This window comes from Lygodium microphyllum, chromosome 2, assembly GCF_053477565.2.
Source record: "Lygodium microphyllum isolate KBCC chromosome 2, Lygodium_microphyllum_v1.1.10, whole genome shotgun sequence".
Classification (NCBI taxonomy): domain Eukaryota; kingdom Viridiplantae; phylum Streptophyta; class Polypodiopsida; order Schizaeales; family Lygodiaceae; genus Lygodium; species Lygodium microphyllum.
This window is the reverse complement of record NC_141136.1, coordinates 122,592,606-122,664,694: the sequence shown is the minus strand read 5'-3', so window position 1 is coordinate 122,664,694 and position 72,089 is coordinate 122,592,606. Positions and strand designations below refer to the sequence as shown.

Genomic DNA, 72,089 nt, shown 5'->3' with positions numbered 1-72,089 from the left:
ACAAACTACCTTCTTTCTCTGCATCCACAAAAGCATCAAGGCCATCATCACTTACTAAGTTATTTAACAAATGCATGAGCAACTCCTTTAGCATGATGCTAATCATATCCAACTTACAAAAGGTCTCTATAAATAGCCAGTTTATCAAGATCACAACCAAACATGACATCAGTTGCATCAACCTACTGAGGCTCCTCGATACCATTAGATTTATCATCCACATCGACTACAACATCCTACCCACTATTTAAATTTACCTTTAGAAAATGCTATGAGGTTAGATCTAGATGCAAATATCTACTGTACTCTCATAAAGTCCAGCAAGGAAACAACCCATTCAAGTCTTATGAAAAACCTTCTTTGACTTAAAAAATTTGATATTAGCCATAATTCTCTTGTGCATTAATCTTCCCCAATTCAGCATATCAACATGCTGTGCATAGTATTTAATTCCATAAGTCTCCCATGCTATGCTATTGGTCTGTATAGACATCATAAACCTTTCCATAAACCACCGAAGTTGCAACTTTTGGATTACATCAAGCTTATTCAGAACATAAATTTTCCTTGGCCCTATGGGATCTCCAAATGCATCGAGCATTTGTTCCTACAAGCATCTCCAAGATGTCAAATTGTTGTTCATTGGGAGAGCAAATACATGATTAACCATTTCAACTGTTAGCCAGCTTTCTTGCAATATGCCCATTTGTTTGTTGAAGTATATCCAATTAAATTGAAGCATGAACATTGCAATACCACTTTCTCCATGGCAAATATGCATATGGAAACAATCCGATTTGCTCCAAACACTCTCGTTGTGCAACCAATCCATATCAAGAACAAGGGTTGAATCCACAAACACAATAACCATATTAATTTTAGGAGTTACCTCTCCATATTTGAGATGTCCGAGTTTGTCATCATCACCATACTCATAGCATCATTGTCATCTTCAATATATTGCCCTAACACGTTTGGTGTAGTGAAAACCAGGAACTTGTAGATAAGAGAATATTGTGCAAAATAAAGGAAAGAGATAGAGGCAATATAGAAATGGAGTGAATTGTAGTTGAACATTTCATTGCTAGTAGTTGTATATATACATGGTACATTAAATGAGGTAGGTGAGCTTCATCTCTAAATATCTGAGATATTTACAAAGTGGATATTTATGAGATCCTTTTGTCCACATACTGACTTGTCATTATCTTATCCACAACTTTATATTTACATCCCCCGTCAAAAGGATTCCATAGGTATCTATAGAGAAATAAAAGATTGCATTCAATTTATCAATTCAGCTAGAATGTTTTCCCCTCCCCGTCAAATCATGCAAAGGATTTGCATGGCAATTTTGTGCTTCAAGTGAGGAACTGATTTGGTGAGGAAATCAGCAACATTATCACATGATGGTACATATTGAAGGATGATATGGGAATTTTCAACTAATTCATGTACAAAATGATATCTCATATCAATATGGCGGAGTTCAATACTTAATTTTGGGCCTTGAATGACAGAGATTGATGCTTTATTGTCGGTGAAGATTGGAATTTGCTGAGGCTGATATCCAAAACTGATGTCTTCCAAGAGTTTCTTCAAGTAAATTATTTCTTAGGTGGCCATGCTGCATGCCACATATTCGGCTTCAGTAGTAGAGAGTGCTACGGAGTGTTGCTATTTGGTGCTCCAAGAGATGGGACGTCCCGCTAGAGTAATGATAAAACCAGTGAGAGATCTTTGGGTTGCAAGGTCACCACCCCAATCTGCATCAGAATATACTCGTAAAAGAAAATCATTGTTGTCTTTTGTAAAACAAATCCCCACATTTGATGTTGCCTTTAGATATCATAAGACACATTTGAGTTGCTTCCAATGTTCATAAGTGGGTTGATGCATGGCTTTGGAGAGAATGTGTCCTGCATAAGATAAATTTGGGCGGGTACAAGTAATTAGATATCGAAGATATCCAAGTGCTTCCATATAAGTGTAATATTTCCACACAATAAAAGTTAGTTGGTTAGTTCGAAAGTTAGTTAGTAAATTAATAAGTTAGTAAGATTGCTAGCTAAAGACTAACTAAAGTAAAAAAACTAACTAACATTAATAACCAATAATTTTTATTTAATTAAAATATTTTATTTAAAAAATCAAGAGTCGTAAATCAGATATTTTTCTTGGATTGAGAATGACCGTAACCACCCTTCATGTAAGTTACAACATGAACGAGGCTTATGAGCTATATTAATCACTAGTATTAATGTGTATAGTTTGGATAGTCCAAAAACATTATATTTTAAATATTTTAGATATTATCCAAAAAAATGATATGGAGATTTCTAGAACTAGATGTCATTTAAAAGAAAATACAAGTGATGTTTTAGTTAGTTTTGGAGATTTTATAAAAAGAAAAAATAAAGAGAGGGGTTTGCGAATTTGCGCGCGTCGCGATCGTAGTCTACATACAGAAAACAACACTTTGAACAGAGAAAAGAAGAAGGAGTAAACCAAGAGCTTTTTAATGAAGTGTCTTGGGGTTTTGCCCCCCTTTCGGAGCCAATGGAACCATCAGATTTATGATCTGAGCATCAGATAACTAATCTTTCCAAGATCCCCCTCCACAAAGAGCTCCACTTCTTAGCCACAAGCCCTCTTCTCTAATTCACTATAAATATGAGGCATGGGGAGGCACAAGAGAGCATAACGAGACCCCGAGAGGCTGCGAGAGAGAGGTAGAGAGAAGGATACCCCTCCAAGAGATTATGGGAAAGAGCTTGAAAGAGACCTTGAGAGAGAGAGAGAGAGAGAGAGAGAGAGGGAGAGAGAGGTTACCCCGAGAGGCTGCACAATTCCCTCTATCTCGATCCTCGACTTAACCATCTTCTCTTACACTCTCCTACCTCGAATCTATTCCTCCTTCTTTATCTCTTGAGTCTACTTGTAGACGATGGCCCCCAAGCGAAGAATGTCACGTGCGGATAGCAATCCCACAACTAGCAACGGAGCTTCGTGCAAAGGCATCACTATCAATCCAATCGCAATATCGATCATAAGTTATGTATTAAGGAAAGTTAATTGCACCTAGTTGCATATGGCTTGTTCGTTGATAGAGCAATTACAAGGAGGAATCGGTCACGAGTTATGAATGGCATAATCATGACATTAAAAATTGTGCATACAAGAGTTAAGGAAATTTTACATAGAATCGCTATTTAATCCCAAGGGGAAGAGCAGATACGTGATGAAAATATTATCGCAACTATTCTTGCATTGTTTGGGAAGAATACAATTGGCTTTTTTGTTGGATGATATAACAACATCCTAAATGATTTTACATTCAACTGGTTGTTAGTTGTTGTTTGGATGATGTTCCAAGTGCTTGTGATTTATGGTAAATGCATGGCAAGGATCTATGATGACAAGTTGCCATGGGAATAAAAAAATGTTTTCCTGAAAACTGATATTAGGGTTGAATGCCTTGTTGTGCTGGATTCTTAAAGGATTTAATTAAGAGGGCATTGCTCAATTCATGGGCCGAAAGTCGAGTGGTGAAAAGGCCAACCACGAGAATGATGTTTCACTCCTAGATAGCTTGTGGGTTAGGTGGAGCTCAGGACACCCCTTACTAGGTCTAGAATGGAGTTGAAGACCTCCGTGGCCCCCAACGTCTAGGCATGTCGGGAGAACCTATTCTAGATAAAGGATTGAATTTGTGGTGCCATGTGATTTGGACCAGTTACTTCTACAAGGCAGAATGTATACTTTTGTTGGATAGAAGGGATACATAATTTCTCCTGTATGGGTGGGAGACAAAGAGTAACTTGAAGATAAGTTAAGGAACTTGTTTGAACTTGTTTGTCAATAGATTGCTTTGCTCTGTTTTCGTGTTTGTGCTGTAAGTTATGCAAACAAACCCTATTCCCTAAAAGGCTTAATTAATGAAGCTGACTTTAAGTGTCACACATAAATGTGGTAGGACAATTAGAAAACTAATGTTATTAAGAGAAGCGGGTGAGCAGAACCCCCGACGGGTTTGTCCTATGGCAGGGTGGTCCCAGAGAATTTGGAGGCTTCTCACAAGGTTTACCGTCTTTGACCTTAGAAATTGTTAGACTAGAACCTTGATTCATGCCGTTTTAGGGGACCAGGATGGGACTATGCCCTACGGGTAGAGACGTTGAGCAGCACATCCCTCTCGTTTCCCATTCTCTTTGAATCAAGTGCAGCATGGGTCTACTTCGGCTTGGGTATCTCTGCGTAAAGTAGGATGTCGAGGATCCGACACTAGAATGCTATTAGGAGACCTTAGCCACTAGGAGCCCAAATTTCAAGTTGATCCTAGTGGGTTCAGCTGTGAATGTCTATTGCGAGGCAGATTCGGGAAACCCTAGGCAATAAAACTCGGAACATTCCATGGGAGTGCCGAGCAGCGATGCTTAGATTCGTTTCTCGATAAACTGCTAAAAGCGTACCTACACAGCCGATGGGCGGGCATCTTACAATAAGGAATAGTCTCCATTTCATGAGCCTGGTTGTCAGTTGAAAGAGAATGTGATGAGGATGGGTTCAATTGGAGATTTTGGGCAAGTGGAGTGACCATGGGATTATATTCTAGCATGGAATAATAGGAGAGAATAGACATAATGTAGGTATGTTGATGCATTTTGATGGATGTGGGTGATTGCTCATTTTCAATGACAAGACAGTAATGCATAGGACCATAGTCTATTATAGGAAATTGTGAAGATATGATAGATTTGGCTTTGGACATTACATGAGGAGAGTTGGCAAGAATAGGAATGTCATCAATATAGAGACCTAAGATAATGATGGTGTTGCCTTGAAGAAGAGTATAAATGTTGTGATCTATTTCTAGCCGTCGAAAGCCATGGTGTAGTAAGTAAGAATGAATACGAGTGTACCATTGCCTTGGTGCATGTTTTAGGCCATAAAGAGCTTTATGCAATAGGCATACATGTGTGGGAAATTTTGAATCAACAAAGTTTGGTGTTTGAGACATAGATTTTTTCTTCTAAGTGACCATGTAAGAAGGCAGTTTTTGACATCAATATGGTGAAGAATTAATTTGAAATAAGCAGCTATGGAGAGTAATACCCATAAGTAGGATAAAGATAGCATGGGAGAGAATGCACTTCTGTATTGGAGGCCTTCAATTTCTTTGAAACCACGAGCTAAAGTCAAGCTTTGTACTTGTTGGATGGAGCCATCTAACTTGAGCTTTTTGTGAAGTACCCATTTGCAACTTATTCCAGATTCTCTAGGAGGAAGGGGTATCAATTTCTAGGTGTTATTGTGAAGAAGAGCTTGTATTCATCGAGCATTGCAGCTTGCCATTGAGAGGCTTCAGGACTTTGAAGTGCTTGAGTGACAGAAGGGCAGATTGGGGGCAAGGAATAGTGATTGGAGGCGAATCTCGAGCTTGTCCAAGGGCAATGTTAGCTTGAAGATGAAGGTCATGTAAGTTTTTGAAGTAAGGATTTGATTGTGACTATACCTCTTCAGTGTAGAAGTCGGAAGTGCTGCATAGAGTAATGGGCATTGATGGAGAAGTTGGAGATGGAGGCCATAGAGTGGTAACAATGAGAGCAGTAGGGGAAGTATTGCTTGAATTTGAAGACATTGCTACTATGCAAGTAGACCTTCAAAATTTGTGTCCTTTAGTGGAAGAGTATGGAGGTAGTTTTGAGTGGAGGCATGGAGAGGATCAAAATTCTCTTGATGATATGGAGCTTGTGGGATTGAAGGATAAGAGGCTCGTTGTTTATATAGAGTTTTTGCTGTGGATAGTGAGCTTGTTTGCTCTAGAGCAGTGAGAGTATCAAGCTAAGTTAGAGTGTGAACATGGCAAATGTTAATGGTGGCAGGTTGTTGGCGTGGAGAGTGATTAGGCGAGCTGGTAGACAGCGCTATTTGCTGCAATGTGTCATGGAATGAAGGCACTAGCACTGCATGGCATGAAGTGAAGGCGCCATTTGGACTGATCTAGCCAAGTCAGATGGCGTGATTGGTGCTGCGTGATGAGTCGTCACATTTAGTTCTTTTGGATTTTTGGCTAAGGTGTTACGTGATTCATTAAGGATAGAATCTTTTGGATTTGAGGGTTCCTCATATGAACCAACTAATCTTGGACCTTTAGAATGAGATAAGGATAATGATGATGGAGAAGAGTTGTAATGGAGAGAACTGGAAAGAGGGGATTTTGTAGAAGATATGAACCAACTAATCTTGGACCTTTAGAATGAGATAAGGATAATGATGATGGAGAAGAGTTGTAATGGAGAGAACTGGAAAGAGGGGATTTTGTAGAAGATATGAACCAACTAATCTTGGACCTTTAGAATGAGATAAGGATAATGATGATGGAGAAGAGCTGGAATGGAGAGAACTAGAAAGAGGGGATTTTGTAGAAGATATGGTGGGCCTTGCTTGAGCCATGTCTAATGTCGGAAATTCGTTATCATAGGGAACGACATGATAAAGTGTGAGAGATTGAGGTTGTGTGGTGTTTGCTAGAAGAAGATTCATTTCATGAAAGATGGCACTTCGGCCATAAATAAAAACCTTGTTGTTGGGATCATAAAATCGATAGGCTTTGTGACCATGTGGCTCACCATATCCTATACAAATTAATTGTGTGGCTCTGGGAGAGAATTTGGATTTGTGATTCGAGTTGACAAGAAAGGTAGTGCATCCAAAGACCTTTAGATGTGATAGGTCAGGAGGGTGACCAAACCACAATCCGTAATGAGTGTTATTGTTTAGAGAGATTGAGTACAACCTGTTTTGAAGATATGTTGTTGTAGCAATCACTTCCTCCCAATATTCTTTTCCCAAACGAGCTAGTGATAGCATGGCTCTTGCGGCATTAAGTAGTGTACAATTCTCGCATTTGGTGACTCCATTTTGCTGTGGATGATGTGATATGGTAAGCTCGTGTCGAATGCCAAAAGCCTTGCAATAATCTTCGAACTCATTTGAAGTATACTCTCCTCCATTCTCTGTGTACGAAGAGCTTTGAGTCATAACTCATGCTTATTTTCAACTACTGCCTTATATTCTTGGAACTTGGAGAAGACTTATGACTTCCTCATGAGAAAATATACAATAGTGTATCTTGAATAATCATCAATAAGCACCGTAAAGTATTTTGCGCCCGTGAGAGATACGGGATTTATTGGACCACAAATGTCGGAGTGTACTAATTGAAGTGGTTGAGTCGTAATGGAGTAAGATTTGGGATAATGAAGATTTGTAACTTTACTGAGAGCACAAGCTTGACAAAATGGAAGTTGAGAGAGGGAAGGTGGAATGCCGCATAAAATTTTCTTGTGAATAAGTTGTTGGAGAACATTTTGAGAGGCATGACCAAGTCTAGAGTGCCATAGGAGTGTGTTCTGTGGTATACTTGTGAGTGAAGTGGAGTTAGTTGAAGCATTTGAAGGAGGTTGTAGAAGTGAATACCCGAGTGTATAAAGCCGACCTAGTTTGGGGCAAGTAAGTTTGAGAGAAGGTGAGAGTAGCTGTAAGATGCAGTGGTCTTTGTAGAAGTGAGCAGTGAGAGAGGTTTGAGAAATGAGCTCACTGATACTTGATAGATTTTTCTTGAGATTGGGAACATAATAGACTTTATGTACCTTGATTATGTGATTGGAGGGAAGCTCCACTTGAATTGTGCCGTAGCCTTTGAGCTTGTTGAAAGCTGTTGTCCCCCATGGCAACACTGAGTGGAGTGGAGATTTCTTTGAAGTCGACTAACCATTCCTTGTGAAAAGTCATATGATGAGTAGCTCTAGAATCTAGAAACCATATATACTCTTCTTTGGAGTTTGAGGAAGGTGCCCAAACACTTGTAGCTAGGCTGATGATAGTTTATGGTTACTCTTCTATGTCATAATTGCTGATGCTAACAAAGTGAGCTTGACCTTTTGATTGATATTTGTTGAATCTATTTTTTTGACGACAATCATTTTCAATATGACCTTGTCTTTTGCAAGCATTACATATGAGATGATAATGAGGGTTTCTTGTTAAGGATAGGGATTGAAAAGACTGGTAAGAGAGGACTACCAAAATAATCCCTTTGAAGTTAGACCGATAAGAAAACTTGGGCTTTTGTTGTAAGAAAACTTGGGCTTTTGTTGAAAGTGTTGAGCTCTTTTGTAAAGATGTTTTGGGTTGTAAGCAGTTACAGCTAGAGCCTTGGATTCTTGATTTGAAGAAGTAGAAAGAGTATCTCTCATAACTTGCTCTTGCTTGATTCTATTAATCAGTGGGTTGAAGCTTGAGTTTATCAGTGGAGGTTTGAGTAGTAATAAAGGCTCTCCAAGATAGAGGCAAGGAAGAGAGGAGAAACATGGCTTGTAATTCTTATGAGATGATTAAACCAGATATTATGGTTTCATCTAGCAAAGATTGCCATTGTTCTAAGAACTTAGTGGCATATTGATCTTCATGCATAATGGTAGTAGATAGTTTTCTAAACATGGTCATTTGATAAATGATATCTCTGTGTTCATATGTATTGTTGAAGAATTTCCAAATACCTTTTGTAGTGGGTATTATTCTTACTAGTTGTACTTGTCGATCTCCACAATGGAGAGTATTTCCATTCTCGCAGCTGCATCTCTTTGCATCCAATCTTCCTTGTCTGCTCCTTCTTGTTTAGGGCAGCCCTCCTTGCCATTGATAATATTCCATAGGTTTGCTTGAGATAGGTAAAGTTCCATCCTTAGCTTCCACACTTGATAGTTGCTTCCATTGAGTTTGTCGATCTTGATGTGTCAATTGTAGGAAGTAGTGGCATTGACAAGAGCCATTGGAAGAATGAGAGTAAAGGAGGACGAGTAGTTTGTGAATTTGAGGAGAATATGATAAGCTAGAAGGATAGGACTTGGTGCTCTGATACCATGTAGTGAAAACTAGGAACTTGTAGATAAGAGAATACTATGCACAACAAAGGAAAGAGATAGAGGTAATATAGAAATGGAGTGAATTGCAATTGAACATTTCATTGCTCGTAGTTGTATATATATATGGTACATTAAATGAGGTAGGTGAGCTTCATCTCTAAATATCTAAGATATTTACAAAGTGGATATCTATGAGATCCTTTTGTGCACGTACTGACTTGTCCTTATCTTATCCAAACTTTTATCCTTATCCACAACTTTATCTTTACATTTGGAAAGTGCTAGCTTACATGTGGATGATCACCGAGTGCATGTCATTGTGTTTGCAGCAACACAGATATGCAGCGGCGATGTAGGGACTATCATTCTCCATTTTAATTGCTAAGTCCAAGTCGAATTTGAGCTTTCTTCCCTTTGTGCCAAATGTTAAGTCATTCCCATCACTTTGTGACTCTTCACACAAGTAAATGTCCTTTACAAAAAAATATCCCCAAATAGGAATAATAAGGTTATTGTGTGTCATTGTGTTTGTAGTAGCACAAACATGCAGGGCGATGGTGAAAAGGAGAACCAAGGACTATCATGCTCCATTTGCATTGCTAAGTCCAAGTCAAATTGAAGCTTTCTTCCCTTTGTGCCAAATGTCAAGTCATTCCCATTACTTTGTGACACATGTAAATGTCCTTTAACAAAGAAATCCCCAAATGAGAATAATAAGGTTAACAGGGGCAAATAAACCTAAAGCTATTCACTGTAGGTTCTAATATATTTCCTTTCAGATCCTTCAATAAAAATGTGCCTTGTCCAAGGTCCTTACAAATAATAAATGGCCTTGCATACCGAAGCTTCAAATTGCCAATGAATTTTCCAAGTCTTGAATTATATACCACAACCCAATCCCCCTCTTCAAATTTTTTTTCTTACGTGCCTATTCACCCATGCCTGCCTTCTAGAGTGTGTAATTCCTGAAACATAGGCAGCTAACACCTTGTCCTCTTTGAGCTTCAAGAGGTATTCTGGCCTATGTTGCACAAAGATTTCAAGATCCAACTTATGCTTTGCAGCAATTCTTAGGCTAGGAACCACAAACTCCATTTGCACGATTGCCTCTAAACCATACACTAGCCTAAAGGGTCCAAGGGGTCAACTCCTAAACAACCCGATTCAAAAAATGCTTGCCCCAATCACTAACCAACTCTATAGGGCATCCAAGCCTGGTCGTGATGCTAGAGTATAAAAGTTAGCCATACTAGCTACCTTATTATCTTTCAAGGTGGCTTGAGCTTTCACCCACTTCATGCAATAGTCAGTGCAAACCAAAATATATTGTTTATTTGTCCTCTGTGCAGCTGGCTTAATAGTTCAAATAAAATCTATCCCCCATTTCTAAAATGGCTCAAGTAGTAATAGAGGATGATCCTACATTCTATCCCTATCAAGAGGTTGACCCTCCTTCAAACATTGTAGGCACTCTTTGGTATATTGGTGGGCATCCTTCAAAATAGTAGGCCACCACAAACCAACCTGTAAAATTTTCCTACCTATAATCTCCCCGAAAAAATGACCACATGATAGTTCAACATGGGCCTCATGAAGGATTAGTAGCTGTTCATATTCATGCACATACCTCCTTAGTACATTCTCAACTCCTCTTCTGTATAGTGTATTCATAATAACTTGAAATGATCGACTCTTCAATTCCAACCTCCTTCTTTGATTAGCTATAAGGTGTGTTGGCATAACTCCTTTCTACAAGGAATGCATTAACCGGTCATAATATGAATTTGGGTCTATCACTTGAACCTCAATGAGTTCAAGTGGCTAATCAAGAACTCCTATTTCTACATCGTCACTTTTCAATCTATTGAGATAATCAACCACTGCATGTTCTTTCCCTAGATTGTAAACGGCCTCGTTGTTAAATTCCTGTAATAGAAACATCCATCTAGCCATTTTGCTTGTTAACTGAGGTTTATTTATCATGAATAAGAGAGCCTAATGATCCGCATGGAATATCACCTAATTACCCAATGAAGTAATGCTTGAATTTCTGCATAGAACAAACCATTCCAAGTGCTTCTCTCTTTGTTATTATATAATTCTTTTCATCAACACTTAATCTTCTACTTGCATAATAGATTGTTCTATACCAATTAGGTACCTTATCCTGCATAAGTACAACTCCCATTGCTAGATTAGAAACGTCAACAAATATATGGAAGGGTAGGTGCCATGTAGGGGGTTGTAGTATTAGAGCCACAACTAGCATTTTCTTGAGAATATGGAAATCTCTCTTGTGATCTTCCCTCCAAAAATAATGCATGCCTTTCTTAGTTAAATCAGTGGGGGGAGAACAAATATGTGACATGTACCTTAAGAATGTGCTATGCCACTTCACTTGGCCCACAAATCTCATGAATTCCTACACATTAGTCGGAGCTTTGGCCTTTTAGACATCTACTATTTTTCTTGGATCTATAGCCATGCATTCTTCATACAAAATGTGGTCTAAGGGCAAAAACATACTTGAAAGGGTTCATGGACATTCCAAATCTCCTACATCTCTCAAAACATAACTTGAGATGTCTTAGGTGCTCTCTCCTACTCCCAAAGACACAAAATCCATCAAAAAATACTCTCATAAAAGTTGATAGATATGGCCTAAAAGTCTTGTGGGTAGCCCCTTGGAACTTAGGAGGTCCTTTTTTCAATCCAAAGTTCATGATTGTGCTGACATATGCTCCCCACTCAATAATGAAAGTAGTCTCATCCATATCTTCCAGATGCATAATAATTTGATTGTACCCTACAAATCCATCTAGAAAACTATACATTTAATGCCCTACTACATCATCCAGTAAATAATCATTCAAAGGAATCGTGAAGCGATCAATAATTGTAGTTTCATTTAGTTTCATGTAATCTATACATACTCTAATCTTAGGCACTAATGCTATGGGAGATAAGCATGCCACTTCATTAACCAGCTTGATGAAACCAACCCTCAATAGCTTATCAATATCTTCCTTAACCTTAGAGCATAATTTGTGTTCATTCTATACCTCTTTTGAATAATTGGCTTAGCATCCTTCTTTAGGTTGGGACACTAATGGATCAAACCCCTTCATATTTGTATAATCCCAATCAAAAATATCGTGAAATTCTTAACACAACTTTGTAAGATATTGCTTGAAGTTCTCTTCCACAAAGATACTGACCTTAATAGTTTTAGCCTTTCCTTTTACATTTAGGTTAACCTCTTACACTTCATCTTCAACTACTCTTGTAGATCTTCTCATTGTATGCTTGTATCTTTCTTTAGCATGAATGATAGCTTTTTGTCCTTCCCCATCTAGCACATTAAAGCTATCCATACAATGGTCCACTTCAATTTGCTACTTTTCACGTTTCCCTTGCTACCCAGATTTAGGATGGTTGGTTCTAGGGTCTTAAACAACCTTAAACAGCTCACATCTTGACCTATCTTGAGACTCTAATTGCTCCAGGCTTGTCAAATAACCTTTAGGATGTTGTACTCTTGATTGACAGGTTGAACAATTTACTGTTCAAGAAGTGTATTTCCAGTAGTTCTAGGGCTTTCCTGATTTTCCTAAATAATGTTATCAACATCTATTAAAAAACTGGAACTGTAAAAAGAATTGAATGGAGGGCTATTTCCTACTCGTCATCTTCCACTTCATCTACAAGGTTAATAGTTTGAGCTGCCACTGGTCTAGAAGAAATCTTCAAGATTACCTTGTTAACTGTTGATAACGTGATCTCTTTGAGTCCCCTTGGGATGCATACATAATCATTCCCCCAATCCTACCTCAATTTAGCAAGTTTAAACCATGGTTTGCCTAAGAGCACGTTGTAAGAATCTCCAATCTTCTTTGACATCCTTAACACCACAACACTTACTCTGAACTTCACACCGACCACCTTTATTTGCTAGTTTTTAAGGATACCTAATGGTTGTAACGTTGCTGGTATTCTTTTACATCCCCTAAAGAATCTCTAAGGCATTATGCCAATAATTATGTGTTAATTGTAGGTAGTTGCATCACTCTTGGCCTAGGCAGAAATATTGGTACTTGCTATGCCATCCTAAAATTTGGATTGTATGAACAAGTTTTGGTTTCATGACCATTCCTTGGGCATATTTCACAATACTCGTTCTTCTTAGAAAGACCCAAGTCTTTTAGCTTTTGCTGGATCTTCTTATCCAACAAAATTACTGACCTCTATCTTTTTTTATTTTCTTATTTATCCTCTTCATCTTGCTCTTGGATGAACCTAATTTCTTATTCCTCTCGTTGTGCTTTTTCTTGCTAGACTCTTCATCATTCGAATTACTAGAGTCATCTTTCCATCTTGAACTCAACTCACTATCCTCATGCTCACTATCACTTTCTGATCCTAAATTTGAATCTCAGAGGAATCATCATCTTTATGGGTCTTTGATAGAGAAATAGCACGCCTTCTCTCACCCTCATAGCAGCTCTTATCATGGTATCTAGTGTATCATTTTGACCAATCTCCACATTAGCAATTGGATTCCTGATTTTACCCCTCAAACCCTTAATGAAATAAGTAGTTTGCATCTCTATTGATGGTGCATATGCAGTATCCAACCTATTAAGTACATTCTTAAGCTTTTGAGCATAATCTTCAACAAACATATTCTTTTGCTTGATCTTCATAGTCTCTCTCAAGATGTCTCCAAGAGTTTTATCCTTCCTAAACTAGCCAAAAAGTGCAGTCTTTAATGCATCATATGTGTTGAATGTTGCTATGCCATAATTGGTAAACCAATCCATGGCACCTTGCAATGTTGCTACAAATCATTGCTTCTTAAGTTGATCTCCATACATTTGATTAATCCCACTTACTATCCACCATGTCTCAAACTGAGCCACATGGTAGTTAGGATCTTCCTTCTTTTTCCTTGAAAAATTATAAGCTCTCACCTTTGGGTTAACTAGTTATTGGATTCATTATATTTTTCCTTTTAGGCTTCCTCAAGGGTGGTGAAGTGTTCAACTTTTAGGCTTCCTCAAGGGTGGTAAAGGGTTAAACTTTAGAGATCTTGTTGATGAAACTCTTACACTCCGCAACAAGACTATCCTATCCCAAGTACTATATGTAGCAATCTTTCAAGTACTTGTCCAAGAGAAGTGTCCCGGTCTTTAAGAGGTAGTATCATTTCCTCATTATTTGACAAACTTGGTAGGCTTGGAGGAGTTGGAGGAGATTTCGTGAAGGTAGCAAGAGAATGATATATTATTGTGGCACCTGCAAAGGTACCCACATCCTCATAGTCGTGCCTTTCATATGTGAACTATTCTTCATCCAACATGTCTAATCCTCCTGCTTCTCCTCTATTTTCAACACTACATCCTGTTGCTATTTACTTGTTCCCTTAATTCTTGAGATTTGCTCCTTGTTAAAATATGATTTGACAAATATGGATCATTTTCTTTACATATATGGTTTCCATGAAAGGCACCCTGCACATCTTCGGTGCCATTACCATCTAGCAATCCTTCAACTAATTCTTGTAGCAATTCCTTCCAGGTCTGATGCCTAAATCATGAGAATTATGCCCATTAAACTTGCAAGATTGCGAAAGTGTTATGGCCTACCATAACCATCACAAACATAAAATTGTTTGACACAAACCTACCAATGTAGACAACTTCCTAAACCAATTTACCATCGTATCAATCATTTAATCTTCATGATTGATATGCAAACCTAAAATACACATTATAATTGTTCACATAGCATTGCTCTCCTGAAAAATATTAGTCGGATTACTCTCATCATGATCATTCCTGAACAGATTACTTATCACATACAACGTTAATTTTTAGGAGAGAAGTATAGAATGGAAGAATTGGACATAAGTGACCTTTGTGTAGGCACTACATTGAAATTTTTTGCATTTTTCCATCATCAAAGATATGAAAACATACCATTGGAATACATAGGACAAGCACCACCTTTCAGGTAAAGTCATATGACATTTCAAGGTCACTTTACACATGTTGATTCTGGGCGCTTACATGCAAACAAGTACTAAGGTGGATGATGCGATTCAAGCCCTAACAATCAATCCCCTTGGAAGAGGTCAATGCATTGCCCACCACATTGTGTCCATGTTTCAAAGGCATGACAACTAATGTATTTGTGACCACATAAATCTTCTTATCTAGTCTACTAAGTACCCTTGATTTTGCGAGCATATGAATTTGATCTAACTTTAAAATATTATTAAGTTGTGGGTGGCTCTTTGAAGCCCTCAAAGCTAAAGGTTGAACACCCTCTAACCTTAATTGTTGAAAGAGAGTTTTTAGTAGGACATGGAAGCCATTCACCTGACTTTAAGATGTGTGCTTATGAAAATGGTTTCTCTAGGCCAATGACCATAGCTTGGCCCTTTTTGTTTTGTTTTGTTTTGTTTTTTTTTTTGTGAAAAGAAAGTGCATGCTTACTTCCCATTGCTCCTCACAAAAGACGTGAAGCCACTTGCTTGATCTTCATGTGTTTGTGAAAATGGTTTCTCGAAGGTCCACGTGGCTACGAGACGACATGTGACTACTTCCCTTTATTTACACAATATGTGAAAGGAATGATGTGAAACCTTGCAAACTTTGCAATGATACCAACTATTACATTGATTATGAGGCTACTTAGGACCTATTTCCACCATATTGGTGGATACCAACTAGTTTAACCATTGGTTGGGCATCATAAGAGAATTTCATTTGCATGGTTGGGAAAAATATAGAAATTTTTATGTTCTAAGTATTATCTTAATGGGTGTTGAGACTTGTACAATGCTTTGAAAATGCCATCTTTAGGATTTTCCATGTAGAAGAGGATATGCAATAAGAAGAAAAAATGCTAAATAATAGATTTAAAAACCCTTTTGTCAGTAGTCTAGTAGAGACCCATTCCTCACCATTGCCCATGATGGGTTTTAATTTTTTGACCAACACAAAGCATTGAATTTTTTGAAGTGTACATGTGGTGAAGGAAGGCACCTCATCACTTTTGCTTTTTAATTTAAAATTCGAATTCACCCCCTTTTGACCGCCCGCTGTAGGTTTACTCATAGGTGATAGAGTTGAAGCAGAATTTCAGTTCAAGTCTCCACCACGTTTGGGGCACTGAACCAGTTTTGACGCTTGTCTCACCACCGCAGGCGCGGTGCGAACAAGCTCTATGCACCATCATGGATTCGCAACTCAGATATGATCCATAGGCTGGTTGGAACAAGTCCCTTGACCCTAGTAGCCTTTGGTCGTGTCCACCAATTTTGTTGAGAGGGCACTTGATGTGGCCGATGTTGCTGACGTGGATTGTTCTCCCAGAAACTTAAGAAATTTTTGAAATGGGGCTTCACAGTTTTCGTGAATTTAACTGCGATGGAAAGCCAAATTGAAAAGCTTAAAGCATTTGTGAATAACATACACTTGATCGATGGTGTTCGTCTCTCTGGATCTGCATATCCCTGAGAGGGAAGAAACCGCAGGACAGGATCTCGAGTGCGGGAGAGGTCCTTCTGCTCGCTCCCTTGGGAAATCAGGCCGACAGGCAGAGTAGCCCTTTCCCGTCTGTCATCGCAGCTTCCGCAGGCTCGAGAAAGAACATTGTCGCTCCTGTTTTCTGTGTTAGGGTTTCTGCAATCTTGATTCCTGGAGAAAAGCTGTCCGGGAACACACGCACCAAACAGGCTCTTTTTTCGGTATGAAGGCCGTTTAGGTTTGCTTCCTTAAGACAAGGTTCGGTCTGATTGAAGCAGCTTCTCAGGAATACGCGCACCAAACAGGCTCTTTCCCTGTACGACAGCCGTTCAGACTAGCTGGATCTCTTTTTGGATCGGCGATTAAATCCCTGCACCATCGTAATCTTATCTTCGTGAAGCTTTAATCACAAATTTAGGCGGTACTGAAGCACTTCCGTTATCAGATGCTTGAGTGTTTGCATCATCCCTAACATCAGAATGGGGGACTACAATGTGATATTGCTGATAATCGTCATTGTGGTCTGCGTTCTCTCTCTCATTTTCAACACGTACCTTCTGATTAATTATCAGCATCCCGATGATTCCAATCAGGCGTACTTGCCAAAGATTGTGGTTGTGCTTGGGCTTTCAGTTGCAGAGTTGTCAATTTTGATGCTTCCAGCAGACATTGCAAATCAACGTGCTTGTCAAAACTCCGTCTACAATGGAGCTTGCAGCTTCACCTTACCAATGAAACAACTCTGGCTGGCTATTTATATTATCAATGCGATTCTCGTTTTCTTCATTATCCCGTTTATGATCTTCTACTATGAAGGCGATCAAGAGAAGTATGTATTCATTCATCACTTCGCAAGGTTGCTGTGATTTTTTAAAAAAACTACTTCCAACGAGCCTTTATGAACGGAAAAGTCCAAAATGCTCACATATCCTGAATTTGCATTTGAGATAATTCTGCATTGCTTTTGACACTCTTTATTCTCAATAACGTGCTTCATAATCTTGGTTGGCAGGAGTGCATTTCGAAGAGCTGCTGGTGCACTATTGTGGGTTGCTTTGACAGCTGTTGTAGTGGGCCTTGTTGTAGGGATCCTGTATGGTGAGTACCAAATACCACATCGATTCATTTTGAAGTGACTTAAGTGTTCTAAAGAGTGGAGAACATCTATGAGGGGGCGAAGATTTCTGTAAACTCATTGTAAGGATTCTTGGGTTAGTAGGAACTGCTATGATGATGGCAAGAGGAAATCCATTGGTGTAAAATCGTAGTTTAGCTTGAAGCTCTTTAGTGTTGTCAACAATCAGTTCTGGAAACAGGTTTATTGCATTGATTATGCCACCTGTCAGTTGACTCTTTTGAGCACATTATGGGTGAAGCTGGCTCTCTCATTATAACTGAAGTTCAATCTATGTTTAACCAGGCCTTGGATCCGCCCCCAAGTGGAGATGCCTTAGATGCTAGTTTCTAATGCTTGCATGTTTCATCTGATGGAGAAGGAAACCAAGGGGATGATGGAACAAGTTTTGGGTAGGTATAGAAAGAGGCATGTACAACAAGCTTGCACTTTTGGATACCTAGATGAATTCTTGCATGATGCATCTTGATGCTGAAACCAATAGAAATCCTGGGTCCCTTTTTTCCTTTTCCTCCTTGAAAGCTTCTCTTTGCTCCCACAGAAGCTATTGCAAGCCAGGCAGTTTCCACTAGCTAGTTTATTGGGTGGAAGAGAGTGCCATAATAACAACAGAATAAGCAGCAAAAATGTGATGAGTGCCACATGTTCTAGTGAAACAGGTGTTCCAGGGGTCCAGCCCATCGTGTTAGAGCAAAAATGTGAGGACTGCTTCATAAGTGGTGCATCATTGGGGCTTCTATATGCGAACAGGTTGGTGGAGGGGGGACCATAAATTGCTCGTTGACACAGTTAAAAGGTTGGGTGGCAGGCCAAAGCTCACATAGAATTCTTCCTTTGTTCAACATGCACTCACTCATATAGAATATTTTCTGCCCATGGGAGAGCTCTTTGCAGAGGATCCAAACTCAATGTCAGATGTCATGTATGCACATTAGCACTTCGGGCTAGGCAAGGTTGATCGCTGTTTTGTACATTGCTTATCCACTTCCCATTTGGCCCTTTTGTGATGTCAAACCTATGACCTTGGCTGGCGTTCTGCGTTTCCTTTGTGTTGATATACATCTTATATCTCTGATTGTGCATTTGCAGAGCTATTGACATCACTTTTCCTGTCTCTTCCTTTCTAGCCACCTTTAGTAAGATTGTGTTCTGGACAAGATTGATCTGCTATCTCCTAGAGATAGGCTCCATTTTCTGGAAGAGACCCAAATTTGGGTTGAGATTGCCATCGTGCTGGCTAGGCCCCAACTTCTTCTGGCCCTCTGTACTACCGTCTGCAGGCCATCCAGTTATTAGTTTGGTTGCCCAAGATCAAGACATATGACTGTGTATTCCCTGTCACAGCAGTTGTTCAATCTAAACTGGCATGAGCTTTTCCCACACTGGAAAACTTGGAAACTTTTGAGCAAGAGTATTGCACTCTTTAAATGGATTTCTGTTGGTGTGTAATTTTCCTAATACATAACACATGTTAGGTAACATGTTCTCTATTAGTACTTTTTGTCAGTAAATTTGCCATCTGACTGTGCACAGTATGGTTTTACTATGTTTGAATTCAATGCTTGATTGGGTTACATTGTTCTGATCTTCAAATTCTTCTTTTCTAGGACTTGTGGGAAAGGTAGATTTTACAGTTCAGCGTCTTTCATCTGTGGCCAGAGCATTTTCTACAGATTTCAGCTCCCTATCACTCTCAAGCCCTTGTTTGGGCGATACCACCAGTGAGAAAAATTCAGTATGTGTGCTTTTATTTTTTCAAGAACTCATTGGTATACAGCCTAGAGCAAATTTCTTTGTACATTGCTGGTTAGGCATTAAAAAGTCCTTTGGTCCATACATGGATTCACTGGTGTGTGCTGTGTTAATAATGGTAGACTTTTACATTGGGCAAGCAGATTTTTTTGATCTGTTTAGGATTGTCGGAATCACCTTTTGGCTTTTCTGCAGCAAAGTTTCACGAATAGATTGCTTGGAGTAATTCTTATTGGTTCATTCAATTTGTGATAATCTTGTAACTGTTGGTAGGAAAGATTTGTCCATAAAAATAGCGATTTTATTTCGATGTGAGTTTCGTCAGTATCCAGTAATGATCATATATTTGGCTTCACTCACATAGTCTCTTTCTCCATGAACAGTGCTATGCATACTCAGCTTCAAATTCAAAGGCAACCTGGACATTAATGACTTCATTTCCAGAATATGTGGTTGCTTTAATGACAATTGTAGGATCGGCACTTTTCTCGGTACGTACTTTCAGTCAAACATAGGTGAAATGGAAGTTAGGCTGAAATCAGGGTAGTGTCTTTGAAATGTGGGTGAACCAGAAGGCTAAGCTGCTGTCTTTAGTCTTTGCACACCAGGGTAGTGTCTTTGGAACTGGCTGGGACTAATATACAATACTATGGTTTGCAGATTTTTGGTGGGGTTGGAATAGCTTGTTTACCTTTAAGCATGATTTTCAGTTTTCTTCGGCGCCCGAAGGCTGTGATAACTCGAGCACAGTATATAAAGGTGACTCCTGTTTGTTTCTGATGACTGTGGATAGTTGGCATCTAGATGTCTGAGGCTATTTTATTTATTAACCTTCTGAATTGAAGCCTGCTAGATACCTTTTGTTGCTTGGCATGCAAATCTCTCACAAGCCTTGATTACTGCATTACTTTGCTGAGAACTTCCCATACAACATTTAGAAATGCATTTTTCCAATAGTTTTGAAATCTTTGCTTTTTAAACTATTGAAGTTCATGTTATACTGCAGGAGGCAACAGAGCTAGGGAAGCGTGCCAGAGATATTCGGGAAGTGGCACAAGCTCTTCAAAGAGAAGAGAGAAGTGGTCAAAAAGGTCGCAAATGGAGGAAAAATGTCAAGAAGGTTCAGCAGGTCTGTTAGCTAGATACTAAATTTGAATCATATGGTAGAAGACTACATTTAACAATGTTCCAAGTTTTGACCTGCATGCTTCCTCTTTGAGATGCTGGAGTGTACAGCTGCTTGAAACATATGTGGTACCGTTTGCAGGAGCTCTTATACCTAGAAGATGATGTTAAAGCTTTGGAAGAAGTATATCCTCAAGGAGAGCAGGTGATTTTGCAGTGGCATACTGCACATAAAAAAGCTCGTGTTTTTACAGATCACATTGTTAATCTACCAGTAAAATGCACTTATTATCTTGTGCAGGCAGATGCATCATGGGCGCTGACAGTTTTAGGATATCTTGCCAATTTTGTTCTGGGCATTATAGGGTGAGCACCATTATTTGAGTGTTGTTTGTATGCATGTTTAGTTTTGACTCTCTTAGAGGAGTGAACAACTTTTTCATATGCAGTTCTGAATGAGCTGCACTGATGCTTAGTATTACAGCTGTAACAATATACATTGATTTGAACATTTAGCAGGTGCCAACATAAAGATCATAACTTGCTGGGTGCCTTGCAGATTAATTGTGTCTGTGGTATGGGTAGTGCACATTATTCTCTATATGTTACTGCAGCCTCCAGTTTCACCTTTTCTAAATGATGTCTTCATCAAGCTGGATCATGTTTGGGGTAGGTCTTTTGTTCTCTCTCTCTCTCTTTCTCTCTCTCTCTCTCTTTCTCTCTCTCTCTCTCTCTCAGGGAGGTTCATTGAAGTAACTTAGAGGTATTTGTAACCTTGTTTTTGGTGATACATTAGTGTAACCTTGTTTTTGTCTCATTCATTTGGAGCCCTGTGGCTGTACATTATTTTAGCTTCATTATCAGAAAACTTTCTCTGATTCGTGAAATTTATGTGTTGGAAGTTTAGGATGGTAGCCTCTGTATGTAGGTTTAAAACTTCTGTAAGAATTAATTTGAGCTTTTATTTGAGATTGTTGATATGAAACACGTGTGAAGGCAGGAGGTGCATTTGAGCTGGGCTGCGGCCCGCAACTTGAGTAACTGCATTCTCTCTGTAATCAACCAACTAGTCGAATTGTTCAACTTCAATGTCATAAGAACTCAACTTCGAGCAGATTACTGCAGAGGGAATGGCAATATATGGGTGAATTGTCTGTACAGCATGTGTATTGGTAAAAGTCAAAGAGAGTCTTGCAGGGTAGTGTTGTTGCCAAATAGCCAAAGGAAAAACTCATGGAGAATTGATTTATTACCAAAAAGAGTTGATAATTTGTAATCAGCTCACTGGCATGCAGTGTGTGAAAAAGCAATGATGCTTGGCTGACAAGAGCCAGCAATGTGCATATTCTACCATGTACATATTTAGTACTTGCATTAGCAAGTTCCATTTGACTAATAACCTGTAACTAACCCATCCAAGCCAGATTTATGATCATTTGTTTTAAAGGTTCCAGTCATAGAGTTGGTTTGAAAGAACAAAAATTGCTTCATGTGACCCTTTGTTCCATCTGTGAAGCCTCTTGCTTGTTGTGTCTACTTCACAAGAGCTTTCTTCAAACTTGAGTGGTCCTTGTTGGTTCTAGTTTCCTTCAGCTATATCTTCTCAGTATCAAACTATGATGCATTGTTGTGTGAGGATGTATGCTTGAAGTGTAGCTAGGGCACATGTCATGAAGTGGTTAAGTGGATAATTTATGAGACAAAAGTATTAATAAATCCAAAATCTAGAGAAACTAAATGTGCACGATAGTCCTGTTGCCATATAGCCAAGGGAAAAACTCATGGAGAATCGGTTTATCACCAAAAATAGTTGATAATTTGTGATCAGCTCACAGGTATGCACTGTGTAAAAAAGCAATGATGCTTGGCTGACAGGAGCCAGCACCATGCATGTTCTACCATGTATATATTTAGTACTCGCATTAGCAAGTTCCATTTGACTAAAACCTATAAATAGGCCATCCAAGTCAGATTTATAATCACTTGTTTTAAAGGTTCTAGTATTAGAGTTGGTTTGAAAAACAAAAATCACTTCATGTGACCCTTTGTTCCATTTGTGAAGCCTCTTGCATGTTGTGTCTACTTCAAAAGAGCTTTTTTAACACTTGAGCCGCCCGTGTTGGTAATAGTTCCCCTTGGGGTATATCTTTCCAATATCTAACTATGCTGTATTGTCGTGTGAGAATGTAATATTTGAAGTGTAGGTGGGGGCCGGGGCACGTGTCATGAAGTGGTTAAGTAGAGGATTCATGAGAAAAGTATTTATGTAAAGGGGAGGAAGAGCGTGAGAATGACAATTCTTTGAACTAATCAACTCGATCAATTTTCACCATGAAAATGTGAGAGAGAGAGAGAGAGAGAGAGAGAGAGAGAGAGAGAGTCGACACCATGTTGAGAGAGGAACCAGCTCCTTTTCCTTTATAAGAATTTATTGAAGCAAACTATGTCTATGGAGTACTTGAATCATATACAAAAGGGTTGATTTATTATAATTTAAAAAATTAGGATTTTGAAATTCTAATTTTTGCAAACTTTGGGCAACAAGGTGATTTTTTTCTTTAGTGCTTGGATTAGATAAAGCTAAGTAGAAAGTGCTTCTTGGATGAGAGAGAGATGGGAGAGTACAAAGCATGTGGTTGAAATTTTAGCATGAGAGCTTATTTTAAATGAAGAGAGAGATCTTCAATATATAGATGTGAGGCTTGGATGCTCAAAAGTAAAAAGTAGAGGCTAGAAATGATAAGTGTTGTTGAAAATGACAAGTGTAGGGACACTTGTTCTTTCAAAATGATACGTGTGCTATTCTAGATGTTGCATATCACTTTTCTAGAGAAAGAAGTTTCTAAGCTTTCTACTCTAAAAATTTCTCAAATGGTTAAGAATTTGAGATAGTTGTTGAGGACAAAATTATTCATTGTGAAATTTGGAGCTTTTGTCACGAATAAAATTTTCATTTGAGTAACTTCAAAAAATAGTAACCTCCTAAATTTTAAGAGTCGCTAAATTTAGATTTTGGAGAGTTTCATTATATTGGTTCATGGTTTGTTTCTTTGATCATGAGCATCTAGTTTCACTTTTTAAAACCACTCATTATATATTGCTCTAGTCAATCTGACTATCTGAGTATAAAAGTCTTAGCCATTCTAAGCTTTCTGATTAATCTAACTGCTCGGCTAAACTTTTAATTTCTCTTGGGTATCTCATCAATGACGACCTAAGTATAATTATAGGGCATTTTGACCATTGGCTATCCTTAAATAGAAAAATAAACATTACATAAGCATTAAATTAATTTGAATCATTGAGTCAATATTTCTTGGTAGCAACTCATATACGAAAGGTTGGTTATATCCCTTTCTTTTGAAATCAACTTTGATTAAAGTACTTTTCTGGTATCCATTTAGAATCTAAATAAGAGTAATTTTTAAATTTCAAAAGGAAAAATTTAGAAATATTTTTTCCTCGTTTCTTGACCATATAAAAGACTATTTGCTCTGGTTGAAGTATCTTCTCATGTTCATCTACTTTAGGTGGATGCTTTATTACAGGTTCCAATGGTGGAGGTCCTTTATATAGGCTTCAAAAGATGGATATAAAAAGCATTGTGAATTTTTCAATGCTCTAGATGTAACCTATATCAAACATCATTAATCTTTTCAGTGACTTGAAATGGCCCATAATTTCTTGTTGTGAGCTTAGTGACTTGGAATAAAAGCTTGTTAGAGCTTCTTAGACAAGCTTTGTCAAATTTTAGCAAGACCTAATTTTCTTATTGTAAAATTAAGTGCCTTTCATACTTATTTGTTGCTTTCTTTTGTTTTTCTTGAGATCTTTGGATAGCTCGTTTAAGTTGGGCAAAGCTATATCCATATCACGTACGAACTCATTGGCATAAAATATCTCATTCTCTATTTTAAGAGTAGATAGTAAGAGTAGTTTTCCATATATAATCTCAAATAGTCTTGTACTTGTAGAAGTATGAACTTTTTGCATTGTTGGTTGGTTTCATGACACAATATATTATTGTGAGATTGACTCTCTCACTTTCACCTTCTGTTTAAGGATGATAAGAATAAGAAAAAATAAGCTTTGTATCCAAATTTTCAAAAAGAGCTCACCAAAAGAGACTAATGATTTGTGTATATCTATCACCGACAATGGATTGTGGTAATCCATGATATTTAAAGATTTATTGAATAAATATTCTAGTTATATATTGAGACTTAATAGTCTTCTTGACTGGAGTGAAATGAGTCTATTTGCTAAACTTGTCAATAGTAATCCATATGCCATTTGTTGATTTTGGCAAGCTAATAATAAAATCCATAGCAATGCTTTTCCAATTGTTGGCTCGGAATTGGTAATGGTTGCAAAAGCCTTAGGCCTTTGGCGATCGAACTCAATATTTTGGCATACAAGACATTCTTTGACAAATTGTTCAAGGTCTTGTCGAAGACTTGGCCAAAAGAAATATATTTTAAGTGCCTTGCTTGTGGCCAAAATACCACGATGGGCCATGTAAGGAGCCGAATGATATTCTTATGTTACTTTAGGCCTAAAATCTTTAGTAACACATAACTTATTCTCCATAAAAAGAAATCCATCTTTGATAACCTAATAGTTTATCCTTTTACAAAGTTATAAACTCTCTAAAATAATGTTAAAGTCTTTATTAGAAGTATAAATGCCCCTCATACTAGTGAAATCTATGTTGACTCGCATGGGAGTAACGAAGTCATAGGGCAACAGAATCGATAGAGTGATATAGATTAGGTTTTGTTTGCTGGTTTCTTCTTCTTATTTTTATACACAATACAATGTACACAAAGTATAGATAAGATACAATATAAAGAAAAGTGATATACTAAGTCAAACAATGTATAACTCACTATACTAATCGACTAGTGCTGTAACTATGTCATCTGTAGATAGGTGCATCAAACTAAATATAATAAGTGATAAGTCAATTGCCATGTGAGAATCATAATGACCATTGATGTGCTAAGTTTGGATATGGAGATCTATCTAACCAGGTGGTCCGTCATCAATGTCCGCACTTTGAAATCTTTGCCCGTGTTTGGAATACCATTGCTAGAATCTATGCATTTACCATAGATAATATTGAATCATGGACATTGCATGAATCTGAGGTCTTTTTGATAGAGTATCAACTACCTTGTTTTGCTTCCTAGGAATATGCAACATTTGACAATTAAATTTAGCTAAATAATTGGCCCATTGAATATGCTTCTGAGAAATCTTTGGTTGGTTGAGAAAATGTCTTAGATTATTATCGTTCGTTTTGATGAGAAACTCTCTATCTAAAGGATAGTGTTTCTAATCTTTAAAAGCTTGAATGATGGTCATTAACTCCTTTTCATAGGTAGTAGCATTCTTTTATACATTTTGCAACCTTCTACTTGCATAAGCAACTGCATGCCCTTGTTGGTTTAAGATTGCACCAATGCAGTCTCTTGAAGCATCACATTCCATAAAGAATGATTTTAACAAATTAGGTATAATCAAAACATGTTTTTTGCTGATATATAACTTTGGAGCCTCAAAACCTTCCTTCTCTAGTTTGGTCCACTGGAATGCCACTACTTTCTTGGTTAAATCATGCAATGGTTTAGCAACCATTATAAATCATTTAATGAATCTCTTGTAATAAGAGTATAATCCCAAGAAACTTTGAACTTCACGAATATTAATCAATTCTAGCCATTTTACAATAGCCTTGACTTTTTTTGGATCCATTTGAATCCCATCTTTGGAAACAATGTGGCCTAAGTAGTGAATCTCTTCTGGAAAAAATTCACTCTTTTTGCCATTCACATAAAGTTTGTGTTTGTAGAGTTCTTGAAACACTATTTTCAAGTGTTGCTTATACTCTTCTTCATCTTTTGAATGAACCAAAATATCATCAAAGAAAGTACTTTTAAACTTCCGATGAGCTCTAAAGATTCTTTCCATCATTCTATTAAAGGTTGCAGGAGCATTGGTGAGACCAAATGGTAGCATAAGAAACTCATACAGACCAAAAGTTGTCTTGAATGCTGTTTTATGAATATCTTGAGGAGCAATCCTTATTTGATGGTAGCCACTCTTCAATTCTATATTGTATGAAGTCCTAGTAAGGCCTAGCTCCCCTATATCACACTCCTTATATGGGCTTTGATGTGCTAGATATTGGGGCCTTTTGGCTGGCTGTGCATGCATTAAGGTGCCTGTAAGAAGTATGTCCCCTATGCTAGAAAGCTCCATGATGTCGATATAGAGTGGGAGGTATGGGCGATATGCTGTTCCCACCAGAATCTTGATATTATTGGAGCCTAGTCTCTAGCTGTGAGCAATCTTTGTGTAAAATAAGGTCATGACCTGTAGAATTCTCTGTGAACAACCTTGCATTTGTCCTGATGGAAGCTTTGCAGTTCCATGCTGTTACCTCTAAGCTGATCTCATAGGGTCTACTGCTGTTGCCGCCTTGAGGTTTGTGGTATGTCATACATGGAGCATGGAGCAAGGAGGCCTCCCATGTTTGATGTAGCAACAACACCCTCTTCTCTTGCTCTATGCAATGTCGATCTTGAAGCATTGCTATTTGCGTGTGGTAGAATCAGGTGCTCTATGCTCCCTCTTTTCATGGAGTTGAGCCGTGGATGTCCTCTTCTTTTGAACTCCAAGGAATGAGAGAGAGACTTATTGTGTTAAAACAGTCAGCTTTGAATCCTTTTGATGAAAGGCATAATAATTTTCATTTAATTGACTTATTTCTGTTTGTGTCTTTACTATAGAGGTGGTTTTCGTTTTTAGAAACAACTAGCACAATAATAAGTCTTGCATGAGCATGATTTTGAAACTTCTTGAAGGGATGTTTAGGAAACCGTAGAAGACATTGCCAGACTGTGGAGTTTGTTTATGGATTTTTTACCAATTTGGTATTTTTATTGACAGTTGTTGTAGCTATATCTGAATTGTGATTATTGGCTTTTTTTACAGGGTTGTTTGGAACTGCTGCGTTTGCTTTTTTCTGCTTCTACCTGCTTTTGGCAGTCATGGCAGGAGAGATGCAATTGGGGTTGAGACTTGTGTTTGTTACAATTCATCCGATGAAGTAAATCTTTAACTCAACCAGAATTATCTAATATTGTTGCCATTTTGCTACTTTTTTTAATACATAGTTCTTTCTCTACCTAACAAGTTCTTCACCTAGCTTCTTAATTTTATATTTACTCGGCATGAAAATAATCATTGGTCCTGTTAATCCCAGTTCGATTATTGTCTTTTCGTTCTCTTTAGTCGGTCATTTACTGCCAAATTAAATCCTGCAAAAGTTGAACAGTTTGGACCTTGTTCACAGGGCAATTCAACATTGCTCCATGATTTGAATGCAGATCTGAGTGCAGGAAACTTGCAGTCCAGCATCTTTAATTGTCTTTATCTCCCACCTGTGCGGAAAGAAGTTTCAAAATTTATATTTGTCTCAGACAAAATTTCTGAGTAGGATCATTTAAGAATAATCCTCAATCACATCTCATATTTTTTATAGTTCTGGAGCACTTAAAGGAGACCTATTCGATATCTGTTCAACAGAACTGTATCATTTGGAAGTTCCCAAAAAGTTTTAAATGTTTCAATCAGTTGTTGAGTCAGTTAGGGAAGTGGAGGTTTACCCTTCAGAAAGGTTGAGTTCTTCCCCTTGTACAGTGACCAGGGCTGTATCCTTTTTAAAAGTACTATACTTCTTACTAGCCTGAATATTGTAAAGTTGCTTTTTACGGTTCCTTAGCTATAGAGCTTAGTCACTATAAAGTCTTTGAGAGAGTGTCTTGGTGAAGTTTTAACCAAAAGATTTGAAAAATTGTGTTTATCCTGCTAAAACCTTTGGTTGATGTTGTCGGTCACATCCATGTGGTCTTTATTTAACCAAGAATAGAAACAGAAAATTTGTTTGCATAGTCTTTCATAGACTCAGCAAATGGCTATACGGACTTTTTCGACCCATCTTGAACTTCATTTATGGCAAACGTTTGGGAAAGAACACATGAAATCACTGATTTACGTCTCTACTACAATGCAATAGCTGCTTTCTTTGAAAGTATAGCAATTGCTCACTAAATGTGCAGATGATTAATGACAGCTTTTATTTTGAGGACTTTAGGGTAGTTGGCTGTTGAAAGCGGGTTCAAAAAGGTTGACAAGAGTTAATGCTTTGTTAGTGTATTCTCTTTCCTAGAGGCTTGATTTCATTGACTCATGTTTTTTTGGGGCTTCTTATTTGGTGGGTCTATGGTGTTGAATTTGGGAGCTTCTCTTGCGTGTCCTTTCTAGTGCAGTACTGTGGGCTATAGGGGAGAGAGTATCCTGACAGATGTGGAATCCTTTAGTAAAAGGAGTTGTAATATTGGCTGCAAGAATTTTGAATGGACTGTTGAAGATAGACATCAAACTTCATTTGTAACTGTCTCTCCTTTGCCAATAAGCATGATGCAACATTGTTGGCTGCTTTGGCTACTGTGATAGTCTTTTGATTGGGGCAGAATTCAAAACACTAGGGTCTTGATTCCTTCTTTCTTGGATAGCTTGTCCTCCCTCTAGGGTTCTCTCTCTAAACAAAATCACTGATACAAGACATTGAGCTTGATAGCATGGGTTTTCAAAATGAAAAGAACAGAGTATATATCCAATTTGGCTTGCGATTCCAGCAAGGAGTGTGGTGACCACCAGATCAAGATTGCTCAATAAGATATTGACAAGACTGCATTTTAGACATCTTTTAGGGGCTGTTCAAGTTTGTTTTGCGTTGTTCCATCTAATGCACAAACTTATTTTTCTAGGCTCATGTCCTTCTTTAGGTGCTTTGTTACTCTCCTTGATGATCTTTTGGTCTATAACAAGGCTTGAGAAGAGAACTATCATCATTTGGGCTAAATGCTTGTACTTCGTAGAAGAGCAAGTCTTACTTGAATTGGAAGACATGGGGGTTCTTGATAAGTTGATTGGTTTCGTCGCTTATTTGGGGATCATTATTCATGCAAAGGTTATCAATGTGGATTTTGATAGAAGATCAACACCATCATGGCATGGCCTTATCCTAAAGATGATTTTGAGGTGCACATCTTGGGATTCCCCAACTTTCACATGTGGCTAATGGAGCACTATGTTGCATGTGACATTACCTCTTACAGATGCCATAAAGCAAGACTTCCAATGGATATCGATGGAGATGGGACTAGGGTCTTAATGACTTGAAAGATACATCTATTCTTCCTCCTTATGTTGAGAGTCTTAGTAAGCCCTTCATGGTAATTCATGATGTTAGAGTTGTAGTATAGGAATGTGGCTTATGAGTGTTGGAAGCTCAAGGGAGGACAATTGAATTACCCCACCTATGATAAGGAACTATTAATTATTGTGGATGCCTTGAAGACATGGAGGCATTATGTTATTGGACAAAATTTCCACATCAAGATAGACCAAAGCTTTATGCTATGTAATCACTCAATCACAATATATACGACTGTGTGTTAGTTATAGTGGTGGTGATTTCTTTGTGAGCTCATCTTTGGAATTGAATTTTTATCATAGCAAGAGAATCAAGTGGTGGATGTATGCAAGAAGGGCTATATGTCATGATGGTGATCACTTTGGTAGACTCGGTTTCTTTACTTCTATGATGTGCTTCAGAAGGATGATTTGTATTTTGGTCGAGAGATTCATAAGTGCTATTAGGGTCTCTATTTTGGGTGTTTGTTACCTAAAAAAGGGTTGTTCAATTATGTATCAATCCCACGGAAAGTCACAATGGGAGTATGTTGCACGTGAAATCTAAAAGTTTGATGAAAGAACATGTGATAATGAGTAGCTTGCAATGGCAAAGAAAGCACTACAAATTCTTCGTGATGACCTTGTTGCTGTTGGTGACCACCAATGTTATTGGGCTGCTATCATGGTTGCCTTTCTTGCCCCACCCCCCTCCCAAACCTTAGACCCACTAGAACCTTGGGCTCAGCTAGCCTTGCCAAACCCTAAACTTGTCAAAGCCTTTAGGTTCACAAACACACAATGTACATTGTTGTCAACCCCACCAACTCTCAGCCTTGCCATTATTAGCTCTGCTATTGTCAATCTCGCCAGTGTTAACCCTACCATTGGTAGTCTCACTTACACCTTGCTTCCCTTCTCTCAATTGCACAATCCCCTTCTTCCGCCCGATCCTCAATTGGTTCCCATAGCAGCTCCACCCCTTATCTTGGACATGTTGCTACTCACCTTGCCACTTGTGGTTGTCTCCCTTGTTTGCTCCCCTTGCCACCCTTCTCCTCCTACCAGCCCTTTGTCTGTTCCTCATCATGCTCCTCTTGTCAGCTTGCTCCCCACTCGTACCTCTTCGTGCTCTTCCCTGCTAGTCTACTCCTCCTTTCCTACCCTCATTGCCCATTTCCATTCATCCCCACTTGCTTGCCCAACTTGCTTGCTTGTTGTGGAATCCACTCTCGCTGTATGGGTAGTATCGTTTTTGGCAATGTTTGCACTCTTCTCCTTGATTACCCCCTTCTCGTTAGTGATGACATGTCCAACAAAGCTTAGACAACTCAACAACACAAGAACTTACACAACAAGAAAAATAAGAGAATTTTGGTTCACGAGTTGCAACCAAGATCCCATGGTCGATACTAGTCCACAGATTAGATTTTGATTGTGGCGCAAAGCTTCACATTAGAGACGGAGTGAGAGCCTTGGATGTATCATCTTTGGCGTATGATTGGTAGGTGACAGACCATTGATGCACACCCCAAAAAACATGATATAGGTAGCTCTCATAGGAAGTCCTACAAGGGTAATGAAAGTAACCCTATTAGGGAAGGGATGTTTTCGAGTCAGCCTCCACATATTAGAACAATCTATAATGGTGCTTCCCACCAACTTGTTGAACTTTAGTTTGTAGTTGCTCTTTTTGATAGATGGATTGAGGGCAAGGATTACTCCACACTCAGAGATGGTAAAACTATCACAAATTGTTTCCTAGTCATGATGATATTGTCTACCCCACATAGGCCGGATTGGTAGATCTTTTGGGCATGTCATTCAGCTAGACAAGATCTTTGTTGATATGGTGGAGGAGTGCTCGCTAGTTAGGGTTGTAGTCTCCACTTTTTCATTTGGCTCTTTTTCTCAAATCTCAAGCCATTTGGATCCCCTCGGTGCATGAGGGTTTCATGTTTTAGATAGTTTACTATATTGGCTATCTAGGATAATGGTTTAGGATGGTGGGCCATCTTGCAATAGATTGCCCCATGATCCAATAGAGGGGACATGTTGTCAGGCCTTGTTCGGCCTCCTTTTAGGATGAGAGCAAAGAACCCATGCCTTGCAGGAGTGAGAGGGAGTGGTAGAGGAGCAGAGCTGCCAAACTCTATTGCTTGCAAATACATAACAATAGCAATGCCACCGTCATCTATGGTAATAGAGATGGTTGTGCATGAGTCCTTGTTTCCCATGCCATCGATAATGGGGATATGCTGCTTAGTTTGTAACCAGCCTATCTTCTCGGATAGGGTGGTTTAACCTGATTAAGCACTTAATTACAGCAATCAGCAAATGAACATAAACTGAAATGCTCACTTTACCTTCATAAACTTGGACAGTGGACACCCTGTTGGCCCCAAAATTGGCGCCCCTTTTGGTATTTCTTTAATTTCAATTGCTAATGGATAAATTACAAGCCGAGATTTCACGATCTCCTTGGCTAATTCAAAAGCCCCTTGCTGCTCCAATAATTAGTAAAGCATTTGGGAAAATTACCCCTTGATTTTCACCCAGGACTTGCTCTAATGGAACCCCAACTAGTCAAATGCTGCCCCAAATTCATAATAGATGGGTTGGCATCTGAAATCCTCACAATTCCACGAATTTCGGTGCTGATTTCAGTGTACAATGCCTTTGACTGAAGGCTCGGGTCCCAAGGTGGTTGCTAAACCCTAATCACTGCTGTAATTTAGGGTTTACAGCAGTAAACTCTCTGTTGTCCACCAAATTTGGCTGTACCATGCTACCAATGGCTGAGAATTATTGAGAATGCTTGAGCATAGACTGGAGATGAGAGAATGTTGTAGAGAGAGAGAAAATCAGCTGAAATGTATCTTTTGATTCATAGCTTTGATGACAAATCTGATGGCACCAACAGCTTCAAAAGGGGGGTAAAACACTTGCTCCGCTGGCGAGCCGTCCTCTTCTACCACCGCCTCTGTTGAGGCGGAAGAGAGAACCTGTTGCCCCCTGTCCTGTCGTGGCGCGCAATTAGTCGTCGTCGCTTCTCAGAGCCAAATCTGATCACCTCCTCTCCTCCACCAAGCTCCAACAGTCTTCTCCCTAGTTGTATGGGAAAGTTTTGCCAAGTGGCAGCCTTCCTAATGCATTTTCAGCCATTAAATTAATTTTCTAGAATTAATTAATTTTGAAAATTAATTTCAGTCCTTTTGACCCTACCCAAAATTAAACATTCCTATCTGTAATGAAATTCGCTAGGCCATTTGCAACTTGGAGTGGTTCTCAACCTCTGTTGACCCTTAGACTAGCATTAATTAATGCTAGTCCCTAGTGTCACCACTGACACTTAATGGCCAAACAATTGTCCTAGGGTCCAACCTGGCACCAATTGACCACCAAAACCCAGTTGGCATAACTTAACACAACTTCTGCATTTAACACCCACTGCATCCTCGGGGTTCTTGGCCCGTTCCCATGAAATAACTGCCATGTGCATCACATGTGCTAAACAACCTTGCACATTTGATTAATAATTTAATCAAATGTTACTAGCAAGATTAAAGCATCTCAAAATTTCACGTCCCCGTGATATAGGCATTTACGTTAGCCGAGTAAATTGGGGCAATTGCCATATCCCCTCCACCAAGGACAAACGAGCTTGCTTGCACCTTCCTTTAGTCGCCTATGAGAGCACTTGATGTGTGAGTTGTACCTCTAGTTGCCCTTATAGACAATGTCTCCATCGACCATTTGGTCTCTGTGATCCTTAGTACACAATGTGAGGGAGGGATTCCTTTGGAGTGTTGGGAATAAAGGGCTAGCGTGCCTTTTATACGTGCTTGGGTGTGAACAAAGCCTTAGCACTTGTACTTTAATACTTTACATATAAGTGTCACAAAAAACCTAAAAGAGGTACAACTCTTTGTACTCGCACGTCATGCATCTCATTCTCTCTTTCTCACTCTCTACTATTGCTCACTCTTTCTCTCTTTCTCTTCGCCATTGCCATTGTTGGATATCGAACCTTCACTGCACCTCGGTCACCACAAACTGGTATCAGAGTTGAAGGCCATCTCGACTGTGATTCTAGAGCTTGTCCGAGCTTTGACATGGCAAGTCGCGGTTTGAGTTAGGTCATGGGACTGTCCAATAGTTAGGTGCAGGGATTCGGCAGTCAACAAAAGTAGCTCATGATAGGCAGGCCTCAGATAGGTCATGTTAGGCAAGTAGGCCATCTTGACTGCACTTCTGAAGCTTGTTTGAGCTTTGAGAAGCAAGTCGTTGGTCTGAGTCAGGTCATGGGACTGTCCAACAGTCAAGTGCAAGGAGTGGGCAGTCAACAGGAAGCTCATGATAGGCAGGCATCAGACAGGTCATGTTAGGCAAGTAGGCGATAGGCACGTGCAGGCGGCAGGTAGGCAGGTGACAGCTAGGTGCAAGCGATGTAGGCAGACGACACGTAGGTAGTCGGTGATTGATAGACAGTTGATGGGCAGCCGTCGACAGGTCAGCGTAGGTCACATGCAGCCCGATTTGCCGACAAGTTAAAAAAAAAGAAAAGAAATTATTCTCTCTTTTAGGGGCTCTGCTGGTTGTCACGTGTGCTAAGCACATCTTAACAAATCTTAGAGATTTGGCACGTATTTACTCCCGAAATTTGGGATTTTGGCATATGATTGAATATTTTACTCAATTGAGTAAAATTTGTGGAATTTTGCACTCTCTTGGGTCTCAAAAAGTGGGACTTCTCATGTAATTGTAGAAATTGCAATGGGACAGGTACAATTTCTTGAAATTTTGACACATTGAACCGTGTACAATTTGGGGCTTTTGCAAAAAATTGCAAAATTTGATCTTGTTATGTACTTCAATGTAATTTCTATGCAAATTGAGCATGTTGGACCTCGGACAAATTTGGGGCTTTTGCAAAATTTGTGCAAGCAAGAGCTATGGTAGAGAGAGAGAGAGAGAGAGAGAGAGAGAGAGAGAGAGAGAGAGAGAGAGAGAGAGAGAGAGAGACTGTATGTAGGAATTCCAATCGTCACAATGTGTGACCAGCCTTCCCTTATTCAAATGACACTAAAAGAAAAAAGAATGAAGTGATAGTGATGGGTGCCTACCACCTGTAGTATATAGGTGTGTGGGTATTGTCAGTATAATGAGTACATGAGCGATTACATACATGAGCCTTCATCCCCAACAAAGAGAAGACCATGGCACAAAGGAGCTCATATCTCCTATCTTTTATCATGGTATCAGTTCATGCCAAGCAAAAGGAAGCTTTATAAACAACAAAAGATTGAGAAGGCAAGCAGAAATATGTACGATAGCCTACTCCATTTCTTTCAAGGTAACTTGTCTAAGCAAGGCTAAAGGTATAGGTTCAGTCATTGCCTCAAATTGAGATGAGATTTAGTGAGCATAAAGAAGGGGTGCATCTATAAGGTTTTTTGACCGTGGGAGTCAAATTTGTGCTTGTGGATGCATTTGGAGCAGAAATTGCAGCTAAAATTTGGGGCTTTCTCATGAAATTGATGTATTAGCCCATGACATGGCTGCAATTGCTTGTGGTGTGCTGTAGCACACATTTTATACCTCTGAAAATTGAGTTGTAGATTTGAAATTTCTGCAATTACTTGAATTTTCATTGCTAATTGATACTTACTTCGTACCTCGGTCATTTGTGTGACAGTTGGGCTCATATTTGTTGGCTTTTTGAGTCACTTTTGAGCTATATATCATGGCTGGCAACAATGATAGCAGCAATCTTTTGCACATAGAACTTTCAGTGTTAGACAGCTTGCTCTTCAACATAGAGAAATTGAATTCTGCCTATGATGTGTCAAAGACTTGGGGAGTTATATGCTTAGAAAAGTGCAGCTAGCAAGGTTTATTGGTTGAAAAAATTGATGGACCTTTGTATGAAGGAAGGTACATTCATGTCTGTACATTTGAATGAGTTTAACTCTATTTTCAGCCAGCTAATTGCTTTGGAGTTCAAGGCAACATTCTTGCTATGGACTTTGCTTGAAAGTTGGGATACTTTTAGGACAGCAATGAGTAATTCTAATGCTATGCTGCTATATTTAGATGTGGAGAGCTCTTTACTCATGGAGGAGCTCAATAGGCAAAATGTTTCAGCAAACAAGTCTTTCAATGCATTGTATACTAGAGGGCAAATCCCATTAGAAGGGCAACTTTAACAACAAAGCACAAAATAAGTCTCGTAGAAAACCATGTAACGCCACACCGTGAGTGGCTTTCTGATTACAGTGGTGGTAGACATGGTGTTGTTCACTTGGGGGACAATTATGCATGTGACATTGCAAGGATTGGCTGTGTGCAGTTGGCATTTCAGCATGGTTCAATGTTCACTCTGCATAATATGAGGCATGTATCTCAGCTCAAGAAAAGCTTGAGAAGCACATGGCAGCTAGATGGTAAAGGCTATCACACTAGTTTTGGGGATACCAAATGGAAGTTATGTAAGGGCTCTAGGATTGTTGCTAAAGGCTCTAAAAGTGATACTTTATATCCATTACATGTATCTAGTGTGCGTGATCATGTTGTTGCTATAATCGAGTAGCCAAGTGTGTCTTTGTGGCATAGTTGGTTGAGGCATATGAGTCAAACTGGAATGAAAATGCTTACTCGTTTGGGTTATTTGCCATGTGTGAGGTATGTTGATTTTGACCATTGTGATCATTGTATTTTTGGCAAGCATGCTCAAACATCATATAAAAAGCCTCTTTCATTAAAATCTTCACCCTTAAGAGTTGGTACATTCAGATGTATGTGAGATATCAGGGTTGTCTCTAGGGGAAAATAAATATTTTATTACTTTTATTGATGATGCCACGTGCAAAGTATGGGTTTATCGGATCCTTTGTAAAGACGAGGCTTTGGGTAAGTTTAAAAATTTCATGGTAGTTGCTGAAAATATTACCAACAAGACATTAAAGTGTCTTTGCTTTGACAATGGTAGGGAATGTGTGTCAAAAGCTGTTCAGGATTTGTGACAGCAAAGGGATAAAAAAGAAGCTCATTGCTCCTTATAATCTGTCCCAAAATGGTGTCACTGAGTGTATGAATAGAACATATTTAGGAGAAGGTCCGTACCATGCTGTATCATGTTGCATTACCTCATGGATTTTGGGTAGAGGCTGTTATGACAGCCATACATTTGATAAATCAGTCATTGAATACATCTTTTTTGGGAGGGGGGGGAGTCCCTCAAGAAGTGTGGTTGGGCAAGCCACCTTTGTATACACACTTGAGAGTGTTTGGGTGCAAGGCATTTGTGCACATACACAAGGAACAATGCAACAAATTGGAGCCAAAGTCCTGTAAATGCATTTTCCTAGGATATGGTTAGGAGGGTGAAATGGAGTATAAATTATGGGGTCTTGAGAAAAGGAAAATTGTACGTAGCAATGATGTTATTTTCCTGGAAGATTGCATACATAAAGAGCTCAAAAAGACAAAAGGAAGTTAGAAGAGTTGTGTTCTGAGAAGAAATACTTGTAGGACAGCAAAGAGTGCCTGTCGTATAGCAGCAAATACTTGCTGTAAATGACCCTATAAATGCAAAGAATGATGTTGAAATTGATCAGCAAGAAGTTGCCCATGATATAGCTCAGTTTTGGCAAGAATATGTGCCATTGGAATAGTTGGAATAGGTCGGGCAGTATGCTGAATCCTTTGAACACCAAGCTATAATGGAGGTTTGCAGGTTGAACAGCCAGCAAAGCATTGATCATTGGGTCCGAAGGTCGACTTGAAATACCAAATAGTCTAATAAGTTTGTTTGTGGTACAAAATATGTTGTAAATTGTGTCATGTTGATAGATTGTGGTGAACCGTCATGCTTTAAGGAAGCAATGGATAGATAGGATAGCAAGAAATGACACAAAGCTATGTTGTCAGAGATGGAATCTCTAAAGAAGAATGGTACTTGGGATTTGGTGCATTTGCCCAAGGGGTAGAAGGTTCTACTATACAAATGGGTTTATAAGATGAAGGTCTCTTTTGGTTCCTTGTCAAAGTACAAAGCATGACTTATTGCAAAAGGGTACAAGCAAAAACATGGGATTGACTTTGACGAGAAATGACTACTTTGCGAACCATATTAGCTTAGATGCACGTGAAGATATGGAACTCATAAAGATGGATGTAAAGACTGCCTTCTTACATGGTGATCTGCACGAGGACATGTATATGCAACAACCATAAGGTTTTGTGGCTAAGGGGTAAGAAAAGATGGTATATAAAGTAAAAGCTTGTATGGCTTGAAACAAGCACCGTGTGAATGGTATCGTAAGTTAAATATATTCATGCAATCTCAAGGGTTTAAAAGAAGTCAAGTGGATCACTGCTTATATACTAAAAAGGTAGCAGATGGTAGCCTTATTATATTGATTTTATATATAGACGACATGTTGATCGGTGGTAGGAATATTCATGCTTTGGACACATTGAAGCAGAACTTACATAGTAGTTTTGATATAGGATCTTGGTGAAGCAAATCACATCCTTGACATGTGCTTAGGTATGAACACACTCTTAGCACTTGTACTTTAGTACTTTACATATAACTATCACAAAAAACCTAAAAGAGGTATAACACTTTGTACTCACATGTTGTGTATCTCACTCACTCTCACTCTCTATTGCTGCTTACTCTTTTTATCTTTCTCTTTACTATTGCCATTGTTGAATATTCAACCTTCACTGCACCTCGGTCACCACATTGAGGGAGAGAGGAGGATTTAATTTTATAGATATTGACTACTTGTCAAAGGAAAGGAGGGAGCAAGATTTATCAGACTCGCTTGGGCTTGACTCCCTTTACGAGGAAATAGACATTGTAGTAATGAGACAAGATAGAGTTAAAATTGGACGGTAGAAGTGATAGATGTGGATCGTGGAGCCATGCCAGTCTCATGAGGATTCTCTCATGGAATATTTGGAGGTTTTGGTGTTCTGCCAAGCACAGAGTCTTATGAGATAGGATTTTCATGGAGCAGTAGTGAGACTAGCCTTCCTTCTTGGATAGAGTGGTAAATAACTTGATTAAGCACTAATTACAGTAAGTATAAAATTCATATAAATTGAAAATCTATATTTTATCACTTTAGTCATGGAGATTGGACACTCGGTTGGCGCTAAAACCAACGCCCCTTACGGTATTTCTTTATCTTATATTGCAAATGGAAGAAGTACAAGTGAGATCCTTTGATCTCCTCTGCTAATCCAAGTGTCTTTTGTTGTCAAAATTGACCAGTAAGCCTCCAAACCAATTTGCCCTTGATTTTCTTTGTGATTGGCCTTTACCCTACTCCTTGAAAGACAAATTCAGCCCCAAATCTGATATTGGCTAGTTGGCCTCTTGAATCTCTTTGAAATTTCTCAATTTCAGTTGTTGGAATTTAAGTCCTAGGCCCTTAATTCTGAGTACACGTCCCAGTAGAGTTTGATTGAATCTCTTTCGTTGATGGCTCAAACTACTGAAAAATGTTGAGACAGCTTGAGAGATGGTTGAGGAATGAGAGAGAATGCTGTAGAGAGAAATTTTTCTTGAGTGTCTCTGCGTCATATTTGACGATCGGATTGGTGTTAGGTACCATTAAACGCCACTTTCCTAGTATCACCAATTGATACTTATGGCCAAATGAATGACCTAGGCCAACAACTGGCACCGGATACCACCAAGTATATGTGCGGCCTAATTTATAGCAACTCTTACCTTTGACATCCCGTGATTTCCCCAGGTCTTGGGCTCGTAAATTTTCTCTAACCTCAATTACATCTCACATGAGCAACATTCACTTAACCATGTGATTAAAAATTAATCCACATGTTAAGTGAGGTTTCAAAAATACATGTCCTCATGAAAGGTGACTATAGCTTAGGACTACCAAAAAGACTGCTACCCCATCCTATATCCTGTCACCAGCACGAGAAGGATCTTTGGTTGTTGTCACCTACTCCTAGAGAGCTCCAAAGTGCTGTCACATGTTGTAGAATTGATCCTTGGTGGCTGCAAATGACATCAACAGTCTCTCCTTGCTCTCTAACAGCCTCCTCCTCTCTCACAATGGTTGGAATTGACTCCACCAACCTCTAAAAACGTTTTTTCCACTTGCATGGGCAAGTTTTGCCAAGTGGCAGCCTTCTAAATCCATTTTCAGCATTATCCAGCTTATTGAATTAATTTTCAGAATACTAATTTTGAAAATCAATTTAATAATTATTCTAGTGCTCAAAAATAATTTTCACCAACCAATAATTAAATTGGCTAGGACAATTTGTCTTCGAAGTATACTTGAGCAATTATTGACCCGTAGATTTGCATTAATTAATTAGTTATTGCTTGATTTCTAATGTCACCATTGACATTAGTGGCCAATAAATTGGTCTAGGCCTAAATCTGACATCGGTTGTAACTTATCACCTAGTACCTGTTAGAAATAACTTATTACAACTTTTACCTTTGACACCCACTATATCCTTGGGGTCCTTGACTTGTTATCATAAAATAACAACCATGTGCATCACATGTGCTAAATAACCTTGCAATTTGATTAATATCTTAATCAAATGTTATCGGCAAGATTAGAGACTCTCAAAATTTCACGTCCTTGTGACTACTAGTTAGAGAATTTGTGGATATTCTTGCGTTACAAGAGCATCACCTTTAGAAAGAGAGGATTTCCAATATAATGGGAAGTTATTTTTAGTAGTCATGTCTCATGTTTGGTCATCTCTTGCTTGTGAGCTCTAGTTTGAGTTAAAAGAGGATATTTGGGCTCTCATATTCTATTTATCTGTTATTTTATTAGTCCTAGGCGCTTAGGTGGAGCTTGGAGATCAGAGAAGTGCATTTCATATCTGACAGGGTGGACATATTTTGGGCCCTAACCGAATTAGTGTGCTAGTTGTAGCATTAGTTGGTTATTTATAGGCAGGCTCTTACAATGTTTGTCATTTTATTAGTTCTGGATGTTTTAGGTGGAGATTACACTAGTGCATTTCATATTTGGGAGGGTGGACACTTTGACAGTGGGTGGGCTGACCTGGGTGGCCATATTTTAGGCCTTGACATGTTAGTGTACTAGTTGCGGTATTGGTTTTACTATCTATAGGCAGTCCCTGTAAAAAATGATTGCTGTGAAAGCAAACCAAAGAGATATTAGGGTTTGCGGGGGGAAACATAGGGTGTGTATGGCAAATGCTGAGAGAGAAGAGAAACTCAGAAAACATAGAAGAAGACAATGAATGATGAATTGAATCATGCTAAGTGAATTAAGTTGATACAACGGAGCTGAAGCTCTAAAGATAATTGCACACTCTTGTTTGAATTAGGCGGCAACACCTATAGGGAATTTGCACAGTGAAGGGAGCGAAATGCAGTCCTCCAAGTAGGATATCAAAGGTAATGTTGAATGGTGAGGGAAAGAACAACTAGTTGTAGAGCATTTTTATGCTGGGTAGCTCTTTCTCCAGCCAGAGGACCTTCCCCAGCTGTTGGTGACATCAGAAGCAGCTGTATTTTCAGCAGCAGGCAGTCATTTAGTGCTGGGTGACACTTCTTTGCTGCTGATGTCATCACATGGGTGCTGTACAAGCTGTATTTCAGTGAGGGTGGCAGCTTTTAGGGCTGCTTGATCAGTTTCAGCCTGTGTACAGGTTGCGTTTCTGCTCCTTGCATTTTGCAGGCCAACATGTTTGATCAGCTGTGTTTTGACCTTCTTGCTTCCAATACTCTGCTCTTCCTTGCTATACTGCGGACAGACGAGCCCCGAATAGGCCGAAGTCATCATCTTCTAGATTGTTTTCTCTATCAGCAGCACTGTTTTTTGTGTCTTGTGGCAGGACTGGCATGATTGGAGATCATGTGGATCAGGGTCGTGAGGACCATCAAAGTGATGACTAAGGCCGAGAAGGCCGGCATTCACACAGACATGACCATTAGGATTGTTGTGAAGACTGTCGAGATCGACACAGTGATGATGATGTGGATCAAAGCACGAATCGTGACAGGGTTCCCTCTTCATCATCATTATATCGTTCTATCCAGTTCCATCTTTCGTGTGGCCGCTAGTCTCCACAATTCGCCATTATGGCACCCCCTTGCAAGTGCCTGTCCTAACCTCTCTTCTTATCTTTGATAAATTTGATGGGATGAAGTAGTCTTTATGGATGTGTGAAGTTGAGTGTATTCTTGACACCTTTGACCTTTGGGAATTCATGATAGTCCATATTCCTCAGCCTATCATGGATCGCCATGTTGGAGCAATTGCAAATTTCACAACTCTACGGGATCAGCTCAATGTTGGAGCCCACTCTTTTCTCTTCTTGGCCTTTTGGCTTAATTTATCTTAGGTCTCATGGTGCAGATACATTTTACATGCACATGCACAAAATCTATACAACTTAGTAGAAGTCTAGACCAAATTGACATTCTTTACTAGGTCCGAACATTTGGACATTGCATGACCCTTGAGTTGAGGCTTGGACATTGCTTTGTCGTAGATTCCCCTATAATAAGGACCACTTGAACAAGATGGAGGAGATGAGGGATGAGCTTGCAACCTTGGTAAGACTGTGGCTTTGGAAGATCTTGTTGTGACACTTTTGTCACATCTTCCCTTGCCAAAGAATGATGTATTTTACACTAGTCTTCTCACCTTCCATATGAGGGATACTATCACTTGAGAGAGGAAAATGTATATGTTGCTAGAGCATGATGTGTGTCACAAGGAGAGAGATCTTTGTGGAGTTTTGAGCATGAAGCCATGCTTTTGTGGCATCGTCTTCAAGTAAAGAACAAGTTAAGTAGAAGAAGGGAAGAAAAACTCCAAGGCATAGGAGTCATCTTTTGATTTTGATACAAATTTAGAGGGGAAGGACAAAGGTTATCCCAAGTGTCCACATTGTGAAAAGACCTTGCATCTCAAGGAGAAATGTTGGAAGAAATACCTTCACCTTCATGCAGGATCGAAGAATAGGGCTATGTCAAAGCCTTTGTCTACCTCTACTTCTACACCCATTATTACTTGTGAGTTAGTGTTCCTTTACATCCATGAGTTGGAGGAGCCTTTTGCTGTTCTCTTGTCTTTTGAGAGGCCTTGGCTCACTGTTAGTGGTGTATGGAGTCATATGGCTCCCCGAGGAAATAGGATTGAGGATCTCTAGTGTCTATACTTAGGAGGGTACAATCACTATTAGTGACATTTACTGCAATGTCTATTTGTGGTGTCGGTACCTTGTCTTTGTTGCTCGACTGCTCATCTTCAAGCTCCATCTCAGAAGTCCTACATGTCATGGACTTGGGCTTTCATCTCCTCTCTGTTCATGGCCTTACAAGACTTGTACTTTGTTTGTCACCAAATAGGCTGTATTTATTGAGGATTCTTCATCAAGTGTCATTCTTGCAACAAGTTAGTAGGAGAGGGGGCCATGTAGGCTCCATTCTCCTTCCAGTGTGAGGGGCCCTTTTGAGTTAGTTTTCTATTGCTGCACGTGTTCCCATTTGTGCACCACCCATCCCACATGTTCTAACCCATTCCCCCATCATCTTTTGTCGTGGTTCTCTTTAATCTCCCATCCCTTTTACAGAGGGACAATCTTGGCAATGCAGCTGTGGGTTCCCTGGTCCTTTATGTTTTAGAGGGGGTTTTCCCAGTTACAAGGTGGATTGGATTTTGCCAGGCTATTTTCCTTTGCACCTCATATTATTACTCCTCGAATGTATGAGGTCGGGGACCATTTCCACCTTGTGTTCTCTTGTTAGAACTGTGCGTTTTGCACACTAGTCTCTTACAATAATTGTGTGCGCTTTTGATTCATATTTTTCTTTAGGAAGATTTTGTTCTGAGACAGCTTTTCTGACCAAAACACTCAATGGTTTGTTTAAACTGAGGCAAAACTTGAAAATTTTAACACACATACTAGCATGTGATGTGGCTTTTCTCCTGCTTGTAATCCTTTTCTTAGAGATCCAGATGAAGTTCCCCCAATATATGGTAAAAGATTGGCAGGTCCAATGTTGACTCTGATGTCTAAAAGCATGGTTATTGCATGTTGCATATGTTATTGATTATTGCTATTTGTCTCTGAATCAGTGGTGGGTTAGGTCATTGCTCTCTCCTGAGTGAAGTTTTTAAACAGAAGATGCAGTTCCGTTTAATGACTTGGTCTACTAGTGCAGGTGGGGAGGAACCTTGATGAATTCATTTCTCTTCAATGTTGGACTGATCTTACTTGCGTCAATCAGGTGCTTTTTATTCACAACTTAAAGGTGTTCTGCAGTGTTGTTTGCTAACACTACGGTGTAGATGCTTATCTTTAGAGTCAGAAGGGGGCATGTGGAAACTGTACATTATACATCAGCATGTATGTTGTTCTGTTCAGATGGATTGCATTACATTTCACTGGTTCTTATTATTCCCATGTTTGTGAATGGTATATGGCAGTGTTATCCAGTTCAGTGCTACAGCATTTGCTGTCTATGCTGAAGCAACGGCTGTTCAAGAAATTTTTGGTCACACATTAGAGTCTCTAAGAGGCATCAAATACCTTTTCAGGTGTGTAAATGATAAAACACAAATGGCATTCGTCCTTTTCTCCATCAGTGATGGCATGCCAAAACTTTTAACGAACCTTACTGAGCTGAAGGAAACATAACTTGTTTTTCGGATTTCTAATCCCTGTTTCTGAGATGCCTGTAGGTACAATGTGTTCCAGATAGTGTTCGTCTTGCTCTCAATCATCACTCTCATCTTTTATCTTGCTTTTGTGAGTGCTCCTTCTATAAATGATGAATGGTGGATTGTATGGTTATTGTTGAAGTTTCATAATCTCAGATGCCAAAAACATCACTTGTTTCATATAATGGCCTCTAAGCTTGTGCTACTAATTTGTATTTAGCTAAATTTTTTGTTTGCCTGGTATGTAGGGATGGAGAAAGCGCAAACCTAGAGGCAAGATGCAGCTTGTTACCTGACATCTGATTCTGTATTGTACTTGGTTTTCCTTTTCCACTTACAGTGCAAAGCCCTTGGGTGTAGTTTTGATATGCCATTCTTTTATTTTTGTCAAGCTGACAGTCTGTGGAGTTTCATGTTGGCATGGAACTTGCACTTTGTATTACTAAAGGTTTCTGCTATAAACCCAAATTGCAGTTTAGGAGTCACTTGGATCAAGGTTTTTGTGTGATTCATAGGGTACATACATTTTGAGATTCTTATTTAGAGACTTTATTGCCCTTCCTTTTGAGCTACTGTCCTTTTGAAACCTATTTTTTGAAATTACTGCTATTAATGGGTGTGTAAACATGCTCCTCAAGATAACTGCAATCGGTTGGTGTATATACACGTCTATATGCCAGTTATTCACAACATTACAAATTTGGATGCTATTGAATAATTGTTAGTTTTATGGACTGTTCTGGGCTTTGGAAGAATACATGATGAAGACAAAATGAAAGGTGCCATGTAGATCTATATGAGAATCATTGATGAAGTTTTGAAAATCATGAAAGAAGGGGAACAAACAGATAACTGGGATTCAGGGCGACAACTCGAGACTACAATATGTGAGATGAGAAAAGTTTGATGGCAGCAAAGAATGTCAATTGTAGGTTGATTTGCTTGAGCTTATTTACATGTTAGATCATTTGATGTTAATTAGGATTTTTGGCATTTCTCTGCAAGAAAGAGACCAAGTGCATTACCTGACAAAATACAATGGGCTTTGCAGCAGTGCTGGAGCAAAAGAGAGCAGCTAGTCATCCCAAACAATCTTATGATGGTATGGGCTGGATGGGGTGAAATGGTCTAGAAAAGCGAGAGTATGCATGGAGGATTCTAAACTAGCCCAATCCACACTCAAGGCACTCATAATTTGAAATTAGCTCTTTGATTTGGGCTTGGCCATAGGGAGTTTGTGATTAGGTGGTGCAAGGAACCACAACTGCACGAGATCACCAACAGGCAGCTATATGCTAGTTGTCGTGAGTAGGATCAGGTTGATACCCCTGGTGAAAGAGAGTTCCTTGATGTAGAAGTAAGAACTTGAAAGAAAGTAGCTTTTCTATGGTGTTGTCCACGTTTTTGTGAATTGTTTGGCCTCTGCTCCAAAAGCCCAACTATCCGAACTCGTACTAGAGTGTCAAATTAAGTCAACATTTGTCAGCAATTCTATGCTCATGTAATGTTTCATAACATCTCAAGCCCCGACTTACATGTCTGCTCTAGCACCATGTGTGATGCTCTGGCATCATAGTACTAAGGTGTGAGAAAAGAAAATTGAATGTTAGTGATGGACATGCAAGTTCTCCATGCGATGCTCGTGTTCTATTGGTGTCAGGCTGAACATAAAAATGAGCTTGTGATCAATATTACTAACCTTGGATTCCTAATCCACTTGATTGTAAGCCTTTACAATGAGAATTGATTTGTGCGTGGTGGCAATAGTTTCTATAATGATCAAGATCTTGCCTTTGGAGATGAGGCAAACTAGCCTTAAAAATGCTATGCTGGCATTGAGTAGTTTTGAAAGCTGGTCAAATTGAGAAAGACTCCAACAAACTATTCTATTGTAGGCTTCGTTGATTTTCAAAATCTACAAGCAACTTGTGGCCTCCCACACTAGGGTTGAATTGCTTTTGGCCTTGTGTAGTCTTGAAAGCTGATCAAATTAAGAGAAACTTGAGCAAATGAGCTCCCTTGGGTATTCAAAAATCTGAGTAACTTGTGGCTTCCCACACTAAGGTTGATTTGCTTTTCCAAACGTCATGGTTGAAGTGTAACACTCATTAAGAAGGTTGAATTGAGTGAACAAATCCATGTACTACTTTATGAGCTCTTGTAGTCAAGGTGCGGCAATCTAGCATTGTAGCAGTTTTGATGGCATATACTTGGTTTAAAATAATTATAATGAAGAAACCCTTGAAGGAACCATTCTACTATTGGTGGTTATCCACAATTTTGTATTGGCCTTGCATTTGATTGGCGAATTGCCTTCTCAAATATCATGTTCAGAGTCCAACATTAGTTGAGAGAGCTAATATGCAAAATACATGATGTATAAGATCAAAAATGTTACATAGATGTCCATAAATGATGCATTTATGTAGATTCTAAATGGAAGGAAAAATGAAAAGCAAAGTTGTGACAAAGAATAGAGGGTATAACAAAAAGAGTGGTATTACATAGATATTGTATTTGCAATGTCCCTTTGGGCATTGTAACTCAGAGAACAAGGTATCCAATTGGCATTGTGCGTAGCTCTTGCGGCTAAAGAAATGGGTTAGATGTCACTTAGTTGTACAACAAAAAGAGTGTGTATCAAATAGATCTCATAATCTCTCGTTGGATGGTGTAAATGAGAGAATAAAGCATTTAAGTCATAGTGACTCGATGTTTTGTGGTGTAATGATGTCCTATATCTTATTTTGGTACCATGCAAAAAGAGGGGAAGGGGGGATATGTTAGTGTTTGTGTATGTGCCCTTGTAGATACCTAAAAGGTGTGTAGCGCAATGAGGTGCACATCAACATTTTAGTTTTAGTCCACTTTTTTGTACCATTGTATCATTCACACACAAACAAATCCACTTTGGGGTGCCATTGGCGTCAAAAGGAAACACACTGTCATAGCTATCAAAGCTCCTAAATAGATCATGACCCAAAAAGCAACTTAATGCTTAGGTTTTTTGAACTCTGTTGTGATGGCTTGGTCACCTCAATAAACTACTCACTTGCTCTCTTTTTGAGCTACCTTCATTATAGCCATTCCAATTGGTTGTGCTTTGAGATATATTGATGTAAGTTGTTTGTGATTCACATTTTGATTGGTTTCACACTTCAACTTTATCTTGCATATTTCCAAACTCAAAACATTGCTTGCTTATGTGTTTGCTTGGTGATTTTCCATGGTACAATACAATTGAACTTTTTTTCATTGAGTATTGGTCTTGCTTTGATCTCTACCTTATATGACTTTTAACATCCTTGACAATCTTCATTGTCCTTTTCTTTTGTTTCTTCATGCCTTCCCTCAAGGGGCCTTTCTAAACTTACAAAGAGTGCAATCTTCTTTTCAAGATAGTGCTTGCCATACTTTGCTTGCATACCCTTTCCTTGTTTTTGTCCCCTATATCTCCTCTTGCACTTTGCTTGTCATTTCTTTAACTTCGATTTTCTTATTAGCTACTGCCACCTTTCTCTAGCTTTGCCATATACACAAGTCCTTCGACAAGTGAGTAACATTCAACACTGCCCAAGTTGCAAACTCATTTTGATTTGGATTTAGCTTAGGTGGTGATTCCAAGAAGAGGTGATGAGAAGGATTAAACTTGTGTGCACAAAGTGACCATCATGTAAGGGATGGTGGATATAGTGTGAAACACATTATTGTTGAAGATGTAGAGAATACTATTGAAAAAATAGAGATCGTCATTGAAAATGTAGAGATTGCTATTATGAAAAGATTACACTTGGCAACAACTCAACTTGGGTTGTGATGATAGACCTATGATACTTGATAGAAATGAGACAATTGAGATGTAACAAACTATACTTGGATGCTTGTTATTGCTTAGTATCTAATGAGGCCAAATTGATCTACATGACAAAATCAAGATACAATAGGTCCATGCTCTATGTATTATTGACAAATACAAAAAGCCAAGTCTAATGAAATCCATCTTGGCTCTATGTCATATCTAGTATCATACAAGAATATAATCATGTTAATTAATTTACCACTAAGTCCATTTATTGGATATGATATGTATACATGGGGTAGAAGCATAGGAGGGCTCCGATATCCACTATGCTCTATTGTATGCTTTGTAGATTCTTCTCCATAGCTTTATGATGTCATGAATGGATGGAGCAATTCCATGTCCACTATGCTCTATTATAGGATTTGTACATCCTCCATAGATTTATGATGATGTGCATGGATATGGACAATATTATATGACATTGGTTGTTTTAGTAAAGTAGTCATTTTCTCATACTACTCCTGCTCTTTGTATTGCGGGTCCAATCTAGAGGCTAGGAAATGAGGATAACACATCTCACTATTAGGCATTAAGAAGTTAGTGATGAGTGTGGTTAGAATATTTATCCTTGTGTTTATAGAAGGCTCTTTCAATGTATAGGACACACGCACGCACGCACGCACGCACGCACATGCCGCACACATGCGTGCACACGTGTGAAACACGACACTTAAGGACACTATTTATATAAGAAAGAAAGCTTTTTATACATTATAATTTTACTCTTGTAATATTGATATATTTGGTTAGATTGTTGATCTTTAGGAATGTTACTTTATTTGAAAGCTTAGCTAAATTTATTGTAAAAGGAAGAGTATTTGTGCAAAATTGATGGGCAAGGCATCAAAATAAATTGTTTATTCTCACTCACATTAAAAGTCAAAGGTTTAGAGTTATGTTCAGGGTTTTGGCACGTTTTAGCCCCTGTGGCAACATCAAAATGTTACGATTCTACATGTAACAAACTTTATAGCAAATGCAACAACCTCTAGGAGCTAATAAAAGAGTAAACTTTGATTTGTTCAGATTTATTTGTGTCAAAAAACTTAATATATGGTTATGTAGTCATGTAACTCAAAATTCCATACCAAAGGATAATGAACCATGGCTTTTGTCATGGTGGACGTTTGGCCATATGATGTATTAGTCATTGTTTTTTCTCAATGTCTTAGCTTTTGTAACTTCTTTCATCATTTATGTGATTCTATGTTTATTAATTAGGAAAGTCTACCACTTGATTAAGTAGGCCAATATCTCTATGAATGAGTAATGGTATCTATCCTTGATCTTGTAGTATGCTATGAATGAGTAATGGTATCTATCCTTGATCTTGTAGTATGCTATGAATGAGTAATGGCATCTATCCTTGATCTTGTAGTATGCTATGAATGAGTAATGGTATCTATCCTTGATTAAGTAGGCCAATATCTCTATGAATGAGTAATGGTATCTATTCTTGATCTTGTAGTATTGTAGGAACAAGATATGTAGTGATTCTTTGACTTTGTCCCCATGGTGAAAACTACATAACCTATCCTTCCTAGCCACCCATGTTTCTCTACCCTTCTCAAAACTTAAGGGCATGGGATAATAATATCACTTATCAATAACAACCTTCATAGGATAGGATATATGTACATGAGAGAGTACATGAGAAGAGAAGAAGGATATACCCTTGATCCCTCACCACACACCCTCACTTTCTTTCCCTCAATCTCAACCTCTCTCCCCCACAAGACAAAAGCAAGAATGCAAGAGCCAACAATTAGCACACATAAGAATAGCTTGTTTCATTCTTTCTCATCCTTTTTATATAAGTTTTTAGGAATAGAGTTTCCCCATCCCCCTTGGGTATTCCAGCCCTCTTTTTGGCCAAATGATTGGTCACTCCTCTGTGCATGCACCTAGAGATATTGATTTAAATGTCTTTAATTCAAGTGCTACTTATTTGTCAATACAAATTACATAGGAGGAGCCTTGACCCTCTTTATATATTTCAAAATAATAATAAAACATAGAAATTCAAAAGATTGTGTCCCACCTAAGCTCCTTCTATGCTCTTTTCTTTGTCCGTTTGGAGCAATCTCAATTATGGATTCTTGGGTAACCCATTGTTCTCTGCTTTGGATATTGACCTTTCCTTTCGGGGTAGTAGTAGAAGATGCCATCTTCATAGGCTAATAAGTGGATGGGTATGGTTGATGCTTTGAGTAAGTTCCTAGTTTACATTTTGTTATTAGTTCTTAGAGTGACTAGTAATGATTCATTAGTTTCTCGATGCTAGTCGTGGTATGAAATCGGATGTAGCCCATTTCTCATATATTTACAGCTATTCCAAAGTGGGCATGTAGCTGGGCAATGAATATGATATTATCCTCGTTAAGGGTGTCTTTGACAAGTATGGGCTTGTTCCCTATTCATGGTTGTTCAATGTCCTGCAAGGTCAAAGAAGTTCTCATGAATTATTCAAATGTGCTTGAAAGATGATATTTTATTTGAAGTTATTGAATAAAATTTCCAATTATTTTATTATTAGATACCATTGCATGACAAATTCTAGAATTCTTACCCATTGTCTTACCATCATTACAATAAATTGTTGCTTGGTTGTTGGTCTTGGCAAGTTGCTTTCTTTGGTCAGGAACTTGAACTCTAGAAGTTGCAAAGATCTTGAGGACTTAGTATCTTTGGTCTCCCTCCCTCCCTTGCAGAATAGGAGCAAGCTTCCTAGCTTGGAAGAGAAGGTCACAATGTGTGCATAATGTTTTTTCTAAAACTTTTATGTTTTGCAAGGTTTTGAGTTTAATTGTCATTTATAATTTAAGGAGTGGTTTATTTATGTATAATGGAGGAAGGGTCTATAGTCCATCAGTCATAAAAGTTGGGGTTGACTCCATGTTGGCGAGAGCATCTAGATTAGTTGGGTGGACAAGTAACTTGGAAAGATATGATGAGTGAAGGTCCATCAAATCGAATAGTGACATGGAGCTCTTCTTGGGTCAAAAAATTTTCAAAGAGTGGGTGATGTAGCAGCTCATTTGGAGGTGTTAGTGCATGGGATTTGATGATTGCCCCTAGTGAAGAGGTCTCATAGGCATGTCAAGTCATATTTCTCTCTATGTTTAATAGTGGTGACCACTTTTCTTCTTAATGTGGTAGCTTTATGATGAAGTGTGTACCATTTGTTCAGGAAGTGAATGGTTGAGCTGCAAAGTTTTTGTAAGTAGTCGACAATGCATGAGTCTTTGAAGATCGTAGTTGGTAGATAAGTAGGAAGGATTTTGGCATGCTTCTAACTACTTTTGTGGTATTTCTTGACCTAGTTGGTCTAGATTGTGAGACTTTTGTAGAAGAAATGATCATGTTCCTCATGTAGGATGCCATTGAGAAGCGAGCATTAGTGTGTCGGTGTCAGCCAAGCCTAGATCTATCATTGCAAAAACTTTGGCAAATGTGCCAAACGTGGAGTCCAATTGCAAAAAAACAATCGGTGGTGGGCTTGTTAGTAGTGAACACACACATCCTCAACTATTTTATAAATAGAGTGGCATTGTGTGGCACTTTGTAGGGTGGATGGGGGAGGAGCTCTATACTTGCTCGTCTGATAGGGGGGAAGTTTGTAGACATTGGAAATGATCTCTTCTTTTGATTGTAGCTAGTCATTGTTTGAGTATGTAGTCAATTTAGAGGATTAGCTAGCAGATTTATTAGAAATGGGATGAGAAGGTGAGAGAAGGGCGGTAGGGAGAGAAGAGTTTGAGAATTGGCTGGTAGTTTTTTTCGAAAATGGGGCAAGAAGGTGAGATAAGGGTGATATGGAGAGAAGAGCTTGAGGAAGAACCTTGATCTTGATTATGAATTTGGCAAATGGGCCAATGCAATATTGGGAGTTGGTAGTCATTACATTAGTTGTTATGGATGTAGTTAGAGTTGTTAGGGTGATCATGGGCAATTTGGGTATAGCTAGAGTTGGTCGGAGCTTTCATAATAGTGTTGTGCTCTTCATAGGTTTTTTGGAATCCATCACGATATAATGCATGGTTTTGCGATTAGGCTGTTGGCATTGGCACAATTGCCTTTTCTCATGTTTTCATGGTGTACATTGTGGAGTAGCAATGGGGGAGGTTTTATGTTTCGACTGCCTTTGTGATGGGAATGCTAACATGGGGCCTCTTATAGGCTTGATTTGGCCAACAATGGTGGGGTTGTAGATGACAGCATGGACTGAGAGGTAGGGCAAGGGTATGCAAGGCCATCCAAACCGTGCTCCCTTGGGGGAGAATGTAGTAATTATTCATGTGTTTACCAATTTCAAGTGAATGTGGTTGCCAATATAATTCACATTATAGTCGTTCTGGAATATGAAAATATGTCCCATGAGAATTTCAGTACTAGCTCCTTTAGCATTTGGGAGAACAAAGAATAGGAGTGGGATGCTCTCAATCTTGATGGTGATTGTTAATTCACAGTGGTCCAACAAGGAATAAGGCCATTCTTCATAGGTGTTCAACTTTGCTTCTGTGGATTGCAATTGCGGTTGCCCTGGCTTATGCCAGTTGTAGCAAGGAAGGGTGTTGCAGTCAAACCTTTCATCGATAAGAGTGTCTACCAACATTAACCTAGCAGTGGCGAGCTGAGTGTGAAGGCATGTGACTAGGATCCAGAGCTTGTTATCTGGCTCTATGTTGCTAATGGTAACAACTCTAACAACACGATGATTGTCCTTGAGGGGTTTTCCTTATAGAATATGTAAGATACCACACGCGAGCTCAAAAGAAAGGGTATTTTATTTAGTAAAATTTATAGGATTATGTATATAAAATGGATTTTCAAATTACAATTTGAAAAAAATATGTAACTTTAGTAAAGTAAAAGGGGTCATCTTATGGCCTTATAGCATGTCAAGAAAGGACATTTCTTAATATCCTTTGAACGCATATTATATAGATGATTTCTTATAGGTGCACCCATCGAGTGATTGCCTAATGAAGCCTAGAGGGTGGTAGGGTAGGGTGTTGATGGTGTTACTCAAACTATTCATAGTAGGTTTGTTCCACACGTAGCTTGGGGCTGTTTATATTTGCCATGGGAGGGTCATATGAGGGATGTCCAAGTGGGTAGTAATTCTTAATCCTGTTGCAATTGAAGTGGCCAATGGGTTGGCCATCTAAGGTTTCTAGCTCCGCATTTTTTTTCTTGTCGATTATATGGACTTGGAAAGGTCCACGGCTTCGTAGTTTCAATTTCTGTTATGAATTTTTATGGAATAGAGAAAAACAAGATCCCCCTTGTTGAAGGATCTTTGTTTTACATGTTTCATAAACTAGGCTTTTTGTTGGGCCTTCTCAGCAAGTAGGACATGGGGGGACTAGTAATTGGGACACTGTTAGGTGTTCGAGCTCGATTAGACAAAATGGCCACACCTTAGTTCCTTTTCAATATTTTTGGACACAGTGACATGTAGACTTGGAGTCAAGAATTCAATTGGTATAAGGGCATCATTGCCATATGTAAGTTTGCAAGGGTTTTGGCTCATGGTAGTTTTGTGGGTTGTATGGTCGGCCCAAAGTGCTACCATGAGTTTATGATCCTAGTTAGAGCATGATGTTGATACAGTATTTGTTAGGACATTGACGAGAACCTTATTAGTAGCTTTGGCTTGGCCATTTTCTCGAGGATAGTAAGGGCTAGTTATGGATGACCAAGAACGTGGATAGTAAGTGCTTAATCACTTCATTGAAAAAGTGTGTTCCTTGGTTGTTGCTGATGATTTCAATGGGATAGCTAAAGCATGAGATTACTTTCTCCCAGAGGAATTGAGGAGTGGTCCTTACATAATTTTTATGGGTCACCCTAGCCTTTGCTCATTTAGTCATGTAGTCTATGGTGATGGGCATGTACTGAGCTTATGAGTATTGAGCAACTAGACTAATGGGTCCCTTAAAGTCAATACCCCACTTTTCAAAGCGCTAGCGGTGGCCAATTATTAGTATGAGTTCCATTTTATCTTTCTTGATGGGTAGTTTTTTCCTTTGGCACTCATCACAGTGGTTGGCAAAATAGGCTGCATCCTTGAAGAGTGTGGGTCACCATAATTGGGATTGAAGTATCTTTCGTGCTATGGCTGTTGCATCAAAGTATCCATTGACAATGCAACCATGCACAACTTTTAACACATATTCAATTTCATGTTCACAAACACATCTCTTGAGTAGATTGTCCTACCCTAAGTAGTATAATTGACCATCAATCAATTGGTAAGGTTTGGTCTTTATCAAGAGACATATGAGATGAGCTTTCTCAATTGACTGTTCTGGTAGCCCTTCCTCAAGGACATGAATAATGTCATCAACCTAGTGAGGTGTGAAATTGGCTTTGAAGAGTTGAGCTTCCTATGTAACGTGGAATATATGAACATTAGGGAATTGATCATCAACCCATATGGATTTTTTGCCATTGATTACTCTAGACACATGTCCAAAAAAATGAAGTACTGTTTTCCTTTGTAAACTACAACCAAGAAGTGAAATTCAAGCAATAGTAGAAGCCATCAAGCGATGTGTCTTGTGGCACAAGAATTATTTACAAGGTATAAGAGCACTTGGTGATCTAGAGAAAAATGTGAAGGAAGTGGTAAGGAGATATTGTTTAAACTTTTTAACATCATAAGCCATTACTAGTTCTTCCCTTTTTGTAGTCAAGAAATTCATCTCAACCTTCTTACCGACTCATGTGTTGTGTGAAGCATGATCTGCTTGACTATACTCACACTAGCTCCAGTGTCCATGATTCCTCGTCGTGTAGTGTCTCTAAGGGTTTCCATCTTGTGTTTCCTTTGCCCATTCCTTGACTTTGTCAATAGAGCAACTAACTGTTGAGCTAGGTCAATACACGAGTTATCCTTGGCAATGGTTTCCTTCATGTTCCGAGGTGCCATTGTAGCACTCTCTGCACTAGTGATGACATGAGTAGTTTGTGGTATTGAGGGGAGGCCATTGCTTGCTCTTAAGTTTGAGTTTAGCCCTCTTTCTCCATCTCTTGGTATTCTTTCCACCAGTTATTGAGCCATTCATTGTCGTAGGGCCTTCGATGCTTACTTCCCCCACCTTGCTTTGCACGTGGGTGATAGCACACACTAGAATGGGAATACTATCTTCACCATTAATCATTTTCATTGCAAATAGGGTTAAGGGTATTGAAAGCACAATCGCCTTACTACCACTTGCCTTGTGTTGTGGACTATCATGATACATGTGTGTGACTCCACATTCTCGACATCATTGGTCAACTTTGTTTCCTTAGCTTGCTCATGTTTTTGTGTACACTTGCGAGGAAACATGTCGTGGTTGTCCACAAGTCCAATGGTCTCTAGTTGAAGGCATACCTTGCCTTGGGCCTCATCCCAACAATATAATTGGTACATGTTTGTAATCCATGAGGATAGAGTATCCTTCTTCATCGACAAAAGGGTTCGTATATTCCTCCTCCTCCATTGGTTCCTCAATGAAATGGAAAGGGGTATTCCTAGGCGGATGGGTGACTATTGGCATGGAGGGTCTAGGTATTCCTGAGGAATTCATTTTGGCCCTTTTTGTGGTTGCTCAATGCTCTGGAGGGGCTAACAATACCAATGGTGGGGCAAGTGGAGGTTGTCTTGGATAGTTAGCACTTTGACTATACTCTAAATAGAAAAAATGAGGGGTTGGGAGCCTTTGTGGGGCTCTGCAATATGTGGCTTCATGGAAACAAAATCTACATCTCATGCACATCCGTGGTGGTCGGGAATATTCTGAGGGGATTTGGTCTCTACCACAATGTATACATTGCATGTTCTAGTAATATGGCTATGAGATTTTCAGTGGCTTGACCATCTTGAGTAACTCTTGATGTCATCAACACTTTTAAGATTGCAATTGGAGCTGTAATGTTCCAATACGATGAACATACTGTGGATTCTTCTTAACATGAGAATGAGATCTAGCATTGCTCTCTTAGTGAGTTTTTCCTCACAAATTTCTTGGTGGGATCCTATCATTCATTTATCCCTACTTTGTTCCTTATGGAGGTCATCCAAGTAGATAGCCTCATCAAAGACATCATTAGTGATGGAGAAATTTAGCTTAGAGTTCCTAGCTAACGTCTTGTATATCCTTTCCTTGTGGATGCCTTTGATGAAGGCCTTGGTGACTACCTTGGGTGTGGGCCTCTTTGTAACATGGATGCATTTTAATATGCTATGGACCTTCAAGGCGTAGTCCATCATACTTCTCCCTTCTAGTTGCTCTATGTTCATTAGTTGTGCGATGAAGTTATCCCCATAGCCAGATTTAGCAAGTTATTTGATGAACACATATTTCAACATAATTAGAAAAGAGGCCTTCTTAGTGGCATCCAATCCTATAAACTAGGTTTCCCTTTTGCACCTAAGCAAAGTTCACATGCTTGCGCTAGCTTAGTGTCACCGATTGTTTGCCACGAAAACTTCCTACTTGCATAGTTGCAAGCTATTGTTTGGTCTCATTGCTAATACCAACCAATTGATTGACATCAATAGTTCCTTGTGCTTGCAATTTGACAAGTTTATGTTCTATGGATTTTGGGGCCATGTTTCTGATGTCAAAGCTTGTAGCTCACTTGAAGCTATCAACTGTGGCCTAGAAATCATCTAAGTCACCACTTGGATTCCCACATCTATCGATAGTGATAGCTAAGGTTCTCATGGTCTCTTGGTTGACTAGGTGAATTACTGGATTGATGATGTCCCTAAGGGGTGTATTTTCAAGGTCGAGAGTTTGGTTAGGACTAGCAACTTTATTAGTGGTGACAATTTAAAGCTCATGCTCACTCCATAGGTGCATGTACCTCCCTTGTAGGCCATGCTTTGGGTTTTTGTCCTTGGTCTATAGTTCTTAGAAAATATTTTTCTACATTCGGTCCTTAGGCACCTTTATATTGTTTATGGACTCGGTAGTGTGGTGTCCCCATTTTGGTCTCTTATTCTTATGTTTTGTTTTTGTGTTTCATGTTTGTTCTTGTTTTGTTTGTACTTTGGTTTTTTGTTTTGATTTTGATTTAAGAATGGGTAGTAACATAATTCAAGCGGCACTAGGTTAGAGTAGGAATCAAAGAGCAATGTGTGGGTCTAAGAAGAGCATGTATCTTTGTGGATATGAGGATGGTGTAAGTGGGAGTGCACTCTTGTGGGTGCATAAGGTGTTATGAGTGTGCACTATAGCACATATACACTTGAGTGCTCAAAATGGCACAAGTTTCCACAAGAGTGCAGGGAAAAAGGGACTAAATGGAGTCGTGAATTGTTTTCAATGCACAATACATGTGTATGCATGGTGTGTAGGCTACGGTGTAGGTTAATGCCTTTTATGATTAGGGTGGTGGACCAAGACAACACATGTAATGGACCTAATTCACAAGGACACTAAGATGTGCACATGTGATAGTGGTATATGTGAATGCGAGCATCCCTAGATAGATTATTGTGACTATGGTGTTTTGGTTGTGCCTTTGTTTGCAAGCTATCGCAGTTTACTAAAGCAAGACATTGCTTCCTTTTCAACAACCTATGAGTTCCCTCCTTCCACCAAGATGGGAGTCATGAAGCTCGAGAAGGAAAGACTTCATGCAAGATGCTGCACCCCACATGTGTGCACTATGTCTATGTGCGTTAAGGTGTAATGCGAGTGTGCACAATAGTGGTTGCAATGCTTTACTATGCAAGATAAATGAGCGAGTGTGTGTGGAAAATATACTATGCACACTAGGAACATTGTGTGTCTAAGTGGATCCACAATACATGTATGCAACTAAATGGTCAATGTGTGTATTTTAGATGCACAATGTGTGTGTGTGGATGAGTGCAGCATGTACGTACATTGTGAAGGCACCCTTTCCTCTCACTTTGTCCTTTGACCTTGCCTTCCTAGTAGGGTAGGCTTTAAGGTAGTTGAAGTAGGAAAGGGGGTCTCCTTGTGCACAAAGTTTTATTGTGCTAAGTGCACAAGTGAATGCTCCTTGTGGATATAGATGCACTATGTGTCGATGGATGCACTACAAGATGTGGCTATACTATGTGTGATTCGTAGATACAAGATTTTTGTATGAGTGAGGTGAGTGTGCAAATGTTTATTGTGTGTGTGTGTGCTTACGGACGTGTATTACGATGTTTTGCGTGTGTACTGTGGGTGCATTGAGTATGTGTAGGTACATGCATGGTGTCACATGTGTGTAAGTGGATGCACACATGTAACACCAAGACACATTGTGCTTCTTGCACTTCCCTACAATCTCCCCTTCCTAGTAGGGAGGATGTTGGTTGTGGAGATGGAGGAGAGATCTTTGTGTGCATGTATATGGTTGCACTTATGTGTGCTTGTCTATAGGTGCATAGTGTATGCATACCTAAGGATATAGATGTTTGTTATGTGTCTATGTGTGTAAGGGATACACTATGTGACTATGGATGCACAATGCATGTGCGATGAATGCATGGTGTGTGTAAGTGTGTCACACGTGTGTAACCTAACCACCTTCTATCATGTGATACACATGAGAGGACACGAAGGGGGGAGGTGCATGTAGAGAGGGTAGAGCCCCTTTTCTTCAAAGAAAGGAAAAGATATCAATTAAAATTTTCGAAGAGTGCACATAGAGAGGACATGTACATAAAGACAAGGGTACACAAATGAGACACAAATACCAAAATAAACAACTTAATTAAAAAAATATTTAGTGTCAACACATGGACCTTTCTAGGGACATTTAAAGCACAAACTAAGGGTAGTTGGAGGTACATCCATATGGCTTTAATTTCCTTCATTTAGCAATCATTGAGCCTCTTTCTCATGCTTATCAACAATAAAGAAAAGAACAACTTGAGAACAACTTGGACTCATAATACCACACATGCCTTGTCAATCTAGGGTCTCGTCTCCTTCTTTCCCTATGTACTTTCACCCAACCAGGAGAGAAGAGAGTCACTCATGGATTGTGGAGACGTTCCCTCCTAGTCACACACTGTACCCCCCCTCTAACAAATGCATGAAGTGTATTGCTTCATGAGCATACCCAGTGGGAAGTCATGATGTACTTCAGTGGTAGCTCCTCTCTCTTGTGGCAGTTCGTACTACTAGATGGTGGTCTTCTCTTGAAGTTGGCAGCTCTTCCTTTCTTCTCTATAGCTCTTCCTCCTTATCGATGGTACTTGGCTATGATGGCAGTAGAAATGAAGAAGATGGGGATAGTAATGATGATGGTAAAAATTATAGAAAGAGGGTGAATAATACATGGTAGAAAAAGAGGACAATGGAGAAGTTGGTGATGACAATGCTACTAACAATGACGAACAAGAAGATGATGATGCTAAATATGAAGAAGATTATTGTGTAGATGATGCCAAAGATGGAGATCAAGTAACTAGAAGTATTGAGAAAGATAAAGATGATGTGGAAGAGGGTGATGATGATGGTGATGACAAAGCCAAAGATGGAGACAATGGAGATGTTGTTGTGGATCATGTTGCAGGGTGTCGTGGTGTAGGAGGGCATGATAATGGCATTATTGTTGCAGGTCCTGTTGCTGATAATGATGGTGATGGTAGTAGTGCTACCCATGCTATGGGCCATGAAGATCACGATGATGGCAATGATAATGCTGCCAATTGTTTCCACTCTAGTGATGGTTAGATTGCCTGTGCTACTATGATACCTGCAAATCACATTGCTGATGAAGATGATGCAGATGATGAAGAGATGTCATCCACACTACTCTAGATCCTACAGGTTGTGTTGCAATTAATATGAGGATGATGTAAATATGGCATCTCAACAATGTAGTAAGTGGACTATTTTTGTGGGGTAGGGGGCATCAATATAAGCGTCTCTACAAATTCATTGCAGAGGGCGTCACTATTGGCATCGCAATTAGCGTTGCAAATGTGACACTAATAGCAATGCAAATAGTGACCCTTTGTGACGCTCATGTAGCAACAAGTGCAGATAGCAAAATATGAGGATGATGAAGATGAGGTGTTGCTAGTCATAGGAAGATGATGGTGATGATAATGAAGAAGACGAAGAAGAAGATGCAGACAAGATGAAGGAGACTTTAAAAAGAGAGAGGTTGCTAAAAGTAGCAATGATACCTTTTTTCTTTTCTTTTTAATTAGTAAAAATAATCACAAAAATAAAAAAAACATAAGGCTCTTAAGACCTATTCCACACATGAGGCACCTTTTTATGTTTCTCTCAACTTTAAGACATTTATTTATGATCTATGATGATCCCTTGCAATCTTAAGATATAACAATTGTTAGACTACCATCTTGATAATCCTACCATTAATCCAAATTGTAAACATATGAAACCAAAATTTCAACATGAAACCTAAATATGTTTTTGAACATGAAAAACAAAAATAACTAATTGGAAGTGTTTTGGAGGTGACAAGAGTATCTCCTCCTATTCGGCAATAATGAACCATGCAAGCGACTTTGTGATCGAATTACATTAAGTAGCCTTTTTCATTGATTGCTAATAGTACATGTAATTTGCAACCCATTTGTAGATAAAACTTATGTTTGCTTCCTAGCAAACACCTCAAAATGTACAGATTTAAAATCTGTAACATGTACTACTTTTGGCAGCCGACACATCCAAAATTGTAGTATGCCCTATAACTACTATCCACAATCTTGTTGTCTAAAATGGGGCTCGAAGAAACAACCTCACATACCAAAAAAATAGCGGATAAGCCCAAAAGGACTTATTTGTAGAATATACAGTGCTATGCTTGCATAGCAATTCTCACAGCAATCTAAGATTTTCACTCTGCCTTGCTTTTAGTGCCTTTGTAGGCACTATCTAGGAGAAAGAGTCAAAGAATAAGATAGCTTCTTACCTGTTGCTTGTTTGCTTGAATCCTTGTTCCTTTTCCTTTACTTCTACATTCAAAACTAGCCTCTCTCATTGGTGTTGCTCTGGTACCATGTCAAGAATTGTGTGGTGGGGGAACTTGCTTGAGTTGCTGCACTAAAGACACACCATACACATAAGAGGAAGCTTACTCTCAAGAACACAAGAAGAGAGATGGGTGCCAAAACATTTCTTGTTGTTTTTTTCTTCTTCTTTCACACACAATACAATTTACACAAAGTATAGATAAGATACAATATAAAGAAAAGTGGCCTACTAAGTCAAACAATGCATAACTAACTATACTAATTGGCTGACACTATAACTATGCCAGTTGTAGGTAGGCACAATAAACTAAATATAACACGAGTAATTCACTATATGTATACCCTCTATATCACATGCATTCAAGGACTATTTATAAAATATCATTATTTGTGAAATTTCCCTTAATAAAACATAACCCTTTTCTATTCAATCTGTAATAAGTAACCCCTTTATATGGGACCCTGTAAGTTCAAACACTGTAACAAACGGAGCAAAATTATTCTTGCAATATAAGAGGATTCATGAAGAAAACAAGTCTCAAACAGGCTTTGCTAAGTGGAAGGCTTCGCTTAAAGTTTATGGGCTTTAAGAAGCTTGCAACTACCATGAAGAAGCTTGGATTGAGGTTCAACATCAGCATCAAGGCATACAACATCAAGGCATGAATGTTGAGATATCGAGCTCCACTCGTGATACGCCAGGGTGACCGTTGTATATTTATGTCACCGACTTGTCAGTTGCAGACGCGGTTGGTACACCGCCCATGAATAATAGCTACATGATAGCTATCCTTATCTACTCTAGTTCGTGGCTCAGTTAGTATGCCACCTTAGTTAGTTGAGTTTGGTTTGAGACCCATATATAGGGTTCTTCTATTTCTTTGTACTTGAGTTCTTTTGGCTTACACAACTAAGAAGAGGAAAACTGTTTTTAGCCTCCACCCTTGTGTGTCTTCCCCCATTGTGCAAGCAAGAAAGCTTCAAGCGAGACTCCTTCCTTCTCTCCCACAATCTTGACATGGTATCAGAGCCTTGTTCGTGGTAAGGAGCTCAAGAAAGCAAGCCAAGCTCGCGGTGGTCTGGTAAGAGGAGCAGTGTTGCTTTCATTTCCTGTTTTGGGAGCAGATCTCTGCAGGTAGCACAGCCGGAAATTGCAGGAGTGCATTGTCTCAGGTTGAGACGCCTTTCGCGGTGAAGCAAGAGGGCAGTATATGCTGCGGGCGAGGGCTTTAGCCCTCGGCGACCTTGTTTTTTTTATTTGAGGCCATTTCGGGGCCTGTTTTGCAGACGGAAGTTTTCTGCACGCACTCAAGAAAAGGCTCAGTTTTATGCTGTGCGACCACTGTTCTACAGGTCGGTGAAAAGTTACTGTAGAAATTGCATCGTATGCTTGTGCGCAGAGACATTGGGAGTTTCAGAATCATCCTTGGTTCCTGTTTATGCAAAATCGTCACTAGGAAGTGACTGTGTGGTCAAATACCACTTTCGCCAGTTTTGCAGATTTGCCCTTGTGAGGGTGAAGCTGTGTTTTTTGCAGTGACAGAATTTCTTGCAGTATTCTGTAATGGCGTCTGATTCTCTTTCACAGATTGTCACTGAAAAGCTTGACAAGAACAACTTCCAGGCATGGAAGTTTAGAATGACGAATTTCCTTATGGGAAAAGGATATTGGGAATTTGTTGCAGGAAATGAAGAAGAACCAGTTCTTCCTGATGTTCCCAATCAACAACAAATGCAGGCATTTAAAACATGGCATGAGAGAGCCAGGAAAGTTATGTATTGGCTGTCTATCAGTATTTCAGACTCTATGATTGTGCATATTCAGGATGCAAGTACGCCAAAGGAGGCATGGGATACTTTGTCAAAAATGTATAGCACAAATACGCAAGCCAGGAAAATGCAGCTCAAGCAAGAGTTGCATAATGTGCAAAGAGAAAGTATGAGCATCAACGACTACCACATGAAGGTGAAGAAGATTGCAGATGCACTTGCTTCCATTGGGTCGCCAGTGGAAGATGATGATTTAGTTTCCGTGACCTTGAATGGTCTAGGAAAGGATTATGCACAGTTTCGGACATCCATTTCAGTTCGTGAAAGATTTCCTGATTTTGAGGAGTTGATTGCTCTTCTAATTTCTGAGGAACAGAGAAATGGTGGTGCATCTTCTTCAGGAGGAACTTCAAAAGAAGCTGTCTTCTACTCAAATGCTGGAAGAGGTAGAGGCAGAGGTAGAGGAGGCCGATTTGGAGGCCGTGGCAGAAATCAGAATATGCAAAAAACTCAAGAAAACCAGTCCTATGGAGGAGGACGTGGTAACTCTAGAGGCAGGGGGAGCCAAAGAGGTCGTGGTGGATGGCAAAGAGGCCAAAATGCAAACAGTAATGTTGAATGCTACTACTGTGGTAAAATGGGTCATATGGCTAAAGACTGCTATAAAAAGCAGAATGACATCATGAATGGAAAACTGCAACAAGGGAATTATGCATCTTCTAGTAGACAGGGTGATGACAGAAATGAGCATTTGTTCATGGTGCAGCACATGAACAATTCTATGACAAGTGCAGAAGAAAGCAATGATGTATGGTATGTTGACTCAGGTGCATCAAACCACATGACAGGTCATGCAGAATGGATGGAGGATGCAAGGAAAATGGAAAAACCAGGATTTGTGGAGACTGGTGATGATACTGCACATCCTATTGTGCAGATTGGAAAAATTCCCTTGTCTATGCAGGGTGGGAAAAAGAAATACCTGTCCGATGTATTTCATGTCCCGAATATCACCAAGAATCTGGTTTCAGTTGGTCAAATGGTTGAACAGGGCTTGCAGGTCAGATTTAATCCTCATGGATGCTTTGTTGAGGATATGAAAAATAAAGGTCGCTTGATAGCAAAAGGAAAGAAGAAGGGCAGAATGTTTACATTGGATGCAGACATGTCTGAATTGAGTGCAGCAATGTTTGCACATGGGACCGGTGTAGTTGCAGATATTGATATCTGGCATAAACGCATTGGTCATGTTAATGTACAGCGACTTAAATCAATGCAGGCCCAAAATATTGTTGCAGGATTGCCCAAATTCAAGGTTGCAGAAATGCATAAGGTATGTGAAGCCTGTCAGTTTGGAAAACAGGCAAGGAAACCATTTCCTAGACATGTTCAAGAGAGTGAGAAGCCATTGGAATTAATTCACTCTGATGTGTGGACAACTAAAGCTGCATCTCTTGGAGGTTGTCATTATTTTGTCAGTTTTATTGATGACTATAGCAGAAAAGTTTGGGTGTATTTTATGAAAAAGAAAAGTGAAGTTTTTGGGCATTTCAAAACTCTTAAAGCTATGGTTGAAAAAGAAACAGGCTTGCAGATAAAATGCCTAAGGTCAGATGGAGGGGGAGAGTACCTCTCAAATGAGTTTGCAAAGTTCTTGTAGGAGCATGGCATAAAGCAGCAATATTCATGCAGTTATACCCCACAACAAAATGGAATTGCAGAAAGGAAAAACATGCATATTGGAGAGGTATCTCGTGCCATGCTCAATGAAAAAGACTTGCCAGATTTTTATTGGGCTGAAGCAGTTGCTACAGCAGTCTACATAATGAACAGGACTCCCACTGCAGCAATACATGGAATGACTCCAGAGGAGAGGTATACTGGTAGGAAACCAGATATTTCTCATTTGAAAATTTTTGGTTGCATTGCCTATGTACATGTGCCAGATGAGCTGAGATCCAAGTTGGATCCAAAAGCTGAGAAGTGCATCTTTATTGGTTACTCTCTGCAGCAAAAAGGGTATAGATGCTATAACCCTTCTACTCGTAAGTTTACAGTGAGTAGAGATGTTGTTTTTGATGAGATGAGTAGCTGGTATAAACCAGTAAATGTGATTGATGATGAAGATGCACAAAATGGTAATGCTACACAGAATTCACAGCAGCAGTCACAAAATATTAGTGGACCTGGAGCGTCCTCTAGCAGTGGTTCACATTCTTCGCCATGGACAGGCAGATTGAGATCAGGAGAATCTTCTCAAAGCAATGCAGATAGTGGTATGCAGGTATCATGAAAAGGAAAAGAGAAGGTTGATCAGCCCATGTTTGATGTGAATGCAGGTCACTCTTATGTGGATGGTGAATCCAGTGGCTCAGAACAGAGCATTGATGATGAGTTGGGTATTCCTTCTATTGTTACACCTGGAGTAAGGAAGACCAGGGATGTTTTGAGAGCACCTGGGAGTGAACCTACTTTGCGCAGGTCTACAAGAGCTAGGTATCCTGTGGATAGGCTGAAATATGATGGATTTACAGCCATTCACTATGCATATATGGTCAAAGTGATACAGGAACCAGAACCCACATCTTTTGAGCAAGCCATGGGAAAAGAAAAATGGGAGAAAGCCATGGATGAAGAAATGGATGCCTTGGAAGCAAATGCTACATGGGAGTTAGTACCTTTGCCTAAAGGTAAGAATGCAATTGGCTGTAAGTGGGTTTATAAGGTGAAGCACAATGCTGATGGTTCTGTGAACAGATACAAGGCAAGATTAGTAGTCAAGGGGTATGCACAAACATATGGCATTGACTATGAAGAAACATTTAGTCCGGTTGCAAGGATGGCAACCGTAAGAGCAGTCATTGCTATGGCTGCATCAAAGGGATGGTCTTTACATCAGATGGATGTAAAGAATGCCTTCTTGCATGGTGATTTGCAAGAAGAGGTCTATATGGAGCAGCCACCAGGTTATGTGCATGCTGTTCATCCTGAGTTTGTTTGCAGGTTGAAGAAAGCCTTGTATAGCTTGAAGCAAGCACCTAGAGCATGGTCTGACAAGATAGGACAGTATCTTGTCACTATTGGCTTTCAGATTTTCAAGGCAGATTTCTCACTTTATGTGAGAAAAACAGAGAAAGGTATTATGCTGCTTGTCATTTATGTTGATGATTTGATTATGACAGGTGACAGTGATGAAGATATCCTTCATGTGAAAATGCTATTGAAGCAGAAGTTTGAGATGAAGGATTTGGGAGAGCTGCGTTATTTCTTGGGCATTGAGGTGATTAGATCACCAAGTGGGATACAGCTCTTGCAGAGGTAGTATGGATTGGACATGCTGTCCAAATATGGGATGACAGGCTGTAAGCCTATTTCAGTTCCTTTGAAGCAAAATGTGAAGCTGAGCACAGATGCAGGTGAGCTTCTAGAAGACCCTACTATGTACAGACGCATAGTAGGAAGTTTGATTTATATGACTATTACCAGGCCAGATTTGAGCTATGCTGTTGGATTGGTAAGTCAGTTTATGCAGGCTCCAAGGAAACCACATTTGGATGCGGCTAGACGCATACTTAGGTATGTGAAGTCCACATTGCAGTATGGACTATTTTATGAGACTGGGGTTCAGATACAGTTGCATGGATACACTGATGCTGATTGGGCTGGTAGTATTTCTGATAGACGATCTACCAGTGGATATGTATTCTCTTTTGGGAGTGCTGCAGTCACTTGGAGCAGCAAGAAACAGCCTACAGTTGCCTTGTCGAGCACAGAGGCTGAGTACAGGGGTGCAGCAATGGCTGCATGTGAGGTAGCTTGGTTGCATAAGCTACTTTATGATATGCATCAGTCTACAGATGGGCCAGTTGTCATTTATTGTGACAACATGAGTAGTATACACTTGGCAAATAACCCAGTCTATCATGCTAGAACAAAGCACATTGAGGTGCATTATCACTATGTGCGAGAGAGGGTTTTACTAGGTCTTATTGATCTAGTTTATGTCAGCACAGAGGATCAGGTAGCTGACATATTCACGAAGGCATTGGGCGCAGAGAAGCTGCGCAAGTTCAGAGACCTGCTTGGTGTGCAGGAATTGGGATTGAGCTCGAGGGGGAGTGTTGAGATATCGAGCTCCACTCGTGATACGCCAGGGTGACCGTTGTATATTTATGTCACCAACTTGTCAGTTGCAGACGCGGTTGGTACACCGCCCATGAATAATAGCTACATGATAGCTATCCTTATCTACTCTAGTTCGTGGCTCAGTTAGTATGCCACCTTAGTTAGTTGAGTTTGGTTTGAGACCCATATATAGGGTTCTTCTATTTCTTTGTACTTGAGTTCTTTTGGCTTACACAACTAAGAAGAGGAAAACTGTTTTTAGCCTCCACCCTTGTGTGTCTTCCCCCATTGTGCAAGCAAGAAAGCTTCAAGCGAGACTCCTTCCTTCTCTCCCACAATCTTGACAATGAAGAGTACCGAGGACATCAATTCTTAGCTTTGACACTTGCCATGGAGGAAGAGAAAATTGAGCTTCAAGTTTTCAGCGATGTAGCAATAGATTGATGAAACATTACAATAGCTATACCTCAACTATGTAGTGGATTTTTTTTTTTGCTCTTCCATTAAGCAAGGGAATTGCTTGATCTAGTTACTCTAGGTTAGGACACAACTTTTGCATAAGTGCCATTGTATGAATCAAATCAACAAGGGTTGCAGTCTTATGGCTATAATGCTAAAACATCACAACCAAAAGAAGTATGTATGATCAGGGAAACATGATGAATCACCCATATGGCTATAATCCTAACAATCTAACTGATATTGGTCTCATTTTGCCATGATGATAACCTTGTATGAATTGAATAGGGGATGAATGCAGATCAGTATCTCACCAAAGCAATATGCAAGCTGGTTCATGATTGCAAGACTGTTATAGGGAGGAATCTACTTCAATAGAATCCACAGTTGCATTAGCAAAACATTGGACCTTGTAGACTAATCCATTAAGCAACAGTCACCCATTGAAATTTTAGTTTATATTACGGTGAAGGATTAAAATGTCAGTTTCTATACATGTAGATTTTTGATGCCCTCTATATAGTTTCTTGGAATGCAAATTGCAGATCTCACAGGCAGATTTACTCCTAGGGTTTTGTCCAACTCAAATTGACCTTGATTAGACAAGACATCTACACTGTGGCCTCCCACATAGATTGGCATGTATCCTAAGATACCCAATAGTAGAATGATAGGCTTGGACTTGTGATTTGGCTATCTTAGTTAGAATTAGTGAAGGATTGTGTAAATGGTACCAACTCAAATGAGTAGATTTGGCTGTTGTAGTTAGAGGATTATCTAACGATGCCATACAATTTGTGGGAAACTTTAAGCAAAAGTTCTAACCAAGCTATAGAGTGCATGAGCCATTTTTTGTAAGGTTGGTGTATTTGCAGGATCAACTTCTTTCATTTTGCTGATGTGTTAGGGGGGCATGTATGGTCTCATAGGTAGTAAATCATGGTTGTTGAGACAATTTAGCTTGAAATATTTCTACTATTTTGGTTTAAGGCCTTAGTGACACGATTCATTCTTAGAAGAAATGATCAATACTCATATTTGTAGATGAAATGCTACTATCTCTACTTATTCCTTTGGATTAGAGGAGTTTTTTTTTTGTCAACATCATAGTCCATTTGATCACAGTTTTGAAGTAGAACTTCCTAAAGTCACTTTTGACTTGCCTAGTGTCACAAATTTGAATCTCTAGTTTGATTTGTTGTCCTCAGAAGATCATCTTTATGTCTTAAGTACTCCATAGGCTAAAAACATCTTCATGATTGGTTGAAGGTCATGCTAAACTACGTGGAAACACCGAGATTGTCCTTCCTATAAATAAGAACACTACTTGAAAACACTCAAGCTATAGTAACTAATCAAGATATCAAAATAAGATGCTCCTATAAATAATGACACTTTGCTCGAGGTATTAGCAATGATGCAAGGTAAAAATGAGCTTTTCTCATGCCAAGTTGTACTTAGTACCATACTAATTTGAGTTGTTTTGTGGATTTTGGGGACAAGCTAATATACTAGATAATTTTTGAGTTTTCTGAAAGGCAATATGTGGAGGATCTAGTAGAGTTGTGACCTAAGAGTGAAAATTAGTATTCAAGTTGTTTCACTAGGATGATTGACTAATTGTTACAAGACATGTCACGAACACAGACCATGCAGCCAAAAAGAAGCAGAGGAAGACCAAGGAAGCCCAAGTCAAAAAGTGAATGGAGAAGCTCATTTTTCCCAAGCAAGAAAAGTGGATGAGAAGGAAAACTTAGAAAAAATGTGGGAGAGTATCGAAGGTTCTAGCAAGGTGCTCCCAAGGATGAAGGAAAGCACCGAAGATTCTAGCAAGGTGCTCCCAAGGATGAAGGAAAGCACTGAACATTATAGCAAGGTGCTCTCTCAAGACTGAAGGAGATCCTTTGAAGGATCTCTCAAGAAAAGTGTAGGGCGCAATGTAATTCATTTTATAAGAGCGCTAGGCTCCCTCTTGTGCAAGTTGTAAAGTCTAAACAGACATAGGTGAAGGGACAAGGCAACTGTAAGGGAATAGGAAAAGGTGACCTTGGCAAGGTGCCTGGTCATGTAAAAAAGGGGATAGATGTCCAAGGGAATTAGGGCTTATATATATAAACCTAAAAAGTGAACAAGGAGCTCATTCTTGGGTGTGTGGAAAAAGTGGTCTCTTTGTCTTCTCTTCTTCTCTTCTTTTTTCTTGCTTGTGTGTGCTTGAGAGAGGGAGTGTGAGGGAGTGAGTGTGTGAGGGTGAGGGATCTTGGAGAAGAAGCTCTCCATCATCTCCTCTCTTCTTCTTCTCTTCTCTTCTCTTGTCTTGTCTTGCATGTGGCTATGGAGGATGGAGCTTGGAGGTGGAGGATTGAGGTTGTTTGAGCTCGCATCTCGAATTACGGAGCTACCGGTTTGCTTGTGGGAGGAGGCTACTCATTTGGGCATGAAGGTAAGCTCACTACACCCCCATAGGATAAGTGCGTCAGCTAGGTGAGAGATAGACATTTAGGTGCTTGCTTGAAACACTCGAAGCAATAAGCAGTCTGTGGGTCTTGGTGGATGAGCGTGAGCTCCCACTATATTTTGGTTCCGTTGCCGGGATAACGGATTCAAGCTTGAGCACTTGCACACCCAAATCCAGCGTCGAAGTAGGGTTGCGTGCTGGAATGAGTGCTTGATACAGGTAGGAGATTTGAGGTTTTAAATCTTCAAATAAAGTAAGTATTTTGGGTTTTCAATGAGTAGACAAGTAGGATAAATCATTTTAGTATTTGGGTTTTGATTTTTGTTGCATTTAGAGTGGGATAAAATCAAGAAATCGAAGCGAATCAACTTAGGGTTTTTGCTGTAAAAAAGGCCAAACAAGGGAAAAATGGAGAAAAAGAGCGCTTAGATGTGTTAATACTAAGGGGGAGCAATTGGAGAGGTCAAGGATGAGTGGAGCAAGGGTTTAAGGCCCCCAGAGGGCAAGCGAGAAGCTCATTTGCACCTTCAGCAGAGTGAGAGAGAGAGCTTGAGAGAGAGAGAGAGAGAGAGAGAGAGAGAGAGAGAGAGAGAGAGAGAGAGAGAGAGAGAGAGAGAGAGAGAGAGAGAGAGAGAGAGAGAGAGAGAGAGAGAGAGAGAGAGAGAGAGAGCTTGAACTTTGGGTGAATCAATCGGCTTCCGTAGGAGTTTTTTGCATGTATTAGGTATATAGAACCCTCTCTGTGTATCTGTTCTTGTATTTTGGAGCTCCTTGCATGTTGGTGTGACCAAAATCGTCACCACGAGTCAATTTTTTGTCATCATTGTTTGCGTGCCGGCAAAATCGGACATAGTCCACAAGGTATGATTCCCAGAATTGGACAATCGGATATCTAATTCTATCCAATTAGATGTTCGAAATTCCTCAACCCGTCTGATCAAATGTTGTTCATCCGATCTTGAAAATTGGACCATCCATTGCTTGTCACATATCGGATATTCACCCTATTCAATTCCGATGATTGAATGCATCACAATTGGACCCCTCCAAAATTAGACTTGGACATTTGGCCATTGGCCACTCGTACATGTCAAAATCGGACTAGTCCAAATCGAACAACAGAATTGGAGTGGTTTGAATCAAACACATGGAAATTAGACACTTGAAAATCAGACATCCAATTCTAGGGATGAGACACTGCAAAATCAAACATTGCAGAATCAGAACAAAAAAACCTCATAAGAGAAACTGACAAAATTGGGGCATTCTGGGAAAAGAAGAACACCTCCTGTGAGATCGGGGAAGGATCTGGAAGTCTTACATGCATAATTGACCTTAGAGATCACAACCAGACGGCTAGACACGATTGATAGTCACACCAGCTTTTAGCCCCTTTTAGAGCCATAAATTGACCCTCAGACCCCCATTTGACCTTGATTGAGCTGAGTAGCATAGCATAGACCTTAGAGACCAGAGAGAGTGGCGAATGACTGAGTATAAAGCCCTATTTGACTGAGAACTTAGACTGGAGTGCAAAAACCGCATTCATTATCTCGTGTTCACACCTACATTGTTTTCAACACTTGAAGTGCAATTGGAAAACTGAAAGCCTGATTTCGCACAGCGCATGAAAAAGAGCACCACACACACACAAAGTGAATGTAAATTGAGGCTTGTTTCTATATAAAAAGGAACACATCCAAACTTAATGAACATAATGAACCCACCAATAGGAGATGACCCTCAAACTTAGATGGGTGATCAAGCAACCCCTGGTAGGATCAAGTGACAAACATAATACACGGAAAGCTAGACACATAGAAGGATCGATACCATTAGGAGTGCGATGCTGCCCGACTTGATCAACCTCATCAACATTTTAGTGGAGTAGGAGATCGCAGATATGGTAGAACCTAGTATAAACTGTAGAAATGGAGAGCTTGACCTGGGAGATTTCCGAGTCAAAATCCAACAGATGGTGGATGAATAT

The 72,089-nt window shown here is 39.3% G+C and overlaps 1 protein-coding gene across 1 annotated transcript; it reads left to right on the top strand.

Moving 5' to 3' along the window:
- The first annotated feature begins 16,351 nt into the window (after positions 1–16,351).
- On the top strand, positions 16,352–45,016 carry LOC148040266 (LIMR family protein Os06g0128200-like). Its single transcript, XM_087698053.1, has 14 exons — positions 16,352–17,291; positions 17,475–17,560; positions 19,205–19,332; positions 19,733–19,840; positions 20,010–20,108; positions 20,356–20,478; positions 20,617–20,679; positions 20,776–20,840; positions 21,034–21,143; positions 27,474–27,588; positions 43,957–44,022; positions 44,222–44,332; positions 44,477–44,543; positions 44,704–45,016. The coding sequence occupies exons 1-14, from the start codon at positions 16,942–16,944 to the stop codon at positions 44,749–44,751; spliced, it is 1,539 nt and encodes a 512-aa protein (XP_087554179.1). The 5' UTR covers positions 16,352–16,941; the 3' UTR covers positions 44,752–45,016.
- The last annotated feature ends 27,073 nt before the right edge of the window (positions 45,017–72,089 follow it).

Bases quoted from the DNA above. Each gene is read 5' to 3' on its own strand.
- LOC148040266 (XM_087698053.1), top strand. From the start codon at position 16,942: ATGGGGGACTACAATGTGATATTGCTGATAATCGTCATTGTGGTCTGC. The intron at 20,841-21,033 runs GTGAGCACCATT...GGTGCCTTGCAG, and splicing joins TTTGTTCTGGGCATTATAGG to ATTAATTGTGTCTGTGGTAT. The intron at 44,023-44,221 runs GTGCTTTTTATT...GGTATATGGCAG, and splicing joins ATCTTACTTGCGTCAATCAG to TGTTATCCAGTTCAGTGCTA.